We start from the raw sequence: 72,089 nt of genomic DNA, 5'->3' as shown, positions 1-72,089 counted from the left end.
AACAACCACAACCAGGCAGACAGCCCTGCAGCACAGGTGGCCAGCACAGAGACTGATTTTGTACAGTCTTTTGAAGAGTTCTCTTGACAGGAAACAAAGCACAGGGACATACAATCCCAGGAGAGGAGGACATCTTCCCCACCTTTCAGCAGTTTGCCAAAGGAATGCCTTCCCATTTGTAAACCAGAGCAGCTCAAGCTGTAACCGATCCTGACAGGGCTTTCAGCATCAGGACCCTGACCTGTTTGTGAGCAGGCTGAGCTCAAAGATGCCCCTCTCCCAGGTAAGGAAGGCTCCAGCCTCTGCAGTCCCTCCAGCCCTCAGGGACAGGGCAGCGACCACAACAAGGCTGGCAAAGCCCAAGCATGAGCACTGACAGGCACTGATGGGAAGAAGCCAGAGTGAGCCTGAGCCCTGGACAAGCTGTTGCCCCCATTCAGGACACAACAGGATGGGCTTTGAGATCAGCCACACTGAGGCACAGATCAGTGCCCTTTTTGTCCCAACAGGTGATGGCAGACACAGAATCCACTGGGCTCTGGTCTCAGCCCCACCAGTTCTCTTATCTGAGAGCACAGCACTGGCAGCTGTTACGGGCAAGAAGCACATTCATTGGGTTGTGCTGCAGAATCACAAAGGGCTTGATGTGTTTTCCTAGAGACTGATCTGAGCAGGGCCTGGGCCAATGGGTAGGATTCTAAGAGTCATGGGAAAGAGTGGGAATCAGGTATGGAAAAGTGCCATGGATCTGAGGGATATACCATGGCTGGGCTGGAGGCTCTCTCCTGAGAAATCCCTGCAGTACAGTTTTATCTGATCACGCCACTTGGATGTGTCTCCTGGACACATCATGATAAGCATAAAACTAGAAGATTAAATAAAGTTTGTTATAAAAGTCTCTGTTTTTTCTTTGGGGGCACATGGAAAATACCTTGTGCTCTCTATTTGTCCTGTAACCTGATGTTCTTTCAAAGTAGTTCTTATTGACAAAAAGATAGCATTCTCTTATTGACAAAAAGATAGCATTCTCATGAAAATAAACTGCAGATGTAGTAGTAGTAACAGTAACAGTCATAAAAATGACATCAGTAAAACGTAGGGTAGAAGGGCTCCTTCAGGATGGAGAAAAACACAACAAAAAACCCCCACCAAAAATGAACAACAGAAAAGCAATCCCACCCCACCCCCCCAAAAAGTAAAATCCCCAACCAAAAAGACAAAACTCCAAAGGCAGTCCATTTCTGTGAAGATTTTTTGCTCTGATGACTAGTTGGAAGTCAGGAGTCGAAGGAGAATTTAGGAAGCTAAAAATTCTGTTCAGTTTGGCCACTAGCACACAGGACTTGCCTAGATCATTTGCTAGGTCACAGCCTTCTGCAGATCCAAGAACAATCCCTGCTTCAGCCTTTAGCAGAGAGGGAAGCTCAGGCAAACCCAAGCCAGTGCCAGGTGCCCTCAGAGGCAGCAGGAACACCCAGAGCTCTCTCGCTGCCTCGGAGCACAGCACTGCCTCTGGGGAGTCCTAAATGGCCCTGTGACACCAAGCTCAGGAGGAGCATTTGGTACAGCTCTGCTGACACCTGCACACAACACACTGTCCCTCAGATAAGAAACACCCCAGACGTACCCAGCAGCTCCAGGTACTCCTCCTCAATCTCCTGTTCCCGGGATGTGCCCGAGCCTGAGTTCCCAGGTTTCACAGAAGGGCTTCCTCGAGGTGATGCTGCTGCAGCAGCAGGTTCAGAGCCCATGATGTGCTGGACCTGGAGCATTTCTGGTGGGCACTGCTCCTGTGCCTCACTTCTAACTTGGAGTGTCGGGAGTTTAGTTCAAGCATGGCTTAAAGAAAAAGGCCACGAAGCCATGCAGCTGAGAGAAAAGTAACAGGTAGCTGTGAAGCAGTTTCAAAGCAGTTTCCAGCCTGACTTCTATAAACAATTAGTCTCTCTCAGGCATCCTTGCATAAACAATAAAGTTCTCAGGCAGTCTTCCCATAACAAAGGTAACATCCTCTCTGGGAAAAGATGGCACCCTGGGAACAGTTATGGAAGTTTTGGGAACCATTCGTATCACAGTGAGAACACTGGATTTGTTTGATGTAAACAATCAACGGTATTGTAAAACAAAAGGAGTGGTTAGAGTTTTCTCTGTTAGCCTATCATAAAGCTGTATTTTGGAATATGCATGAAGTTTGTTAACACTATTATTTAAGGTGACTGATCGATCAATAAAGTTGGAGTTCGATGCATTATAGGATGGTCGTTCTCCCCCTCACTTCAACAAATTGGTGACACCCGGACGTGATAGCGGACACCACGACGATCGCGGCCATCACAGGGATTGCGAACACCAAAGGATAAGTGAGGAATGGTTCAGGCTCCGAAGCAGCGGGAGCGGCAATAAGCGCGAAATTAAAGCGGAGGAAAAAAGAAAACCGCCGATACGCGCCGTGCCCTGGTGACCATATAGATGGGACCAGCTGATTTGTGAGGCATAAGTATGGGAAAACGCTGCTAGGTGAAAGTGCGCACTCAAAAAGAGGTATGGAAAGACAAGCCGCATATGAACTTTTTATTATGTTTTTGCAAAAAAGGCAAATTAAGGGAATAGACTTACGGAAGGAATTGCAAGGTCTTTTGGCTTATGGTCTGGAACGGGGAATCTTTGTGAATCCCCACACAGTTTACGAGTTAACGGAATTGCGTGAATTCGGTGATTTATTGTCAGAGGCTGCTTTAGAGAGTGGTAAAACTGCCAAGAAGCTAAGCAGGCCATGGCGAGTGATGTCTGATGCACTATTTTACTATCTCTTTGAGTGCAAGACAGCGGCAGCAGCTCGTGGCGCTTCCGAGTCTGTGCTACTCCGAACTCGGCACGGGCGCTCCGCCATGGCGAGCAGCCGCGGTGAGCGACCGCCTAAAATGCTGCGCTATAGCGGTGGGAGCGGAGGCAGCGGCGGGGAGAGCGGAGCCGCCGCCGCGGGAGCCGAGGCGCGCCGCCCCGGGAGAGAGCGAAGCCACCGCGGGGAGAGAGCGAAGCTGCCGCGGGGGGAGCCACGGGTGCAGCGGTGCCTGCAGCAGAGTCAGCCTGCCGGCGAGTAAACAAAGAGCCCAGCGCAGGGGGGGGTTTTCGTCAGCTCCGACACACGCACCGCGGGACTGGAGCGCTTTTTGCAGCAGGAGCATTTCTCCCTCCCCCCACAGCCGGCAAAAGCTTCAGTTTAAGACCTAACAGCCTAATGGATGTAACTTTTGTCAACAAAAGGAAAAGATCCCTGTTGAAATTAAGAAACAAGTGATGGTAAACAAGGAAAGTTAAAGGCACTTTAGTTCTTCCTGGCAGAGACTGAAACAGGAATCAGCGTACTGTATGCATGGGTCAAATTTCGGCCGGTTTGGCTCGGCATTGGTATGCTGTCTTGAAATCACCTGTATTGGCAGAGACTTTAACATCAGAAGCCCAGATGGCTCAGTCAGTGGAACATCAGACTCTAGAATTATATTTTGAAAAGTTTAAAAATGTTAAGATATGTTAGACTGATTGTATGAGTGAGATGTTGTGAGTGTGCTTTTTGATATAGAAATGCTATAGCAAACACGTGAACAAAGTTATTTTAGCTTAATATTTTAGAATCAGGCCTGTAAGTAAGTTATAGTAAATGCTATATTTTATGTCTATAGTAAGTTTTATCTGTTATTAAGTAGTTTAAGTTAAATTAAATGCTAAATACTATTAAGGTTAAGTTTGTTAAGTTTATTTTCTGTTAAGTTCGAGGTCTGTTAAGGTTAAATCATATTAGGTTTAAGATAAGTTAGATTCTGTTAAGTTTGATCTTACATTATTTACAAATAAGTCTAAAATCAGTTAGATTTTGTTATAGTTTTGTTAGAATTAAGAGATTTTACATGTAAGTTCTGTTGATTTAAAATTCTATTAAGTTTAAGTAAAGATAAGTTTAAGTAATGTTAAGTTCTATTAAGTTTAAATATTTTAAGTTTAAGTATTTTAAGTATAAGTGCTATTAAGTTTAAGTGATGTTAGATAGATTTATGCTTTTACGATAGGTGTTTGTTTTATGACTTGTGTTCAAAGTGTTGTTGTGAACATCAGAGAAACCTTGCTAGCTGAAAATACTATTTAGTTATTAGAATTGCCTATTCTTATGTTGCAAAGAGTGTAGCACAGTTAGCCCATAGAATTTTGAAGCCAGTTAAGTTCTATTAATTTGAAAATAAGTCTGCTAAGTTAAGTATTTTAAGTGCTTCAAGTGCATACTACTTTCTCACCACTCCAAATCAACAAAGGACTGAGAATTACCCAGCTGATACCATTTCAGCCAAATGACTAAAGGATTACAGACTATAAAGCTGATTTTGAACATTTTTGAGAAACCCAAGGAAGAGGTGGATGTGAAAATCTCATGGACAGAAAGGATCGTTTTCAGACTTGCCATTCACCTCCTCTCCAGGTTCACATAAATGAAAACAGCTAACAGCTTTCTTTTCTTAGTCCAATTACCACCTACCCTGCAATGCCTGATAAGGCCGGACATTGTGGCTCAGCTGAGGGTGGTTTTAACCCTTTGGGATAAAACGCTGTTGCTGGACGACCAGGGAACTGATTGACATTATTGAATCATTATCATCTTTCCATATAAAAGGACCGGCAAAAGAGAACTGCCTTGAATGTCACAGCCCACATTGTGCTGCTTGGGTTGCACTGTGTTGTGGAGGTTGTGATGAGACCTTTTGGGTGGATCGGTTGTCACTTTTTCGTTTATGGTGTGACACCTGTAATTATAGACATACCTGGGAACATAATTGGGAGTGGGCTCTACGGAATGCAACAGGACTAAACACTGCCTCAGCTTTAGGTTTTTATGAGACACATGAGCAGAAAATCTTGGCTTATTATCGGTGGGAGGTACAGTGTATTTTGAAAAGGGTTAAAGGTTAAAAACTGATAAGAAAAAAAAGGTCAAAGTAAAAACAGAAAAATGAGGTTTACTTTTGTTATATTGCTAGGTGTAGTAGTAGCTGAAGAATTAAGGGTAATACAGTTTAATCAACCTAGAGATAATGTATGAATAACACTTGCTAGACAGATTAATCAGTCGTCGCTTTGTCTCAGCATTGCCAGTATCGTCTCCTCAAGAATTCTGCAGTCTTATTAATAATCGTGCTTTATGTATGCACAATATGGTAAATATTAAATTGCCTGCACAGAAAGGGTATACTGCCAGTCAGAGTGATGGCTACCGACAATGTCTGTTAATTCAATCACTTAATACTCCTTTGCATTCTCCACCTGAGGAGTTGGAGCTTTTTGGAAGTGCAAATGCTAGCATGACCAGCACTTCCAACAGTGGATGGTTTAGCTTTGATTATTTTAATCCTCAAAAGATGAATCCATATAAACAAACATGGGCAACTTTGGATTCAGCCCTAAAGCATAGTGTCTAAACAACTCTACAGCCATTGTAAAGGCTCTAGCATCATGACACCTAAGAAGTTACCTACAGGAATATTTCTAATTTGCGGAGATAGAGCCTGGAATGGTATACCTGCTCAACCTCAGGGTGGACCTTGTTATTTAGGCAAGTTATCACTATTTCACCCTAATATATTTGTGTTAATGCAATTAAGTCATAAGACAAGCAGGCAAGGGCGCAGCTTACATGACTTGGACTGTAGTCCAGTGGGGGATCCATGGTTCTGGAATAGATTTAAACAAGTGATTGTTCCAGCTCTCCTACCATGGAGTGCTGCAAGCAAAGCAATGACTCTAGCAAAACAAATAGGGTGTTGGGCTAAGGGTGAATTAAATAGAACTTCACAGATATTAGATATGTTATCTTCAGATGTACAAAGTGTTAACCACACTGATTTACAAAATAGAGCTGCTATAGATTTCTTGTTATTGGCTCAAGGCCATGGATGTGAGGAGTTTAAAGGAATGTGTTGCATGAACTTATCTGATCATTCTGTATCTATTCATGCTAAGTTAAAGGAGCTATGGCTAGGGCTTAACAGCCTTAAGGAAGAAGAAGGATTGGGTATTGATGAGTGGCTTAAAAGTTTAAGACTGGGACCATGGCTAAGAAACCTTGTAAAATATGCTATAGGGATATTAGGTGTACGCTTATTGCTTTTACTTATCTTACCTTGTTTCTGTGGCTGTATCCAAAAGATGGTTAGTAGGATGATAGAGAAAATGTGGCAAACTAACCTCCTTTCTTTTAAAGAAAAAGACGGGGGAAATGTCGGGAGTTTAGTTCAAGCATGGCTTAAAGAAAAAGGCCACGAAGCCATGCAGCTGAGAGAAAAGTAACAGGTAGCTGTGAAGCAGTTTCAAAGCAGTTTCCAGCCTGACTTCTATAAACAATTAGTCTCTCTCAGGCATCCTTGCATAAACAATAAAGTTCTCAGGCAGTCTTCCCATAACAAAGGTAACATCCTCTCTGGGAAAAGATGGCACCCTGGGAACAGTTATGGAAGTTTTGGGAACCGTTCATATCACAGTGAGAACACTGGATTTGTTTGATGTAAACAATCAACGGTATTGTAAAACAAAAGGAGTGGTTAGAGTTTTCTCTGTTAGCCTATCATAAAGCTGTATTTTGGAATATGCATGAAGTTCGTTAACACTATTATTTAAGGTGACTGATCGATCAATAAAGTTGGAGTTCGATGCATTATAGGATGGTCGTTCTCCCCCTCACTTCAACATTGGAGTCCTTCATTGCCACACATTCCCTGCAAGTCTTTGCAGGCTGCCCGGTGAGATGTCAACACTTGCACCTCAAGTCAAACAGGACAAAGCAGTCAGACACTACAGCTTGTCCCTGTCAGCCAGGAGTCATCGACTGTGAGGAAAGGCAAAGAACAGATTGACAGGGGATACAACAGCTTGTTTCAATCCTCCATCTGGGTCACCAAGTTCCACTGTAAAAACACCTCAAGAAAAAAGGAGAGCAGGAACAGGCCAGCAGGAATCAATTTGGATGACTGCTGGCCAAAAGACCAAAGGACAAGTTTCACTGTCCAGGGCAGCAGTTGAGATTCAGCACACCAGGAAATATCCTTCAGAGTGACTGTGATACACACACTACAGCAGCATGGCACTCAGAGGCATGGCCCCACTCCCTGCTGCTCTGCACTGGAAAGGCAAGAAGGGCAGAAACCACCAGATTGGTGACTGCAGTGGCTGCATCCCTCTTTCACTCACTTGGTTTTGCAGAGACTGACGGAAGTGATTAAGTTTCTCTCTGATGATTTTCATTTCTTCCTCCAGCCGCTTATGCCTTGCCTTGATCATACTGTGAGCTGTCTGAAGCTCTGCATCCAGCTGTTCCTTCATGTTCTCTAATAAACAAAAGAGAGGACATTTCATGAGTGGAGTGGCTGACACTCTTTCATTCACCTGGTTTTGTTGATCGCCCCTCTGCTGATGGCGATTCTCCTCTAATTCTTCCCATGTCTTCCTTGTTCTTTCTCTTCACTGCCATGATGTCACTCTGAGCTTCGGGCAGCTCTGCTTGTGGCTCTGCCTTGATGTTCTGTACACACAAAAGCAGAGCAAGGGACTGAGAGCTGCCATCAGGCTCAGCTTTTTTCCTCTTGCAGCCTCCAAATCACATTTATTCAGCCCCTTCTTTCTGCTTCCCTCCCCACATCTGCCTCCATTGCAAACCTCCTGTCCCAGGGCTGATCTCTGCAGATTGCAATGCTCTGTGCTTCCATTGCCTGTGGGACTCCTGGCCTCCTCAGTCCCAAGAGCTCTGGTTTATGCCCCTCTTCCTGCCCTTCCCTCTGTGCCCTGGCCAGTCAGGCTTACCTGGCCATTCTCCTGTGGCTCTTCCACCTGCTGCCTGAGCTGCTCTTCCTGCTCTCGGGCTGGGAACAGCTCTCCCTGAATCTGGCATGGCAGCTCAGATGAGGCAGTGTGCTCCTGCTCTTTCTCTAGAAGCACCTGCACAGAAAGCAAGAGAAGATGGGTTTCAACTTCCCATACGCCCTTTGTGGGCCAAGACTCACTGACTGCTGGGCTCACACATTCCCAAAGCACTGTGCTGCTGCTCTCCTGGGTCGTTCTCTGCCCGAGGGGAGGCACAGATTCCAAAGTGACCCTGGCCCTACAGTCAGGGGCCATCTGGGACTGAAGCTCCAGCAGCCTCTCAGGCAGCTGACAGGGAAGGTGTGGCATTTCTCAAGGGTCTGGTGAGGGCCTCCCTCTGCTTCTGCCATGTCCTGTTTGTCTTTCAGTAGTGACTGACTCCCCACCCTGTCCCACAGCTCCATCCTGGCTCTGCAGGGGCTTCCTGGGTGAGCTCACTCCTTGTGAGAGACACTTCTGGAGTTCACGTTCTCTTCAGGCCTGCACCAGTATTCCTCCTTCCTGACATCCACACTCTTGTTAGAAAACCGGGTCATTCAGGAGATGAGGATGCACGCAAAGATCTCTGATGGAAGTCAGAGAACCTCTATGGCCACCTCAGTATATGGAGGAGGACCAAGGTGTTTCTTCTCCCTCTTTTGTCAACAGAGAATTCTGACCAGCAGTAACAGAGTTTCTCATAAGGCCCCATTAACGAATGCACTTACACAGCCCTGGGGATGCCAGTGAAGGAAACCATGTGTCATGTATGGCATGGCATGTATGACCAGAGTCACCAGACCCCAGCTACAGCATGGGATAGTTCCACTCCCTTAAGACATGCAAAAATTTAAAGGACAAATGAAGGCTTCAGGTCAGAAAAGGCTGGAGTAGGAAAACATGAGGGGAAAAAACAACCATCTCTGGAGGGGGAAACATCTCTGCCTGCTCAGCATCAGTCAATGGAACTTGTCTCTACTTCTCTCCTGAAGGGATGCCTTTAGGTGAGCTTTGCATCTTCCACTGCTTTGGAGCAGAGCCAGGAAGATTAAAATAGATAGATAGATAGATAGATAGATAGATAGATAGATAGATCTCACTTTTATAATCTCTCTTTACTGTGCTGTAGTATTTACGTTCTTTGAATGGAGAGAGATATAATTCTCTCTCCTAGGTTTTTTTTAAGGGAAGGTAGTGAGAAACTCATAGAAGGAGAGAAAACAATTATTATCTCTACTTGCTGTTCTTGTTTTTAGTACATGAAGAATGTGTTATAGTGATTGTTTACTGAAAGTGATTTGTTAATTGGATTTTAGTGATAGTTGTTTAGACTGATTAGATAATTAGATAAAAGGCTGTGTGGAGACAGTCACGAGTTTTTCTTTAGTATGTTTTTAGTATAATATCTCTTTAGTATAGTTTTAATATAGTACTAGTGTAATATAACATAGCTTAATAAAGCATTTGTTTAAACTTCTAAATCATAGAGTGAAAGCACATTTTTCGCCACGTGGGGGTCACCCTGAATCAATCCTGTCCTTTCTGTCACTACACACATCAGCACTCAGCAGCAGTGCCCCAATCAGCAGCCATCCTGAACTTGCTCTCCTGTTCCTTCAGTAACACACACTCTTGGGGAATCTGGAGCATGTAGGTCCTTATGGAATGCAATCAGACCCAGAGCATTGCACTGGGAACTGCACTCTTTGTGCAAATATGCACGGGCAAGTTCTTCGCTTGGACTCGCCCACACTGATGGTGCTAAAGTGGCTGGAATCAGAAATGCAGCCCAGCCCCTCCCAGCTCCTCTAATCTCTGAGCACCAGCTGGAATGCAAGGGCATTGATTTCCTACTCAGTTCCCAAACACAACACACACTGATTCCCTGGGCAGCCAAAAGACACGGGAGCCTTTAACTTGAAAAGGATAGGCAAGCCCTACTGGCTGGTCTGGCACCAGAACAGCTCATTCCGCACCAACATCCCTGCCCCAAACTATGTGTTCTTGTGCAAAAACACTGCATTGTCCAGAACTGCCCCCTTGAAAACTAAAATTCTAGCAGAATTTCTGCCAGTGCTGGAAAAGGGTAGGAAAGACTGAGAAAAAAGCTCCCTTGCTCCCTGGAGAAGGAGAAATTGCACAAGGCTTCTCCTTCTAGCAAACAAACAAATCAACAAAATATGAAAGTGTTACCCACACCAGTGTCTAAAGCACTTGGATGCAGTGAAGGGATGTTTGGCAGGGAAACAGCCCTCGTGCTGAGCATTGGCTCTATGGATCCAAGGCAGGGATCTATGGAAGTCTGCCTGAAGGTCCTTCATGAGCCCCCATTGTCCAGGCTAAAGGCCCCTCAGCACCTCCTCCCTGGCCTTGTGCTGCACCCCTTGCCCAGCTCCCCTGTCCTTCTGTGCACACGCTGCAGCCCCTCCATGACTTTCTGCTTCCCAGGGCCCACAGCTGCACACAGCACTCCAGCTGTGGCCGCAGCGCTGCCCAGCACAGGGCCACACTCACTGCCCTGCTCCTGCTGCCCCACTGCTGCTGGCACAGCCACCGTGCCCTTGGCCTTCTTGGCCCCCTGGCCCCACGCTGCCTCATCTTCAGCTGCTCACGGCCGCCAGCCCTGCGTCCTTTGGGCCCACGCAGCTCCCCAGCCACAAAGGTGCCCATTTCACTTCAGATACTGCGGGCATCATTGCAAGGTGTACATCCTGGGTTTAGCATTACAAGACAGCAGTCAAGGACTTGCAGCTTTGCTCCCACTCTAGGCTCCAATGCAGTTTTCAAATGCAGTTTTCAAAGCAGACTACACAATAGAAGGTATCGACAGACACATGCAGTGTATGGTTTTTGCCTCAGAAGAAGGGTTCAGAACTACTCCCTTTGTTTCTTTTGCCACGCCTGACAAGAATGCCCCACCACAGCTTCATGGACAACACAGTCATCTCCTTGCAGCTTATCAAAGACCAAGAAACAGGCAGACTCAGAGCATCTATCTGCTCTGCTACTGGCTGCTCTGCCTGAAGAGCAACCTGGCAACAAAGGCACCAAAATCCCTGACTTCAAGCAGCAACTCTACATCCCCAGTGTGTCTCTGAAATACTCCCAAGTAAACACACCCAAGAAGTTTGTGGAGACAAAGCACCAGAAAGAACTTGTGGGGTCAGACCAACATTTTTTTGTGCCTGCAGCTACTTGGCCAGTCTGTGCAGGGGGACAGGTCTCTCCACGCCACAGTGTCCCCTGTGTATCCAACAAGGCTGAGCACAGTGTCTTTGACATGCTCCCTCCTCTGGGAACAGGGAGCCTTCCTGCTTCAGGCTGGCCCCTATCAAAATGCCAGGAAGCTGGTGCCTAAACATGACAGACCAAAGCCCATTGTCCATCTGTCACAGGCTGGGGGCAATCACTGGGTCCTGGCAGGACTCCAGCACTCAGCATCCTCAGCCAGCAACAGTAAAGTGCTGGCTGGTCAGAAACTTGCAGCTCTGTCCTGCACTAAAGACAGCAGCACACACAGCTGGAACTTACTGAAATAAACAAGGGCCAGGAGACTTCTTCTCCTTTTTAATGCCTTTATTAAAAGCGATCAGCTCAGGATTGGGCGGCTCGGCGGGTCTGCAGCGTCCCGTCGTCTCCCAGGGCAACTCAGAGGAGGAGGAGGATATGCGCAGCTCTGTCCACCAGGGGCAGAGCTAGGGGAATTCGGTCCTCGTGGGAGCCTTTAGGGATGTCCCCGTCAGATGTTAGTTCGGTCCGGGTCTCCAGACCTCCCAGTGGAGAGGGGGATCTCGAGAACAGGGTGAGGAACGACAAAGGTTTCCCGCATCTCTGCAGGCCCAGCGCCCTGCTCCTCACATCCAGACATCACTCCAGTCTCTCAACTCTTATTTGGCTCGTTGTTTTTGGGGTTTTCTCCGTGCAGTGGGGGACCCATACTGCATTGTGGTCTTGGAGTCACTTTGTATAACCCCCCCCCCTACCTTCTCAGGTGTCTTCACTATGAGAAAGGTACAACTTAGCCTCGGGAAGGTCCCCACCCGTTACAGTCTCAGGAGAAGGGCCATTAACTCGCCCCAGCCAGGGCTTTTACTAATACAAAAACAACTATCAACGACAACGACCCGTGATTACAATAACAAAACACGCAGAACTTCGGCAGCAACAGTGATCTGGCTGCCTTTTTGTAACCTTTACTCACAAAAAAAATATTAACCGAATTTTTGTTCATAACACTTACTGGCTCAGAATGTTCAGGCTGTGGTGTGAGCACAGCTGGAGGCTGGCGCTCATCCACCTCATTTGCCTCCTCTTCGGCCTCCTCTCTATGAGCAGAGGGAGCCAGGGGAGAGACTGCTGTTGGTTCTGTGATCTGTGGACAGACAGCAGTGTGAGGGACAGAAAGTTACCTATAATTTATAACCTTATTTCTATTCAGCACTTTATGCTATTCAGCTCTATTTCTACAACCAGCTCTGCTAAGGACAAATCAGAAACTTTGATAACAATGGGATTCTAAGTCACTGCAACTAAATTTAAATGGGCTAATTCAACAGAATTGCTAATAGTTCTGAATTAGACATTTCGCCCTGGCTACTATCAAGAAGCAACATTCTCTCTGCAAAATGAGCTTTTCATTCCTTGAAAGTTCTGAAATGGAAAATTGGGAAATAACCAGCGATGCCTTTGTTATTGCTGCTGCAGACATGGAAATGGATTTTCTTTCAGCCTGCCCAGCTGGCCCTCTACACTCTACTGCCACAGGCCAAGCTCACAGCTTGCTCTACAATTCTTAAGCACCAGGAACATGAAATGTTCCTTTCTCACTCACCTCAGGATCAGCACCTCTGAATACACGCTTCAGGTGACCTGTAGTGGGCAAGGGAAAATGAACAAGTGCTGTGAGAAAACTGCCTGGGCTGCTGAATCCCACAGAAGAGAAGAAGTCAACCCAAACAGAGAGTATTTTTCTTTATCAACATCCCTCCACATGACATAGTTCCTTCACACAGCCAGCAAGAGATCAGGACAATAATCTTGGTTGTGCCTACACTTTGGCCAGTTTAGCCAGTAAATGAATACAAACATGATCAAGAAAATGCAAATTGTTCTTCAACACTCAATGCTTCTGTTCTGTCCAGCAGATAAAGCAGCTATTGTTCTCTTGTCTTTCAGGTACTTTTTTAAAAAAAGAAGTTGCATGCACTAATTCCCATTAAGTTGCTGAAAACAGTCACCCAGAAAAGCTTGCCCAGAATCCCCCTGAGCTGTGGCAGTTCTATTGTGAAACAGCACAGCAGCAGCTCCAGGACTTAGGAGCAGACACTCACTGTTTTGGCGTTTGCACTTCACTGCAAAGGGAATCACTCTTTTAGCACTCTGTCAAGGGTGAAAATAGACAGTCAAATCCTTTCATTACAAAATTTGGAACAAAAGAAGCTTTCCCTGAGTTCTGGGGAGAGCTACAAAGTCCTTAGAAGGCCTTCTGAGAAGGCCTCCCAGGCTGCATTTTGGAAGTTGTCCTGCTTGTCCCAGCAAACTGAGGAAATTACAGACTCTGCTGCCACAGACTCTCCCGTGGAGGGAATGGAAGCCCAGCAGGTTCCCTTGCAAATGCTGCCCCTCTGGCTACAGACACCCCCTTTTTAGCTGAACCTCTTGACAGGAGCTTTACCAAACCACTGGCATCCTAATGCTCTTTCTCTTTCAAAATCAGAAACTCAGGCCCCAAGAAAGAGCAGGAAGACATACAAAAGCCAGGTAAGGATACACCCTAACCTAAGTAGAATGGAAAACTCTACTTATGTGCAAAGTGTGTAACGTAATACGCGGAAAAAGAAATGCCATAAGCAGCAAAAGCTGCAGTGGACAGATGGTGAAACATTGTCATTTTTGAAAGTTAGGTAAATAGAAGAAACAAGGTTCTTGTCAGTGTGCAGCTACCCACTGACAAATACCCCAACCAGGAAAGTTCTCCTGATCTGAGCAAGGCCTAGGGCTGCTCTGACACTCAGGCCTTCTGTGCACCAAGGCAACCTTCTGCTGTCACGAGGACAAGGTGGCAACCATGCCCTGACATCACAAAGCAAACGCTCCATGTTGGTCTGTGAGTTTATGCAAAGCAATAACCAACCTTCCCTACAGCAAACACAAAAGAGCCTGGGAAGTTTTTCTCTGTCACAAAGCAGCGCAAAATCCCCTCATGGGCCAAACCCTGTTCAGGGATCCAAGAGGAACTCCAGGAGTGCCCCAAGCACCTACAGCCTGTACCCCAGCTGAGCACTCAGATGGGACCCAAGCAAAGGAAACCAGAACAAGACAATGGCCCACAGCATTACACATGTGAGAAATGACTCTCACTTTTAAAATTTTAAAGGTTTAGTAAACCTTAACAAAGGACTGAATAAGGAAAAATTGCAGCATTGGGAGTCTCTGTGACTAGCAGCCATGTGCTCATCTACAAAAACTATGCTCTGCCTTTTATACCCTTAGCTCCTCTAAAAGTTTTGTCAGTCAACTTTTTCTCTGCTATCCATTGAGGATATTACTTTCTTGCATCCTGACTGGAGGTCAGGTGTTGTTACACCCTGCCTGCTGGTCACAAGCCAGCCCTCCCCAAATGCCCTGACTACCCAGGCTGTTACAAGGGGGACGGGAAAGAGGACTATGGGAGGATATATTACAATACCATCACTACACATTTGAACATCCACATAACATCTACTTCTTAATTGTCAGAGCCAACCATTTCATTACTCGTCTAGAACACACAGAGCCAGGAGAGAAGCTACTGTTGGCATCACAGCTGAAATCCTTCCTAACAAATTTCCCCACATATTTGCACCTTTATTGGACATGCCCAGGGCTCTGGTGCGTGTACATCTCTGCCTCTCTTCCCCTTTGGCAGCAGTCGAACTGGCAGCATCTGCCCACCAGCAGCAGCTGCTCCAAGCTGGGAACACTGCTGGCGGTGCTGATTTCCAGAAGTTTCTGTGTGCCAGGGGAAGCCAAGGCAGGAGCGGGTTGAACGGTGCTGGCGCTGCTGCTGCTCTGTGCCAGAGAGCCCCGGCTGGGCAGGGCACGGTGCCCACTGCGCTGCGGGCTCCTTCACCTGCCAGAGCTGGGCACACCTGGGAACAAGGCATGACAACTGGTGGGCAAGCCAAGGGGTGTCTGGGGCTGTACTGCTCTGCACACACCCAGGACACCTGCAGCACAGAATTTTAACCCTCAAACTGGTAAACCAAAGGGAAACAGCTGGAAAATATTTCATTTTGACCATTCTTACCTGCTCAACAGAAGTCTTCAAAATGAACGTTACCAAGCAGGGCCCAATTCCTGCTGCCAGCTCAGGGTTAGAAGAGAGGCAATCCTTGATTTTAGCACTGGGTGTGTGGGGAATCACTTCCCTAATACGTGCACACCCAGCAATCTCACTTACTAGTTTGTATCCATGGATCTAAGACATATTCAATACTTAGCTGAAACTCACAGGCTAAATATTCCCCTATCACAGACATCTTTTCATTAAAATCCTTTCGTTAGGATTTTTCCTGCTGAAGCTGAGAAGTTTCAGCAACAAAATGTAAACAATGGTTATCTACTGCTGTGGAATGTAACAGGTGGATGCATGATTGGTCTCCTGTGGATGTTTGGATTTACTGACCACTCATGGCAGAGCTGGGTCTCGCTCTCTGCCAGGAGACAGACCTTTGGTATTCATTCCTTTTATATTCTTAGCTTAGCTAGCCTTCTGACAACTTTTCCTTCTATTTCTTTTAGTATAGTTATAATGTAATATATATCATAAAATAATAAATCAAGCCTTCTGAACATGAGGTCAACATTCTCGCCTCTCTCTTCATCCTGCAACCCTTGTGACCATCATCACATTCCCCCAAATTATTTGATTTACTGATTGATACTTATTGACACTTAAATCACTTCTCTGAATTTACTGACAAGAGAATAGGAGTGTCCTGTAGGTCCCTGCCGGTCTTTGACACAGGTTCAGGAGGAGACAGACCCATGCACAAAATAACCCAGGACAAAACTGGGCTTGCAAAGCAAATTCATTCTGTTTGTTGCACTAGCAAATAATACATACCAAGCCCTGGATTCCTAAAAATTTGCTGAGCAGGAGAAGGAGGTGGAGTGTGGTGCTCAGCAGCAGGGGCAGGTAGGCAGTGCACTTTCAGGACATCCCCTGGATCAAAACCATGTGCATCTCATCCTTCTCACCCTTCCAGCTCAGAACCAGGCCTGGTATCTCCTGCTCAGGAGTGGAATTTCCCAGTTACAGCATTGGCTCACACATGCCTGGCGTGTGAGATGAGGCCAATGAATCCAGGATTTAAAAGAACTGGAAGAGTTAAAATTTTAGCAAGATTTAGTTAGGGGGAAAGAGTATAGCAAGAAGAGTAGAAATAATAGGGGATAGTTAATTTTTAGCAGATAAGGTAGTTAAGGCTAGGGTAATATATCACTTGCCTGTCTTTACTATGTTTAAAGAAGCAGGATGGGATGCGGATTTCTTTGGGACAAAGAAGAGGACGGTAGCCTGCATCTGGGCTCCGAAACTTCAGCTATAGCCAAGGGGTGTGAAAGCCTGCCAACAGATCATAAGTAAAGAGATCAAATTGAGGAAGATGTCTTGGCCTTCATCAGAAGGAGACCATTCCCCACTTTAAAACCCACTCACCCATGTGATGTGAAAGAATCCGCAAATGTGAAGGAACTTTGGACTCAGTTATAATACATTTGAATACAAAGGGGGTAGGTGGGGTTACCTAATGAATATGTATTAGTTGTTTTGGGAATTATATGAATATGTAAGATTTTTTAGATCAGTAGAGAGACAGTGCTTCTTCACACATGTCTTCAGGAGACAACTCCTCATGTGCCTGGCGCTGTAATAAACACACCACCTCCTACCTTTAACTGTGGGGAGTTCTATTCCACACCTCATTTGGTGACCGCGCCAGGAACGCTTCTCTGCTCCAGCAAGAACAACCGGGCTCTGGACGTCTCTGGGCGCTGCCAGGACATTCCTTTCCTGGAGGCACCTCCGCTCTCGGCTGTTCCTCATGGGGGACAGACAGGACTGCTGGGACTGTGGAGAAAGGAATGTTTAACTATGTATAAAGTAACCCATAAGGTGTATGCAGGGGAAGGGCTGTTCACAAGTCACACAGAGATGTCCTGTGCACAACGTACGCCTGTACAGTTTGGGCTTGGGTCTGGCTGCTGGCAGAAAGGATTTGCTGTGTCAATAAGGACCTGCTAGGAATTCTGGGGGTGAATTGAGCAAATCCTGTTTTATTGCTGCTATTTTTCCTGTGTGTTGTAATTGTGGCTGTGTTTTCAGTGTGTGAATGTTTGAGGAAGATGATGTGGGTGGATGCTGATGTGGTGGATGGTGTGTGTTGTGTTGAGAAAAGTGAGCTCTCTGTCCCCTCATAAAGAGATATTCCTTTCCCGGTGAGCCCGTGTGTGTGGACTTTCTAGTTGCAGGGATTGGTACTCCCTGTGACACCTGGTGCTTGGGAATACAGGGAGGTTGAGTGGTTTTTCTCCCACATTGTGGTCATTTGGGACTGCATGGTTGTGTTTGGGGAGATTTCAGGATTTTGTTTTCAACAAGTGCAGCAATTTATGCAGAAAACTACAGTGTGGTGATTTATTATGTTAAACTATGGTAGTTCCTTTCTACTGCCCCCCTCTCCGAGCATTTAAAGTCTCCTGCCACGAGGTGGATGCTCTCTTTCCTCCCCTGGACATCCTCTTTCCTTTCCTGGACACTCCCTTTCTCTCCTGGAGCTGTTCTCCATTAAAGCTGTGGGACTTTGGTCCTGGGAAGAGAGAGCGCCTCTTGTCTTTTGCTTTTGTCCTTGTCAGTGTCACTGGGCCCAGAGCTCGCCAAACTGATCCCCGACAAGATGAAAACTGACAAATGGTCCCATATACACAGCTCAAAAATTGGCCACATTTTTGATGGACTGGGGTGTTCGCCACATTTTGGAATTCCCTATTCCTACACAGGTCAGGCAATTGTTGAAAGGACGCACCACACTCTAAAACCATTCTACATCAAGAAAACGGGGAGTGGCCCAAGCAACACCCCAGATGAGGTTGAGCAAAACTTTATATGTCTTTATGTTTTTAATAGCTCATTTGCAGGAACTAATCCTCCAATTTTTTAGGCACTTTTCAAACAGCACACAGGAAAAATTGAAAGAAAATCCTTCAGTTTTGATCAGAAACCTTGAGTTAGGACAAACTGAAGGACCATTTTCACTAATCACTTGGGGCAAAGGGTATACTTGTATTTGCACAGGTGCTGGACCTAAGTGGGTCCTGGTGAAGGACGTGAAACTGTCTCATACACAAGAGCACACCGACAATTCCACCAGCAGGGAAATGAGCACGCAGACGTGAGCCGCACGGAGAAGCTACGGTTCATGCCTGATGTTCCCTGTTCAACCTGTGAAAGCTACAAATCTTGAGTTTGATGTTGATTATTGGACTGTGAAAATGGTTTGCGTCATAGAGCTCTTTCAGCAAAAGCATGGTGTCCATTGTGTTTGAAAGAATTATAAGATATCCAAATTTGTAAAAATTGAAGGTTAGAGGGACAGTTTAGTGCCCTATAGTTGGCCAGTCTCTGAACAAGCGCTAAAAGATTTGCTTGAGAACTGAAATAGATGGGGAAGCTTTTGCCAAAAAACAGATGAACAGGAACACCGAGTTTGATCAAATGATATACTGGCACTTGTTGGTTTTGCTTGCTTGCTTTTGCTGTGCATACAACCAAATCAACCAAAAATGAATGTTTGCCTTGCTTTAGCCAAGTCAGCAGGCTCAGACACCATGTGTTTGACAAATTTGAGCCCAGATAAATCCTTTGCAACCTGTTTGGTCAGTGTGCCTGTGCCAGCCAAGGAGTAGCCAAGACCCAATCGTGACAAATATTGGTGTGAGGCTGCCAACGAGACCAATCCCATAACCAGCTGGCATCACTGGGCCCCTGATCTTCTTAAAGCACCTTCTGAACTGCAAGAATTGGGATTCTTGGTTCATTGGTGATGGAATTTTGTGCTGAGTTTCAGTACCAGGGAGATCCACAGTTAAGTGTTACTCCCCATCATCCTGCAGACAGATACTCAAGTTTGTGGTGCAATTGTACTACCCCAGTGTCCCCTAAGGGTGAAACTGCTGATGAGCAGATGACCAAGATGAGTCCCCATGACAATAAGCAACAGAATATTAGCTCATTTGTGGAGATAGAGCCTGGCAGGACATTCCCTCAGAAATTAAAGGTGGCCCATGTAGCATCAGACAACTCACTGTGATAGCACCTATCGTTAAATAAGCCATCAAGAGAAAACACAGAGAAAAAAGATGTGCCTATAATTATAAAGAAAACTGTAATAGCAATTTCAGACCCTAGGGCCCTGCAAAATGAGTTATTTCTCCATCAACTTGTCTTGGGCAAGGCATTGAAACCATTACACCGATTGGGGTGTTGGCTGAAGAAAGAAGACAGTGCTACTTCCATTGCAATCAGTGACATGATGACTGACGTTAGTGCTGTCAGACATGCAACCTTACAGAACAGAGCAGCAACTGATTTTCTTTTACAGGCACATGGACATGGTTGTGAGGAATTTGAAGGATTGTGTTGCATGAACCTGTCTGATCATTCTGAATCCATCCACAAAAGCATACAAAAGCTGAAAGATTTGACAGCTCCGATTAAAGAAGATGGTGGGTCATGGTTAGATGATGTGTTCCAAGGATGGAGCTTTGCACCTTGGCTAAGGGAACTTTGTAGAATAGGTCTCTGTAGCAGAATGAGGTCTTTGTCGGGGATGAGGCATTTGTCGGTAAGGGAAAACTCAGACACTCAATATGAGTGATAAGCAAGTTCCGTTTATTGAAGAGAGCATCAGACACATACAGCAAGTAATAAGCTCATGAATATTCTGCAAGCCAAGCAAACTATTGGTTAAACTATACCATCAACTCTTCCTCATTCCTTTGGGCCTACATTCCCTATTTCCCACGTCTCTCTGTCCACTTGTTATCATACCCAGCTAGGCCCAAGGACACGCTATCTTGCAGGTGCAAAACTCAAACTAGCTGTGTTCGGTACTTTCTCAGCTCCTGGTTGGCTAACAAGCAAATGTCTACATGACCTCTGTCATGTAGCCATTTCTCCAAAATTCCCCTGTTTTCTTGTTGCACAGGCAAGGTTTGATGGGTTAACTGCGTCATACTCTTTGCAATACAAGAATAGGCAATTCTAACAACTATTACATTACAAGCAGTATTCTCAACTAGCAAGGTTTCTCTCTTACAAGGGATCTAAGCCAGGGAGACAAACTGAAAAGGCTATCACTATTTATAGGATATGCTATACGACAGATACAAGAAGGATTCTATGCTGCTACAAGGCTCAAATAAAACTCAGGTGTGCCAGTACAACCTACAAAAATAAGCTAAAGGAGCAACATGTGCGCAGGTTTCATCTGCGTTGATTGTCTGGTAAGTTTGCTTTCCATTCTCAAACAGCAGATATACTTCAAACAGGAATGGCTCTACTCACAAATGCTTCTGATTGTCCCTTCTAACTAGAGTTTCTCTGATGTTCATGACAACACCTTGCACACAAGTCATAAAATAAATGCCCTGCATAAAAGCATAAATCTATCTAACATCACTTAAACTTAATAGCACTTAGACTTAAAATACTTAAACTTAAAACATTTAAACTTAACAGAACTTAACATCACTTAAACTTATTTTTACTTAAACTTAACAGAACTTTAACTCAACAGAACTTTAGCTCAACAAAACTTAACCTTAACAGATTTTCAAATCAACAGAACTTACATGTAAAAACACTTAAATTTAACAGAACTTAACTTTAACAGAACTTAACTGACTTTAAATTCTACATAACTTAAACCTAATATAATTTAAACTTAACAGAATCTAACTTCACTTAAACTTAATAACACTTAACAGAAATTAAACTGAACAGCACCTAAACCTAACAGGACATAAACTTAAAACTTAACCTTAGCAGTATTTAACATTTAATGGCACTTAATAGACAATTTAACTTAAACTACTTAGCAACGGATAGAACTTACTATAAAAAAGAATATAGAATTTACTATAACTTACTTACAGGCCTGACTCTAAAATACTAAGCTAAAACAGTTTCTTTCATGTGTTCGCTACAGCATTTTTACACTGGAATGCACTTAAACATAAGGAGTTTGTTCAAGGTATAGCTGTGGAAAAATTCTTTTGAATTCAGTGCTTGCTTTTACATCTACCACATCCAAGCAAAGCTCAAAGAATTCAAAAAGCACAGTCATTACATCTTACTTATACAATCGCTTTAATACATCTTTAATATTTTTAAAGTTTTCAAAATAATATTTCAGAGTTTGATGTTCCACCGACTGAGTTATCTGGGCTTCTGATGTTTAAAGTCTATGTTAATAGAGGTGATTTGAAGACAGTATAATGGATGCTCAGCCAAATCGGCCAAAATTTGGCCAACGCATTCACTACTCATTCTATTTCACAGTCTCTGCCAGGAAGAACAAAAAGTCTTTTTAACTTAGGTGAGGAGCATCTTGATAGCAATGCTGTTCGGTGTCGCTTATTTATTTTCACTGGTCTCTTAATTGCAGTAGGGATCTTTTCTTTTGTTGACAAGTGTCACATTTATTACGGCTATTAGGTCTAAAACTGAAGCTTCTGCCGGCTGTGGGGCGGAGGTGGGAAAGTAGTCGCGCTTGGAAGGCCCTGGGATCGGGCCACTGCTGCTCGTGTCGCTGTGGTGCGGTGGGTTAACGGAGCTGCTGCTGGACGCAGCGCAGCATTTCAGCGGTGCGAGTTGCGGCCCCGCAGCAGGGGCCCCCCGCACCGCGCTGCGCCCTCTTTGCGCCGTCGCCGCCGCTGCTTCAGGTCTCAGGCCCGTGGCGTGTGACTTTTCTCCTTCAGAGCCAGATATAGACAGGGGGGGGTCTTCTCTTCAGTGGTCTCCCAAGAACCATCGTGAGGCAGATGAGGGAAAATTAGGACAGACTCTCACATGCCCACAGGATCAGAGTGCTGCTGTCAGCATCCAAGTGCTGCCCTCAGGATCTAATAGTGCTGTCAGTTTCCAGGCACTGCTCACACAATCCAAAAGCTGCCCTCAGGATCTGGGTGCTACCTGATTGATCTGGGCACTGCCCTCAGGATCCTGGTGATGCCTATGGGATCCAGGCGCGGCCCACATAACCCAGGCTCTGCCCATAGCATCCAGGAGTGGCCCTCAGAATCCAAACTTGGCCCAGACGATCCAGGCAATGCAGTCAGGATCCAGGCTCTGCCCACAGGATCCAGGCTCTGACCACACGATCCCGACGCTGCCCTCAGGACGTTGTCCTGCCCCCACGGCCCTCAGGGCAGGAGGCAGGAACGGAGGGGCCTGAGGAGAGTGCGGGCGGCAGCAGGGCTTGGTTTCATTTGTCTTTGTTTCTTAATGTCCAGGGGCTGTAAACACCCATATTTTTCCTTGTAGACCAAGCCCAGGCCGTCCAGCCTGGGGAAACCACCCTATATCAGAAACAACCACGTTCTGTCAGTGTCCTGCAGGAAGGCAAGAATGGCAGCAGGAATTTGCACACTGGGCTTTGCCTCAAGGCCCTGGACCAGCAGCTTTGCCCAGAAAAGCAGCAGATAGGGAGGGGAAATATTCAGAAGCATTCAAAGACTGACTCTGTTAGACTGTGCTGCTCTTAAGTCAAGCTTACTGCATCAGTTCATATCACGGCAAAACTGATCCTAAGGGGATCCTGAAAAGAATCACATCTAAACCCAGCTTCAGCCCAGATGTCACCGCAATTCAGAGCAGCATTTGAGCAGTTCGTACCATTCAGAAGTATCTGAAATGAGCACATGGTCCCCTAATGATGAGTTCTCCAGGACTTCAATGCAGGTAGCAGTGAGATTCCATGTCAGAGATGAAATTTCATGACAGTCCTTTCACTGGGCCAAAAGGGAGGAACAACTTCAATTTTGGATCACCTAAATGGAGTGCAGAGGCCCTGAGACTCTTGTATTTTGGCAAAAAACAGGAATATTCCCTAGAAAACGCTGTGTTCTTTGAGGGAATCTGCATTAAACTTCCCCAGAACTGCAAGGCTGCCCAAGCCAGTAAACAAGGCAAATAGTTCTGCATTTAATTTCAAAGTCACAGTCCTTCAATATCATCTGAACAGAGAGGACACTGTTTAAGTGTGGGCAAAAATCTGTCAGCTTCTTGAGGAACTTTAGGCAACTCCCAACCTTGATTCTCCAGGACTGAGCACAGCCAACTAGACCTGGCAGATAAAGGGCAGATGTGTGTTTGTACCTGTGCTCCCTGATTGCTATTCTTACGTTGGGTAGCATTACTGGAGGATGCTGGCAACAGTTTCACCTCTGGCAGGGCCATAAAGATGTGCTGAGGCTCAAGTTTTTAAAAACACACATCAGGTCCTGTGCTTGGGGGTACTTCCCCTGTGTGTATGTAGAGAGCAGTGTGCTCATCCAGGGGAAGTAAACATGTATCCCACATGTCCTACTTCCCTTCACCTTTTCTTCTGACTGGAAGTGTGAGGAACTGTAGGGAAACATTCCCTCAGGAAGTGGACATGAACTGCACCAGGGCTGTGGATGATGTTGGCCCTGGCTTGGGCTGAGGGAATGTGGGTGATGCTTTTGCCATTCATCTCCTGTGGCAGGAATTTGAACTTTAGACAATCACATGCCATTATGTGGTTTCTCACCAGTTGTATAGATTGGAGAAGTCACTATGTTCCAGAACTGTGGATAGTGGGTGTGTTTGGGAGGGAGATGGGGGCTGCCGACATGATCTGGGTGCTGCCCGCACGATCCAGGTGCTGCCCTCAGGACACAGGTGCTGCCCTCAGGATATAATATCTGCCCTCAGGATCCAGGCACTGCCCAGACAATTCAGGCAATGTCCTCAGGATCCCAGTGCTGCCCACAGGATCCAGGAAGTGCCCTCAGGGTCCCTGCGCCACCCAAACGATTCGGGAGCCGCCCACATGATCCAGGTTCATATCACGAAAAAACTGAGCTGCAGGGGATCCTGACCAGAATCACATCAAAACCCAGCTACAGCCCAGACGTCACAGCAATTCAGAGCAGCATTTGAGCAGTTTCTACCTTTCAAGAGATGAACCACATGTGGTATTCTTAGAGAAAGATACAACAAGGCAAAGGCAGACTTGAAAGGGTTTGCAGTGTAGGACTTCCAATCACATTAGGAAGGAAATCTTTTGAATTCAACTATAGCCAAAGAGACACTGAAGCAGTCCAGGCCATCATGCGTCTTTGGTCTCTTTTGTTTCAAAATTCAGTTCCAATAGCTCATGAGCAGATTCTTTTCTTTTGCCTCATGAACCTTGTGAGCTGTCTTGTGTATTACTCTGCGTGATAAAGTGAGAAACATGGACTCCTTGTACTCCTTGTCTGTGCCCAGAGCCCTTGGAGACACTTGGGACCCCCTCCAGACCATTCCCCTTTGTGACGTGAGGCTTGCGTGTGTCCAGACCCCATTGTGACGTTTGGGGCCGCGCCCTGACCAGGACACTATAAAAAGGGGCAAAGAGCCCAGGGGTGCCACTCCCAGGAGAGCAGCTCCATCAGGAGCCAGCATCTTCCCGGGGGACGGCAGTGTTGGAGCGACTCCGAGATGTCCACGGACAAGGAGACGAGCACCGACGCGAAGCCCAAGCAGAAGTGGCTGGTGTTTCGCCGGAGGCAGGGGGTGAAGGATGGGGCAGCACCTCTGGAGGCCGAGGAGCAGCGTGACTCCTGTGCTGGCCCTGGCACGCAGGCGGCGGCAGCAGAGAGCCGGGCAGCGGCCCCGCACAGCCGCAGGGCCCGCGGCCGGGCTCTGCTGCGCTCACTGCGCCGCGGCTCCCGTGCCATCCTCAGCAGGGTGGCGGCTGTGCTCCGGCGACGCAGCCGGCAGCCGGGGACACAGCGGCATGGGGATCAGGGCATGGAGGCAGTGGCGGCAGTGACAGCCCCCGCAGCAGGTGCACAGAGCCAGGCGGCTTCCCCTCTCGGCCCCAGCTGTCCCACCACAGCCTCGCCCACCCCGCTGGAAGCTCTCGGTGGGCAGGGGGCAGGGGCAGCACTGGGGGCTGTCCTGACAACACTAGATGGTGAGGAGGCGGCCTTGGAAGCGGGCAGCCCCAAAGAGTTGTCCCAGGGAGAACAGGACCCAGACCAGAGCTGCAGAGGCGAAGAAGTGGGGCCCTCTGTGAGGCCAGGCGAGGCCGGGATAGAGCGCAGCAACGTTCGCCCGTGCACAGCCTCAGGCCAAGCCTCAGCTCTGCCCAGCAGAGCCTCTCACAGCTGGGCAGAGGACTCCAGTTGTGAAACAATTCTGGGTCTCTTGCCCCCCAGCCCCTCCCCAAGCCAGGTGGACGCTCGCAGGTAGTGGGCAATGGCAGCAGCAAAGATCCTCCTGGCAGGGCTGCCCAGCAAGGAGGGGGACAACTCAGAGGATGTCCAGGGCGGCAGCAGCAGCAGCAGGGAGGAGAGCACCTATGTGTCCTGTGAGGAGGAACCAAAACCTCTGGTGCCATGCAAAGGCACAGGACACTTAGAGCTTACTCCCCAAACCAGAGATCAAGCAGCTGCCAAAGGGGATGCCAGGACGAGCGAGGAGCTGTCAGACGAGCAGGGCAGCAGGGCCATCACTATCCGCACCATCTGGGTGAACCCCCGCTATCCACAGCTCCTGGGGCAGCCCGACACGCCGTGGGAAGAAGAGGCGTGTGGGGACCTGCCCAGCACATCTCGAGCCCTGGCAGCTCCCAGGCACACCACAGGCCAAGGCCCAGCCCTGACCAGCAGAGCCCCTCACAGCGGGGCAGAGGCCTCGACTCCAGGCCTGGTTCCAGAGCGCTGCCCCAACAGCCCCTCCCCAAGCCTGCTGGAAGCTCCCTGCAGTCTAAGGTTACGGTTACGCTTAGGATTAGGCTTAGGGTTAGCATTAGGTTTGGGCTTAGTTTTAGTGTTAGGCATAGTGTTATTTTTCATGTTCGAGTAAGGCTTAGTTGTTAGGGTTAGTGTTAGGGTTAGCCTCTTTAGGGACAGAAGCTGAGCCACGCCTGTCAGTGTCACCAGCCGAGGAGGGCTCTGGCTCCAAGGGACCCAGGACTGTCCGGAGTGTACCCAGTGCTGTCTGCAGCGTGGCCAGAAGACTCTAAAGAAATTCTACACTAATTTCTATGGTTTAGAAATTATTAATGCTCCCTGCTAGAAATAAAGATAACAGGATGAAGACTATCTCATGCCCTCTATTCCTGTTTAATAATGAAATACACTTTGGGTTTCAACATAGGAAGTGATATTAAAAAGTCAAGGGATTTATATTAAAAATCTTAAAGGCTTGAACTAGAGGTAACCTCTTTTAATGAAATTTGTTAGGAAGCCCTTTTTTGATTTTGATAGATAATATTCAACACTAGTCTGGAATATGTTCCTTAGTTTGTTGAGTTGTAGCTTTTGCTAAGTTAGAATTGTTTTGATGGATTTTTGTTTAAATAAAAGGACAGAATTAATGAATCTGAAGTGGTTTTTATTTTCATTGCCCTGTAGTCATTGATTTGGGGGAAATCCTGCATCCCAAAGCCTTTTGATCCCCAGGATGTTGCAGTGTGTGTGATGTGGGCAGAGGAGAAAGGCACTGCCTGGGCTGGGAGAGATGAGGGGACATCAAGCCCTTGTGCCTTGAAGCAGAAGGCATTTGTTGGATGCAGGATCCCATTCTTTTGTCCCCAGTTCTCCTCCTGGTTTGCTGCCTTGGTGCAGAGATCATTCTGGAGGATCTCTGAGGGAAGGAGTACTTGTCTGGCTTTACAAATGGGAGCTCCTCAGCCACCAGCAGAAACAGATCTGAAAGCTGGCACAGCCCCAGCACCTCTGTAATTCATAACATCTGCACTGTGTTTCCTGGTTGTTCTGTAAGAGCAGGAGAAGCAATAACAGAGTGCAGAAAATAAAAATCTGTGCTTTCAAATGAACATTTTAGCTATGAGAAGAAGGAAGAAGGAGGTCAGATCTAAGCATGAATTGATGTGAGCAAGGACAAACACACCTCTGTGCAGAAACAGCTGCCAGCTGCTCTGCTCCTCACACCTGATATCCCCTCCTGCTCAAAAATCCAGGTCCCTGCAGGAATGGCCCTGGGAGTGCAGGAGCCCCAGAGGCCTCCTGCCCTCTTGCAGGTGAGGAGCCTGGGAAGCTTAAAGAGCCTCAAATGCATACAAACAAAATCCCAAAGCCTCCCGTTCCACCAGTCAGATGAGCACTGCAAAACACACAGCCCACACAAACACAGAGCACACTGGATGAGAGAACTACAGAGTCATTTCAAAAATATTTGCACCCCTCACTCTCCTCTCTGCAGAGCCCCTTTCCAAAGTAGAGGAGCACTGACTGCTTTTCTAGCAATCAGCTGCTTTCAGAGCCCAGGAACAATTGGCAAAAACGGCTTCTTTCAGGTACTTTAGAGATGAGGCAATTAAAAAAGAATTAAACTGTCATTTCTAACTTGCAGCATAAGAGGGATGTGCAGTTGTGAAATAATTCTGAGCTACTGCTGGCAAAATACTCTTTTCACCTATCTGCTGCAAGGAATAAAAGGGCAAGAAGAAGTTTTGGCTTTTTTTCCCTCTTTCTTTCATGTAGTTAGTTTCTAGTTATTGATGCATCCCCAAATGCCATAAGCCAGATGTTTTCCAAACCCCTGGAGAGACAGATTTAGTGCTTGGTACCTAGTTTTTCCAGCCTCACTTGGTGACCAACAACGTTTTGCCAGCAAGACTTCCCTGCTCAAGTGATTCCCATGAAGGGCTCAGAGCTTCCTTTTCTGGTTTATTGCACTGGCTTGAAAGGTCTTTCCTAGCACCAGTTTGGGGACAGAGCAGAGGAAGGGCTTTTTCCCCTTGTGCTTTGGTGGCTCAGACCTTTACAAGGGCTCTGCTGCCAGCACTGCCCCCTGCACTTTGGGAGGATATTTCACATTGCTCAGATGTTTCTTGTGCATTTCTTATTCTGGCCTTCGCATGGTCAAAACCTGCTGAAGAGCCAAGCCCCAGTCTCTGACCATCTGGCCACACAGTGCTATTGAAGGCATGTGGATATATCTATGACAGATAATATAGAAATGTGCTTCTAATAATTGTGCTTTTATTTTTACAGTATTGTAGCTGCCAAGGGTGGGGCAACCCAGCTGTATTTTTCACTCTTACAGTGATCACTGTGTGATCATTACAGGATGCTGTGTTATAGTCTGCAAACAGAGAAGGAAATTATGTAGGTAAACCCGGGAAAATTATTTGTGTTTACATGAACTCCCCTGTGCTGTAGCTGTTTTAGAGCTGCTATTACATCTCAATTGACTAAATTGGAGATAAATACTCTCTTATCTAGTTATGAATGCCATGTACAGTCTAAAAGACTGTAACAGGTGAAAAACAACTCCAACCCCAGTCTTCTGGAGTTGCTGCCAATAGCTGAGGCAGTGTGGTGTCAGTGCCCTGCTTTTCCCATATACTAGCTCTGTTGGAGAATTTTGCTCAGACATGGCTTGAAGAAAAAAAGGCCATGAAAATATACAGCTGATGGAAAAGTAAAAGGCAGCTGTAAGCAGCTAATTCTCAAGCCTGTTTCTTAGGCACGTCTCTGTAAACAGCAAGAGTTCTCAAGCCTGTCTTCAATAACAAGTAAATATTCTGTCCTTGGCTGGTATGGGAAAGCAAAAATAACAAACCACAGGTATTGAAAAAAAAAGGAGGGGTTGATGTTTGATCTGTAGCCAATGATGAGCTCGGGTTTTGCAATATGCATGAACTTAATTAACACGGTTATAAAAATGTGCATGGTTGATCAATAAATTGGAGTTTGATGCTGAATCAAAGGATGGGTCGTCTCCCTTCACTTTCAACATAGCTCTAAGGAAAAAATGTTGGTTTTTTTTTTTTTGAGAGTGGTGAAATGCTGGCACAGGTTGTCCAGAGAGGATGCCTCATCCCTGGAAACCAGAAACCATGGAAGTCACTGAGCCATTCCCTAAGAATCCCTTACAGCCAACAGGATGTGTGCTGCAAGCTTGAAGAGAAACAAAATAAATCGCTGCTTCTGCTCTCAGGTGAAAAGCACTGGAACAACAATTCCAATAGATCCCTTAATGAGAAAAGGAATTTATTGCTCTCATGATTTCTTCAAGCAGATAAACAAGAAAGCCATTACATGAACTTCAGTAGCACATTGAGCACACTCTGGAAAACAACATTCCCACAGAGCAGGGGCGGTTCAGCAGCACATCCTACAAGGAATTTACAAGTGGGCTGCACTCTGGTGCAGAGACCTGTATTAGCTGGTTCAAGGGCTTGCTCCCATTCCATGCCTGCTCTTTGAAGATGGCTCTAACCTTGCACAGGCCCACAGCAATTTTACTGCTCAAAGCATCCGACAGCTGAAATCATCCAAAAAAATGACATAATTCTCGTTTCTACTTCCAGATTGTTATCCTAGCAAAAAAAAAGAAAAAAAGAAAAAAAAAGAAAAAAAAAAGAAAAAAAGATCTTTGTCTGCTGTTCTGTTGGTGAGAGCTCAGCCCCTGCTCGGTTTCAGTCTGGAAGGAGGAAAAGTGCAGTGGGAGCTCCTTGTTCCAACAGAAACTCCACAAGGTCAGAGGCAGATGAAGCCTCACTTGGAATAAAAGCTGCCTCCTCCAGAGATAGCAGTGCCCTTTGCTGGGGTTAACTGACAAATGATAGATTGCTTGGTGCTCCCTATTTACATGGGAGACTCCTGCTTCAGGCTTCTCCCTGCCAGGAGAAGACAAGCAGTGGAAGAGGAGGAGGATGGTGTGCAGGGGGGCACAGATTGTACAGCAGCAGCTTTTCCTTTCTTCAAAGTGCTGTATCCACACTTCTCAACCACAGACATATTTACCATCAACACCTTTGGTAGCAAAGGTTAACAAATTTACCATCAACATCTTTGTTAACAAAGTAAGAGAACAGTACCAATTGCCAGGGATTGTCTGGTGATTCCAGGTCAGTGAGGGCCTGGAATCTTCAGGGCTGGAGCTATTCTACCTTCTTAGTTTTGAGAACAATTTTCTGTGATGGAAATGAATTCAGCAGAAGTGATACAGGGAAGCAACAGGAAAATTAGCAAAAAAGCAAAGGATATTCCTATGTTTCATTGTTGACAAATACCATGCAGTGATCAAATCAGGATCCTCTGCCTAGCTCAAGGCTCCAGCCCTGTGTCCTCCAGCTCATGTCCAAGGGCTTCCTGTAAAGCCCCGGCAATGGTGGCTCTGTGAACATAGTGCCAAAGGAATTGTGTCTTCCTCACAGATCTGCCTCACAGATCCAAATGAGCTAACAGATATTCTGGCCCCTCTGGCTGAAGAAAAATGACTTCTGCTGAAAGCAGACCCTTCAAACCCTCCCTAATGCTGCAGAGCAGGTCTATCTGCCCCATGTCAGCTACACGTCATGACTGGCTGTGTCTGTTTTAGGCTATCACCCACTCTGACTGACACTGTGAGAGGGTCAGGGCGTGGGAGAGATTTCCAAACCTTTATGTGAATAATGTGAAGTGCCGAAGTGCTGATCTCTGGGTTAAATTAAGCTCCATGGGGTTTCCTGTACCTTGCACAGGAGTTGTGGAAGTTTTTTTGAGGCAAGTTCTACACACTTTTCCCAGAAATCATCATGCATTTTAATTACTTCTTTCACACATCCAAGCACTTTATATGCAAGTCAACCTTCCAGGCAAGTGTCTTTTAAATAACTTTTTAGTTAAGCCTGGTACTTTTCATTTCACCAACCATTTACTCTTCCCATATAACAGACCTCTGCTCAAAATACTTCACCATTATGCCAGAGGTACAAATTCCACTGACTGCTAGCACTAAACAGCAGAATAACTGGATGTTCCCAATTACCATAACTGCCTAAGCAGAACTGTCACACAACATAAAGGTGTGCACAAGTGGTGCAGTTTAAATGGATATTAAACCACCGTACAGCAGGAGCATCCCCCTACCCAAAGGAAAAGCAGGATGATGAACAGGGGAGACTGGAGCTGGTAACTTTAAAATGGGGATTAGAAAATTAGTGTGGAAACTTAATGCATGATAGTCTCTGGAACAGCTTTGTCACTTTGCTGTCTGCTTTCTCTCCAGGTCACTTCAGATGGTATAGAACAGCATGGTCCCCACAGAGCATCACTGGTGACCTCTCTCTGCAGATCACTCACCCACAGCCAGCCAGGATTCTTTTCATGCAAAGATCTTTCCTCTCTGAGAGGCTGCACAGCCTTCAGATAAGACTGAGCTGTTGCTAAGGGGCCCCATCAAAGGCCTTTGCAAACCTAAAACCGAACTGGAGCTTCCTGCAGAGGGGAGTTTGGAGAATTCTCACTCAGGGCCCAGCCATCCCAGAATTACAAACACACACAGACCACGGAACACATCCCTTGGGGGCAGGAGGCACATCGGTTCCCTTATCTGGAGATTTCTTTGAGGAATGAAGTGAAAATGGTCCATTAGTGACACCAATTAGTCTTCCATGTATAATCAAGCTAAAGTTTTGCAGTGAACAGTGGTAGATCTTGAGCTGAGCCAAGAACCTGACATCAAACACAACAGGACCCACTGTGTGACACCTGCTCAGCTGCTGCACAGGTGGGAGGTGCTGAGCTGCAAATGTCCCTTTTTAATTCTGTGAAATATGGAAACAAACAGCACAATCAGTACTTTATATTAAATAACCTGGTAATAAATGCAAAGGTACATTACCTTGGAGCTTTACCTTCATTCTGCTGCATAACCTTCCACTGAAAAGGCAGAAAGCCCTAGAAAAAAATCAATGAAATATCGCAGCTGGTAAGGAAAAAGGAAGCAAAGAAGCAAATCCTTCTGACGTGGAAAAGAAATTCAGGCCGCAACTTCAGGACAAACTGGATACTTCTACCACAGTGGTTAACAGAAGATGTAAAGTCATTATTAAGTTTCAAAGTTAAAGTCCCATTGCTGACACTGAGGCATTACACATCTCTTGGCAGTTACAGCCTTGGAGGATTTGTCAAGACCTGCCCAAGTCTGCCAGGCTAATTCCTAAGGAAATTTTTCTTCACTACCCATTTGAATCTAAATCAAAGTGAAGAGTCTAACAGACACATTGGGCAGTATTTGGACACACCACAGGACTTGCTTTTGTGTTAGGAAGCTTCCCTATGTGTCAAAATATTTAAATGAAGAAGGTTCCTGTGCAATGAGTAGCAAAAGTGGCTTCAATTTGGTCTTTTGCTCTTTGAATTTTGTGTCTTCAAAGATTTCCTTCCACAATACTCAGCTGGTTAGATTACTGTGCATGTTTCCATCAGAGACACAAGTGTCACCCCAAGAGCATGCACCACCACAGCCAAAATAAAGCTTTCCCCATTATTAACCCATCACTCAAAAGTGCATAAGCTACATAAACATTCTGAAATAGAGCTGATAACTGTTGTGTTTATTAAGGAACTGATTTGGAAGTGGAGTTTGGTTTTTTTTTTAATAACCAACATGATACTTCCCCTTCCAAATAAAAAGAAGAGTAACAGAAAGAAAAACTCAGCAAAATACAAGAAGGGACAGAGGGACAACCCTGGAGTGTTCTAACATAGTGAGTTAACAGATCTCCAAAGCCAGTGTCAAAGAGTCATCACACTCATGAGGGCAGGGCAAATTTATCCAGTGAATTCTCATAACCTCTGCTTACAGATCCTGCACAAAGCTCAAGTGGATGCATCGCCAGTCCAGCAAACAGAGACAGAGCAAGCAAATGCGAGTGGTTTCAGTCTCCTCAAGTCTCCCATTTCATTACTCAGGGGTAATTAGATTATTTTCTCATACAAAGCAGTTTAAAGCCCAGCAGTGCAATCAAGTTCCAGAGCTCCCTGTGATGCAGCAATGCTGGGCAGTGGGTCTGGACTGCGCAGAGCACACACCATGGTGTGCTCTTCCAGCCCAGCTGAGGAGACCTTGTGTTGGAGAATTTTGTTCAGACATGGCTTATAGAAAGGCCATGATCACATACAGCTGGTTAAAAAGTAAAAGGCAGCTGTAAGCAGCAAGTTCTCAGGCTTTTTCCTTAAACAATAAACACCATGTCCTTGAGTAAAGTGATGAGAAAAACATGGTGGAAAACATGGAGGCCTTGAGAATGGTCAATAACAAGTCAACAGCAGGATGAGAAAAACAAGTATTAGCCTCAACAAGGAACCACAGGTATTGACAACAAAGGAGGGGTTGGTGTGTAATCTGTAACCAATGATGAGCTTGGGTTTTGCAATATGTATGAGCTTAATTAACACTACTATAAAAGTGTGTAAGCTGGATCAATAAATCAGAGTTCGATGCTCATCAATCGGATGTGTGCTCGTCTCCCTTCACTTTCCTCAAATGGTGACACCCGATAGTGATCCGGCAATGCACCACGGAGGAGTGAAGACACGGGTCGGGTCCTGAGAAGCAGCCGGGACGGCAGATAAGCGTGGAGAAAAAAGGAGGAAAAAAAAAGAAGCTGAGATGCGCCATGCCTCAGGTGTCGTATAGACAAGCCCGGCCGATACTGATGCCCCGACCTTGAAGAGCTGCAACAGCGCTGACGATTTAGGTATGGAAAGGCAAGCAGCATATGAATTATTTACTGCCTTTTTTACAAAAACGGCAGGTTAAGGGGATTGATTTGCAAAAGGATTTACCAGGGCTTTTGACTTATGGCTACGATAGGGGAGTTTTTATTAACCCCCATACGGTTCACAAGTTAACAGAGTGGCATAAATTCGGTGATTTATTGTGGGAGGCTACTTTAGAGGACAATAAAACTGCCAAGAAGTTAGGTAAACTATGGAGGGTGGTTCACAATGAGCTCTTACAACATCAGGCCGAGAAAAAAGCTGCCAAGCAGGCAACAGCTGCTCATGGGCGTAATAAAGATTACGATCAGGAGAGGGGAACATCATTAGCGCTTGCAATGAGGACGGTTTTCTTACCTGCTTCGCCGCCCTCCTCTGCTTCAGCAAGCCAGGCTATACAGAGCGCTTCTGAGGCTTCCACACCCCCTGAACAACAGGAGCTGTGGCCAAGACCACCCGATAATCTCCCGAAAATCAATGAGCCGATCCCTGGGGCAGAAAACGACCTAGCGGAGGCTATTGCAAGGGAGCGGAGAGTGGCGTGGGCTGCGCTTGCAAGAGAAGCCATGGAAAAGGGGGATAAGGAAGTTATCAGCACTGCTACCGAGCTGGCTTGTCCTGTTGTATTCAATCCGCAGGAGGGAGGGGGCATGCAGGCTACTATTACAGCCCTTGATTGGAAATTGCTGTCTCAGCTGAGGTCTACTGTTAGTCAATATGGAGTGAAAAGTGAGCCAGCTAAACAGATGTTAGACTATATTTTTGATACCAGTCTTCTTTTGGTGAATGATTGTCACGGATTAGCTAAATTGATTTTTACTCAACATCAGCAGTTGTTATTCAATGCTCATTGGCAAGAGCTTGTAAATGAGTGTGTGGCGGTACAGAGGCAGCAGGGAGACCCTATCCATGGCATAACTGTGAATGAGCTTATGGGCCTGGGACCTTTTCTTCGTACCGAGGCACAGGCTTTGTTGGGGCAAGAGAAGTGCCGGGAAGCTATGAGGTTGGTCAGGCTTGCTATAGAGAGGGTAAACGAGCCAGGAGGGATACCCGTGTACATGGGAATTAAGCAAGGGCCAGAAGAGTCATTCAGGTCATTTATTGATAAGGCTGCTGCCACAATCGAAAGGGCTGGAGTCCCAGAATATCTTAGGGGGGCATTACTCAAGGAGTGCGCTCTTCAAAATTGTAATTCTACTACTAGGAGGTGCTTAATACTCTGGGTGCCAATTGGATTATAGAGGAGGCATTAGAGAGGATGGCTTTGATGCCAACAGGACCACAAGCCTTTGTAGTAGATGCAATCAAACAATTAGGGCTAGGCTTACAAGAACAGGCAAAGTCCTCTCAAAATCAGGTGTTAGCTGCTCTTGCACCACTTCAAGCATCAGCAGCACTGCCTCCAACGCCTAGTTGGAGCCAAAAATGCCATTCGGACACCCACAATATGAGCACTTGCAGACGGGGACCGGGGGGCACGAACCGCAGTGACCACGCACCAACAGAAGTCGTCGCTGCAGCATCAGCACCCTCTCCTGCCTCCAACCCGCCAGCACAGGGAGCCTTGGCTTGGAACCGGCAGCCACCGTAGGAGTTACGCTGACGACCCCGCACCCACGGAAAATCCCAACAGGGATTCACGGACCTATTGTTATACAGGGTCAAGCTGGGTGCTCTGCTGTTCGGAAGATCATCTGCGTTGGGATTATTTGTTTTGCCTGGTGTCATTGATGTGGACTATATGGTTATGGTGCATACCCCTTTCCCACCACTCCAAATTAACAAAGGACTGAGAATTGCTCAGCTGGTGCTACTTGAGCCAAATGACTAAGGGATTACAGACTATAAAAGGACAAGAGAGGGGAGAAAATGGTTTTGAATCCACCAGAGGACTTACCTTACTGACTTTGACTTTCTAAGAGACCCAAGAAAAGGGTGGAAGTGGAATTTCAAGGACAGAAAGGATCATTTTCAGGCTTGTTGGACACTGGAGCAGATTCCAGCATTATTAGCCCTAGCCATTCGTCTCCTCTCCGGGTTCCCATGAATGAAAACAGCTAACAGCTTTCTTTTTCAATAGTCCAATTACCACCTACCGTGCAATGCCTGATAAGGCAGGACATTATGGCTCAGTTGGGGGTGGTTTTAACCCTTTGGGGTAAAAGCCATTGCTTGGACCATGGCTGGGGAACCTTGTGACATTTGCTATAGGGATACTAGGTGTGTTTTTAATGCTTCTGCTTATTTTACCTTGTAATTTTAATTGTATTCAAGATATGATCAGTAGAATGAAAGAAAAAACCTTGCAGACTAACCTCCTTGCGCAAAAAGAAAAACGGGGAATATGTTGGAGAGTTTTGTTCAGACATGGCTTATAGAAAGGCCATGAGCACATACAGCTGGTTAAAAAGTAAAAGGCAGCTGTAAGCAGCAAGTTCTCAGGCTTTTCCCTTAAAAACAATAAACACTGTGTCCTTGGCTAAGTGATGAGAAAGCATGGTGGAAAACATGGAGGCCTTGAGAATGGTCAATAACAAGTCAACAGCACGATGAGAAAAACAAGTATTAGCCTCAACAAGGAACCACAGGTATTGACAACAAAAGAGGGGCTGGTGTGTAATCTGTAACCAATGATGAGCTCGGGTTTTGCAATATGTATGAGCTTAATTAACACTACTCTAAAAGTGTGTAAGATGGATCAATAAATCTGAGATCGATGCTCATCAATTGGATGTGTGCTCGTCTCCCTTCACTTTCCTCAGCTGTGTACTGGGAGGGACTGGGACAGAGCAGCTTTGTACTGGGATATACTGGGAGGGACTGGGGGGAGTCACTGGGATGGACTGGGATGGACTGGGATTAACTGGGACAAACTGGGACCGACTGGGATGTACTGGAAGCACTGGGATCAACTGGGAGCACTGGCATGAATTGGGATGCAGTGGGAGCACTGGGATGCACCGGGATTCACTGCTTTGAACTGGGATGGACTGCAATGGAACTGGGATTGAACTGGGAGCACTGGGATGGACAGGGATTGAACTGAGATGCACAGGGATTGAACTGGGAGCACTGGGATGCACTGGTTTGAACTGGGATGCACTGAGAGCACCAGGGCGCCCCCTGCTGGTGTTCCCTGACGTGGATGGGGCGGGGCTACCCTGGGGACACCTCAGGGACACCTTGGGGCACTTTGGGGACACCTTGGGGACACTTTGGGGTGACCCTGGGGCCACCTTGGGGACACCTCAGCAACTCCTGGGGTCATTTCAGGGACACCTCGGGGACACCCTGAGAGCACCCTGGGGACATCTGGGAGTGACCCTGGGGACACCTCGGGGACATCATGGCGGCCATCGTGGGGTCACTTTGGTACCCCCCTGGGAACACTTTGGGGACATCCTGGGGACACCCTGAGAGCAGCTTGGGGACACCTTGGGGACACTCTGGGGACATCTTGGGGACACTTTTAGGACACCTTGGGGACACTCTGGGGACATCTTGGGGACATCTTGGGGACACCTTGGGGACACCTTGGGGACACTTTGGGGACATCCTGGGGACACTTTGGGGACATTGTGGGGTCACGTTGGGGAGACTTGAGGGACACCTTGGGGACATTTTGAGGACACTTGGGGAGCACCTGAGAGCACTTTGGGGACACTTTGGGGACATTTTAGGAACCCCCAGCTCAGGAACACCTTGGGGACACTTTGGGGACACCCTGGGGTCATTTCAGGGACACTTTAGGGACATCTTGGGGACACCCAGAGAGCACTTTGGGGGCACTTTGGAGCCACTTCAGGGACATCTTGGGGTGACCCTGGGGACATCCCTGAGACACCTTGGGGACACCTCAGTAACTCCCTGGGGTCATTTCAGGGACACTTTGGGGACATTGTGGGGACATTCTGGGAACCCCAGACCCTGGGGTCACTTTGGGAGCTGTCGTGGGGACACAAAGGGGACACATCAGGAGGCCCCTGGGGACATTTTGGGGACACCCTAAGGCCACCTTGGGGACACTTTTGGGGACACTTCAGAGCCACCACACTGGGGACACTTTGGGGACACCTTGAGGAGACCTTGGGGACATTCTGAGAACCCAGGGGGGACACTGTCAGAACCCCCCTGGGGACACCTCAGGATGCCCTGTGGGGACCCCTGGGGAACACCTTGGGGACACTTCAGGGTCACCATCATGGGGACACCCTGAGAGCACTTTGGGGACACCCTGGGGACACCTTGGGGACATTTGAGGGAAATATGGGAGTGACACTGGGGACACTTTGGGGACATCTCAGGGGCCATCGCAGGGGCACTTTAGGACCCGCAGGGGACACCTTGGGGACATTTTGGGACACCTGAGGGACACCTTGGGGACATCTCAGGGTCACTTCAGGAACACTTTGAGGACACCTGAAGAACTCTTGGGGACACTTTGGAAACATCTCAGTGGCCATCGCAGGGACACCTTGGGGACACCTGAAGGACACTGTGGGGACACCCTGAGAGCACTTTGGGGACATCTTGGGACATTTTGGGGACCTCAATGGAGCATCATGGAGACACCTTGGGGATACCTCAGGACCCCCCCGGGGACCCTTTGTGGCCATTTGGGGACATTTTGGGGCCATCTGGGGACACTTTGGGGACATTTTGGGGCCATTTGGGGCGATTTTTGGGCCATTTGGGACATTCTGGGGCCATTTGGGGACATTTTGCGTCCCCCCAATGAGCACAGACACAGGCCACGCCCCTTTCCCCACACCATTTTATTCCCAACCAATCAGAACCTGCAGAGTACTTGAAATGGGCGGAGCCTCCTCTGCTCACTCCTCCCCCTTCCCAACGTTGGGCGGAACCTCCTCGGGGGTGGGCGTGGCCTGCAGGGCGTGGGCAGCAGCTCTCCGGCACTGCAGCCAATGGGAGAAGGGGGCGCAGCCAGGGGGCGTGGCCAGGACCCACTGAGCCGGCTGGGCCAACCTGGGGAGAGGGGCGGTGTTAGGAAAAGGGGGTGGGGCTTGGGGTGGGAGGAGCCACGCCCCCATTCCAGGCCTCTCCCCCTCCAGGCCCTGCCCCCTCCCTCACCATTGGCTGACGAGCTCCTGGAGGTGGGGCCAGTCCCTGATTCGCTGCTTGCACCCTTCTCTGACCAATCGCAGCTGGGGCAGCAGCTCGGCCACCTCTCCGGTGAGGGGGGGCAGGGCCAGCGGCTCTGGCTCCGCCCCCAGGGCAGGCCCCGCCCCCTGGCGCAGTGACCCCTGGTGGAGCTGCTGACGCAAAATGGCCGCCTGGGACAGCACCAAGCCCTGACGGACAAAAGGGGGCAGGGGCAGGCTGAGCCACGCCCCCCAAACCCCGCATGACATGCCCACAATTGGCAGGACCCTCCCCCACCTTTTCAGCCCCATTTAAGCCCCACCCCAAATCCCTCCCACTCTCTCCAAGCCCCTCCCCCACTCTTTAAGCTCCTCCCCTTTCCCTCCAGCCCCTCCCCCACATTTCAAGCTCCTCCCCAATCCTGCTCCCAAGCCCCTCCCCCTAAATTTAAGTCCCTCCCCCATCTTTTGGCTCCTCCCCCATCCCTTGGCTCTCTAAACCCCTCCCTCCTCGAGGCCCCTCCCCCACTCAAGCCCCTCCCCCACCCTCTCAGCCCCTCCCCATTTTTAAGCCCCTCCCCCTCTGTAGATGCCATCTAAGCTCCTCCCCACTCTTAACTCTCCTCCCTCCCCCCTCAAGCCCCTCCCCCTCTTTAATTCCCACCCCTCAAGCCTTTGCCCCACCCTTTAGGCCCCTCCCACCTTAAGCCCCTCCCCCACTTTATCCAATCCCCTGGTTTAAGCCCCTCCCCCATTTATGCCCTCTGGGTTAGGCCCCTCCCCCTGGTATAGGCCCTTCCCCCTGGTATAGGCCCCCCCCCCTCATTTAAGCCCCTCCCCACCCTCTTTAAGCCCCTCCCCTCTTTTTAAGCCACCCCATCCCTCTTTAAGCCCCTCCCATTTAAGCCCCTCCCATCTCCCCCACTTTAGCCCCTCCCATCCCTCTTTAAGCCCTGCCCCACCCCCTTAGCCCCCCCCACCTGTGCCACGCCCATCTCCCATGCCAGCCCCCCGAGGGGGCGTGGCCTGTGCAGGGGGGCGGGGCTCCTCTCCCAGTGGTCCCAGTGCCAGCTGCCGGCACCGCAGCCACACCTCCTCCAGAGGGGGAAGGGACGAGCCCGGCCCCGCCCGCACCACGCCCACAACCTGCAGCCAATCAGAGATGTCGGGAACTGGGATCAAACTGGGAGGGACTGGTAGGGACTGAGAGGGAACTGGGTTATACTGGGAGGGCACTGGAGGGAATTGCAAGATACTGGTTTATACTGGGATGGACTGGGAGGGAACTGGGTTATACTGGGAGGGCACTGGAGGGAATTGTGAGATACTGGTTTATACTGGGATGGACTGGGAGGGAACTGGGTTATACTGGGAGGGCACTGGAGGGAATTGCGAGATACTGGTTTATACTGGGATGGACTGGGAGGGAACTGGGTTATACTGGGAGGGCACTGGGATCAAACTGGGAGTTACTGGGATCTCAGCTGGAGTCAAACTGGGAGCACTGGGAGGAAGTGGGAGTTACTGGGAGCACTGGGATCAGAGCTGGAGTCAAACTGGGAGTGACTGGGAGGGGACTGGGATGGACTGGGAGGGACTGGGGGATACTGGGTTATACTGGGAGGGGACTAGGATGGAACTGGGGGGAACTGGGAAGGACTGGGAGGGAACTGGGAGGGAAGTGCAGGATACTGGGATGGACTGGGTTATACTAGGATATACTGGAACGGAACTGGGAGGGACTGGGTTATACTGGGAGGGACTGGGATCAAACTGGGAGTTACTGGGAGCACAGATGGAGTCAAACTGGGAGCACTGGGAGGGACTGGAGGATACTGGGACAGACTGGGAGGGAACTGGGATATACTCGGATCTCAACTGGATTCAAACTGGGAGCATTGGGATGAACTGGGATTGAACTGGGATGGACTGGGAGGGAACTGGGAGTAACTGGGAGCACTGGGAGGGACTGGGAGGGAAATGAGGGATACTGGGATATACTGTGAGGGAACTGGGATCGTACTGGGAGTTACTGGGAGCACTGGGATCAGAGCTGGACTCAAACTGGGAGCACTGGGATGGACTGGGATGGAACTGGGGGACACTGGTTTATACTGGGAGGGACTGGGATGGACTGGGAGGGAACTGGGGGATACTGGGATGGACTGGGGTTACTGTGAACACTGGGAGGGGACTGGGATCAAACTGGGAGTTACTGGGATCTCAGCTGGAGTCAAACTGGGAGCACTGGGATGAACTGGGATGGACTGGGAGGAACTGGGATCAGAGCTGGAGTCAAACTGAGATGAACTGGGACAGACTGGGAGGGGACTTGGTTATACTGGGAGGGACTGAGAGCATTGAGATCACAGCTAGTGTCAAACTGGGATGAACTGGGAGGGACAGGGAAGGAACTGGGATAAACTGGGATGGACTGGAGGATACTGGGATATACTGGGAGGGGACTGGGGGGCTTAGTGGTCTATACTGGTCCATACTGGTTTGCTCCCCACCTGCTCCTGCAGCGGTTTCAGCGCCGCTTGGCGCCCCCTGGTGGCGGCGCTCAGGAACCGCAGGCGCTGCTGCAAACGGAGCTGGGGAGGGAAACGGCAAAAATCAACAGAATTCACGACAAATCCACCCAAAATAACCCAAAAATCAACAAAATGAACCCCAAATTCCCCAGAAACCATCCAAATGTACCCAAAAATCAACAGAATTCACCCAAAAATAAACCCAAAATTCATCCAAAATGAACCTAAAATACACCAAAATGAAACCAAAATTAACCCAAAATGAATCCAAAATCACCTAAATTACCCAAAATTCATCAGAATTCACCCAATATTCATCCAAAATCCCCCAAAACCATCCAAATTAACACAAAAATCCACAAAATTCACCCAAAATTAACAGAAAATGCACAAAAATTCACCCCCAAATCCCCCCGAAATCACCCAGATTAACCCAAAAATCACCAAAATTCACCCCAAAATCCCCCTGAAATCACCCAAATTACCCAAAAATCACCAAAATTTACCCAAAAATACCCCCGAAATCATCCAGATTAACACAAAAAAATCACCAAACATCACCCCAAAATCAGCCAAATTAACCCCAAAACCAGCTAAATTAACCCAAAAAGCCACGCAAAATTACTGAAATTAACCCAAAAATCACTGAGATTAACCCCAAAATTCCCCAAAATCACAGAAATTAACCCAGAATCACCCAAATATCCCCCTGAAATCACCTAAATTTACCTCAAAATCACCACAATTCACCCAAAAATCCCCCCAAAACCACCCAAATTAACCTAAAATCAACAAGTTTAACCCAAAAATCTCCCCAGATCACCCAAGTTAACCCCAGAATAACCAAAATTAACTCAAAAAACCCCGAGATCACCCAAATTAACCCAAAATTAACCCAAAATACACTAAAATTAACCCAAAAATCCCACAGATCATCCCACAATCACCCAAATTAACCCCAAATCACCAAAATTTACCTAAAAATACTCAAAATTAACCCACAATTAGCTCACAATTTACCCCAAGTCTCAAAAAATAACCCAAAAATCTCCCTGAAATCACCCAAATTGACCCCAAATCAGCCAAAATTAACCCTGAAATCCCCCCCAATTAACCCAAAATTAAACCAAAAAGCACCAAAATTAACCCCAAATACACCAAAATTCACCCCAAAATCCCCCCACAATCACGCAAATTAACCTCAAATCACCAAAATTTACCTAAAAATCCCCCAAATTAACCCAAAATTAACCCAAAATCACCCAAATTAACCCAAAAAACCGCAGTCAACCAAAATACCCCAAAAATCTCTCCCCAATCACCCAAAATACCCCAAAATCACCAAAATTACCCAAAGTTCCCCATTTCCCCCAAAATTCCCCTTTTCCCCCTAAATTACAAAAAAAGCCCAAAACCCCAAATCACCCCCAAATCCCCAATCCCAAACTCGAATTCCCAAAATCCCAAACCCCCCAAACTCCCCAAAACCCCCCAAACCCCCCAAACTCCCCAAAACCCCCCAAACCCCCAAAATCCCCAAATTCCTCCCAATTCCCAAAGCCCCAAAAACCCCCAAATCCACCAAACCCCCCAAAATGCCCAAACCCCAAAAACCCCAAATCCCAAAAACCCCCAAACTCCCCCCCAAGCCCCAAACATTCCAAAAACCCCAAAACCCCAAAGTCCCTCAAAACCCCCCAAAATCTCCCATTTTACTCCCTCAAAAACCCCAAATCCCAAAACCCCAAAAAACTTCAAAACTTCAAAAACCTCAAAATTCCCCAAATCCCCTGAAGTGCCCCAACTCCCAAATCCCCCAATCCCAAAAAAAACCCCAAATCCCAAATTCCCCAATTTCAGCCCAAAATTCCCCATTTTACCCCCCAAAAATCCCAAAGTCCCCAAAACCCCAAAATGTCCCCAAATCCCCCCAAAACCCCAAATCCTCTAAGTCCCCTGAAATCCCCAAACCCCAAATCCCCCCAAAAAACTTCCAAATCCCCCAAAATTCTCCTCCCAAATACCCCAAAAACCCAAACCCCCAAAACCCCAAATCCCCCAAAATCCCCAAAGTTCCCCCAGATCCCTCCCAAAATCACAAACCCCAAAATCTCCAAAACCCCCAAATCTTAAACCCCTAAAAATCCCAAAAGCCCCAAAACCCCCCATACCCCCAAAATTCCCCCAAATCTTAAACCCTTAAAAACGCCAAAAAATAAACCCCAAAATCCCCAAAACTCCCCAAAAACCCCCCAAACTCCAAAATGTCCCAAATCCCCCCAAAATCTCTAATCCCAAATCCCCAAAATCCCAAACCCCCAAACCTCCCAAATCCCAAAATTCCCTCAAATACTTCCCCAAAACCCCCAATTCCCCATTTTATGCCCCAAAAACCCTATGATGTCCCAAACGTCCCAAAATCTCAAATCCCAAAATCCCCAAAAAACCCCCCAAAATCCCAAACCCCAAAACCTCAAACTCCCCCCAATCCCAAATCCCCCAAACTCTAAACCCCCAAAACCCCCAAATCCAAAACCCCATAAAAACCCCAAAAAAACCCCAAACCCCAAAATCCCTCAAAAAAACCCCAAAATCCCAAATCGAAAATGTCCAAAATCTCGAATCCTCAAAATCCCAAAACCTCAAACCCCAAATCCCCCAAAATCCCCCAAATTCCCAAACCCAAAATCCCTCAAAATCCCAAATCCCCCGCCCTCAAAATCCCAAACACCCAAAATTGCCCCAAATCCCCCAAAATTTCCCATTTTATCCCCCAAAAACCCCGAATCCCCAAAAAACCCCCCCAAAAATCCAAAACACCCCAAAAATCTCAAATCCCAAACTCCAAAATTCCCCATTTTACCATCAAAAATCCCATAAACCCCAAAAACTCCAAATCCCCAAAACCCATATCCGAAACGCCAAAAAACCCCAAAGAACCCAAAATTCTCAAATCCCAGACCCCCAAAATTTCCCCATTTTACCCACCAAAACCCCAAAAACCCCAAAATTCCCACACTCACCACTCGGCCCCTCCCCCTCCGCAGCTGCTGCCGGAGCTGCTCCAGGGCCGAGTTTGGGCTCAAATCTGGGGATTTTGGGGCCAGATTTGGGCATTTAGGATCCAAATTTTGGGGTTTTAGAACCGATTTTGGAGCTGATTTTGAGGCCAAATCTGAGGATTTTGGGTCCAAATTTTGGGATTTTGTGGCTGAATTTTGTGGATTTTGAGGTTTTGGGGCCAAATTTTGGGGTTTTTGGGGTTCCTGGGGTAGATTTTGGGGTGGATTTGGGGGATTTTGGAGCTCCTGCTGGAGCTGGGTCAGTGCCCGGCCCAGGGAGGCCCAGTAGGCCAAGAGCCCCTCTCGGAGCAGGAACTGCCTGGGGAGGAAATTGGGGTGAGAAATGGGGAAATTGGGAAAATGGGGAAAAATGGGGATTGGTGGGAGAAAATGGGGATTTTGGGGAAAATAGGGGGAAAAACGGGGGAAAAATGGGAATTTTGAGAGAAAATAGGGGGAGAAATGGGGGGAAAATGGGAATAAAAATTGGGATTTTGGTGTCAAATTTGGTGATTTTGGAGCCAATTTTGGGGATTTCAGAACAGGTTTTGGGGCTGAATTTGGGAATTTTGGGGCAGAATTTGGAGATTTAGAGCCAAATTTTGGAGTTTTGGGGCTGAACTCTGTGATTTTGGGACCAAATTTGAGGCCGATTTTGGAAATTTTGGGGCTGATTTGGGGCTGAATTCTGGGATTTTAGAGCTGAGTATGGGGCCAAATGTTGGGGATTTTTGAGGCCAAATTTGGGGATTTTGGGGCCGATTTTGGGGAATTTGGGGCTGAATTTGGGGATTTTGGGGCTGAGTTTGGGCATTTTAGAGCAAATTTTTGGAATTTTATGGACAATTATGGGGCCAAATTTGGGAATTTTGGGGCAAATTTGGAGCAGACTTTTGGTGGTTTCAGGCAAAATTTTGGGGTTTTTTTCTGGGGGTTTGGAGCCAAACTTGGGGATTTGGGGGCTAAATTTGGAGCCATACTTTGGGGATTTTGGGGCCGATTGTGGGGATTTTAGAGCCAATTTTGGGGCTGGTTTTGGGGCTGGATTTTGGGATGGAATATTGGGAGTTTCGTACCGATTCTGGGGCTGATTTTAGGGCAAATCTGGAGTATTTGGGGCCAAATTTTGGGGCCAAACTTGAGACCAAATCTGGGAATGTTTGGGCTCATCTTAGGGCTGAATTGTGGGGATTTTGGGGTCGAATTTGGGGGTTTTAGGGCTGAATTTTGGGATTTTAGACCCAAATTTTGGGGCTGATTTTAGGGCTAAACCCGGAGGATTTGTGGCCAAATTTTGGCGATTTTGGACTGGATTTTGGGGCCAAATTTGGGGTCAAATTTGGGGCCAAACTTGGGGATTTTGAGGCTGAAATCAGGGACTTTAGAGCCAATTTTGGGACTGATTTTGGGCCCAAATTGTGGGGATTTTGGGGCCGAATTTTGGGATGATTTTGGGCGATTCTGGGGCCCAGGGAGCCCCAGAAGGCCGAGAGCCCCACCCAGAGCAGGAACAGCCTTGGGGGGGGAGTGCAGGGAAATCTGGGGTGAGAAATGGGGAAATTGAGAAAATGGGGAAAAAATGTGGAAAAATAGGGGGGGGGAAAGGGGGATTTTGGGAGGAAAATAGGTAGAAAAATGGGAATAAAAATGGGAATTTGGAGGGAAAAATGGGAATAAAAATGGGGATTTTGGTGGATAAAATTCGGGAAACAGGAGAAGAAAAATGGAGATTTTGAGATGAAAAATGGCGATTTTGGGGAAAAGGCAATAAAAATTGGGAATTTTGGGTACATTAGGACAAATTTGGGATAATTTTGGGTATTTTAGGACCAATTTCAGGGAGTTTGGGGTGGATTTGGGAATTTTTTTGGTACGTTTTGGGCTGGATTTCAGACATTTGGGGATAATTTGAAGTATTTTAGGATAGATTTGGGATATTTTAGGATATTTTAGGGATATTTCAGGGGATTTCGGTCTCACCTGGTGACTCCTTTGTTGCCCATCCCCCGCTCCAGGTGTGTCCCAGGGGATTTTTGGGTGCATTTGGGATTTTTGGGGTATTTTGGGCCGGATTTCAGGGATTTTGGGATATTTGAGGGTAATTTAGAATATTTTAGGATAATTGAGGATATTTTAGGGATAATTCAGGACATTTTGGTGTTACCTGATGACTCCATCGTTGCCCGTGCCCCGCTCCAGGTGCGTCCCCAGCTGCCCCCTCAGGTGGGATAGGAGGGGGGGCAGCGCCCCCCACACCTCCCCCACGGCCCCCCAGCACCCCTGGGGACCAAAAAAGCACATCAGGGACCCCAAAATGGCCTGGGGACCCCAAAATCCCAAAAATCCACCCCAAAAATGAGCTCAGAAACCCCCAAAAGCCCCAAGTCCACCCCAAAAACGACCCTGGGATGCTGAAAATGGACTCGGAAACCCCAAAACGCCAAAACCACCCCAAAAACCCCAAACTACCCCAAAACCAGCTAAGGAACGCCAAAAATGGACTCGGGGAGACCAAAAATCCCAAAATCTGCCCCAAAACCCCCCAATACCTCAAAATCCACCCCAAAAATCCCAAATCCACCCCAAAAACATCTCAGGGACACAAAAAATGGATTCAGGGACCCCAAAAACCTCAAATTCACCCCAAAATCCCAAATCCCAGCCCTAAAAATTCCCAAAATCCCTCAAGTCCCCAAAAAATTCCCCAAAATGCAAATTTCTGACCCAAGAAATCCCCAAACCCCCCCCAAAATCCCCCAAATTCAAAATCTTGACCCCAAAAAGCCCCAAATCCCCCGATCTGAAATTATGACCCCCAAAAAGGCCCAAAATCTGAAATTTTGACCCCAACCCCGTTCCCCTCCCCCCGCACCTGCAGGAGGCTCTTCAGGGTGGGCGGGGCCTCCTCTGAGGGGGTGGGGCCAGACAGGAGAGCTCTGTGATTGACAGGTGTGAGGCCATGCCCCCAACAGCACCAGAAATCCCCTCAGGGACCCCAAAATGTCCTAAAAACCCCCAAAATTCCCTCCCACCCCATTAAGCCTTACCCAACCACTTAGGCCACACCCATTCCTTTTGGCCACACCCACTCCTTTAAGCCCCACCCATTCATTTGGCCACACCCACTCCATTAATCTCCACCCACCCCTTTAAGCCCCACCCATTGCTTTTGGCGACACCCACCCATTTAGGCCACACTGATCCGTTTAAGCCCCACCCACTCCTTTAAGCCCCAGCCATTTTAGCCCTGCCCAATCCCTTTCAGCCCAACACACCCCTTTAGGCCACACCTACCCCCTTAAGCCCTGCCCATCCCTTTAAGCCCCACCCACTGTTTAAGCCCCACCCACACCCTGTTTAAGGCCTGCCCACCCCTTTAACCCCCACCCATCCCTTTAAGCCCCACCCACTTCTTTAAGCTCCACTCACCCACTTAGGCCCCACCCACCCTTTTAAGCTCCACCGATCCCTTTAAGCCCCACCCACCCATTTAAGCCCCACCCACCCATTTAGGCCACACCCCTCTGTTTAGGCCCCACCTAACATTTAACCCACCCAATCCCTTCAAGCCTGAACCGACATATTAAAACCCCGCCCACATCTTTAGGCCACACCCATGCAATTAAGGCCAAACCACCTTTTAAAGCTCCACCCAACTCTTTAAAATCCACCCACTGCATTAAGCCCCACCCACCCCTTTAAGCCCAACCCACCCCACTAAGCCCCACCCATTTAAGCCCTACCCAGTTGTTTTGGCCACACCCACCTCTTCAGCCCCAAACATTCCATTTAAGCCCAGCCTATTCCTTTAAGCCCCACCCACTCATTTAAGCCCCACCAATTCCTTTAAGCCCTGCCCGCTCCTTTAAGATCTGCCCATGTCTGTAAGCCCCACCCTGACCCCTTAATCCCACCCACCCATTTAAGCCCCACCCACCCCTTTAAGCCCCACCTATTCTCATTAAGCCACACCCATCCCTTTAAGCTCCACCCACCACTTTAGGACCCACCCATTCTTTTAAGCCCCACCCACCACCCTAAGCTCCACCCATTCTTTTAAGCCTTACCGACTCCTTAAAGCCACACCTATTCCCTTTAAGCCACACCTACCTATTTAAGCCCCACCCATGCTTTTGGCCCCCACCCACCCATCCCTTTAAGCCCCACCCACTTATGCCACACCCACCCCTTTTAAGCCCACTCCATCCATTTAAGCTCCACTCACAATTTAAGTCCCACTCACATATTTAAGCCCCACCCACTCATTGAAGCCCCACCCACCATTAAATCCAGCTAATTCCTTTGAGTCCCACCCACCCTTTTAAGCCTCACTGACCCTTTTAAGCCCCACCCACCCCTTTAAGCCCCACCCACCTTTTGAGGCCCCCTCACATATTAAAGCCCCACCCACACTCTTAGGCCACACCTACACTTTAAGCCCCACCCATCTCTTTAAGCCACACCCACCCCTTTAAGACCCTCCCATTCTTTTGGCCACTTCCTGCCCTTTAAGCCCTAGTCACTCCTTCAGGCCCCACCCACCTTGTGCTCTGATTGGCCAGGATCTCCAGTGCCCAAAGCACTGCCTCTGGGCTGTGGCCAATCAGTACAGCCTGTAGGGTGCGCCATGTGTCAGAGCAGAGGGCGTGGCCTGAGCAGAGCTGCGCCCCCTCCCCCAGCCAGCCACACCCACCTCAGCCTGTTCCGACCAATCTGGAGCCTCCTGAGCCTTCCCAGGATGATTGGCAGCTCTGGGGTTCATTAATTAGTTGATTAATTGAGAGGTTAATTAGGGGTTAAGGAGGAAGGGGTGTGGCATACCTGTGTGGGCGTGGCCTCTGGAGCTCCACCTCCCTGGCCTTGCACAGGGCCTTGATTGACACCTGAGGAGGGGAAGGGGTTGGGGGAATTTGGAGATTTTTGGGGGGTCCTGGGCTGATTTTGGGGTCCCTGAATGGTCTCCAGGCCCCGCCTACTCACCAGCACTTCCGGCTCCGCCCCTGCGGCCAAGATGGCCGACAACTCCTCCCGGAATTGGCCTGGACTGAGGGGACCCAAAAGTCTTTTAAAATACCCAAAATCTTCTCAAAATGCCCCAAAATGCCCCAAATTTACCCATAATCCACTCAGGAACTCCAAAAATCCCATCAAGAACCCCAATGTCTCCTCAAAATCAACCAAAACCCCTCAAAATTTCTTCAAAATCCCTCCAAATCCCCTTAGGAACACAAAATCCCCCCAAAATCCCTCAAGTCCCCCCAAAATCCCTCAGGGACCCCAAAATCTCCCCAAATTCCAAAAAAATCCCCTCAGAAACCCCAAAATCGACTCAGGAACCCCAAAAATACCCCCAGAGTGCACAAATTGCCTCACAACCCCCCAAAATCACCTCAGAGACCCAAAAATCTCCAAAATCTGAAAATTCCCACCAGGGACCCCAAAATCCTCTCAAGAACCCAAAATTCTTCAAAAATCCCCTCATGGACCCCAAAACCTCCTCAAGACCCTTCAAAATTTACCAAAATCCCATTAGGAACACAAAATCCCCTCAAAATCCTTCAAATTGTCTCAAACTTCCCTCAGGAACCCAAAATCCTCAAAAAATGCTTCAGGGACCCCAAATTCTCCTCAAAATGCCCCAAAATCTCCTCACAACCCCCGAGAGGCACAAAAAATCTCTTGAAAACCCTTCAAAATCCTCCCAAGTCCCAGAGAATCCTCCAAAATCCCCTCAAAAATCACCCAAAATCCCCTGAAGGGCCCCAAAATTCAATCAGGGACCAAAAAATCTAAAAATCCTCCAAATTCTCCCATTGCCCATATAAGGAAACACTGCAAGGCCCCGTCCCTTCCACCCTGCCCCCTTCAGGCCCCACCCCTTTTACCTTTTATGGATTTCCCTCAGTGCCGCCTTGTGGCCATCCCACATCCCAGCGGGGGCCAGCTCCCTTCCCAGTAGCCAAAGCTCCGCCCCTCGCTGAAGCTCCGCCCACCGCCGGCTCTGCGCCTCCTCCAGCGAGGTGTCTGGGGGGGAAAGGGGGACCCCAAAGGTTTGGGGTGAGAACCCCCAAATTTGGGGTTTGGGGGGTCTGGGACCCCTAAATTGAGGGAGGGGACCCCAAAATTGGGATTTAGGGGGATCAGGGACCCCAAAAATGAGGAAGGGGACCCCAGAATTGCGGTCTAGGAGAACATGGAACTCCAAAATTGGGGTTTGGCCTCGATCAGAGACCCTAAAAATGGGGAAGGGACCCTAAAATTTGGGTTTTGGGGGTTCAAAGATCCCAAATTTGGGGTTTAGGGGGATCCTGGGACCCCAAATATTGGGGAAGAAAACCCCACAATTGGGGTTTCTGGGGTTCAGAGACCCAAAATTTGGGATTTGGGGGGGTCAGGGGACTCCAAAATTGGGGGAGGAACTCAAAATTTGGGGGTGAGAATCTCAAAATTGGAGTTTAGGGGGGCTCAGGGATCCTAAAAATGGGGATGGGGACCCCAAAATTGGGGTTTGGGGGATTCAGGGACCCCAAATTTGGGGTTTAGGGGGGGTCTGGAACTGTAAAAATGGGGAAGGGACCCCAAAATTGGAGTTTGGGGGGGTCTGGGACCCTAAAATTGGGGAAGGGGACCCTAAAATTGGGATTTAGGGGGATCAGGGACCCCAAAATTGAGAAAGGGGACCCCAGAATTGGGGTCTAGGAGGACATGGAACCCCAAAATTGGGGTTTGGCCTCGATCAGAGACCCTAAAAATGGGGAAGGGACCCCAAATTTGGGGTTTGGGGGTTCAGGGACCCCAAATTTGGGGTTTTGGTGGTCCTGGGAGCTCAAAAAGGGGGAAGGGGACCTCAAATTTAGGGCTTGGAGAAAAAATGGGGTTTGGGGGTTTCTGGGACCCCAAAATTGGGGATGGGGACTCGAAAACTGGGGTTTGGGGGGGTCAGGAACCCCAAAATCGGGATTATGGGAGTTCTGGGACACTAGAAATCAGGGGGACCCCAAAATTTGGCGGTAGAGACCCCAAAATACAGTAAGGACCCAAAAATTTGGCTTGGGGGGGGTCCAGGGACTCCAAAATTGGGAAAGGGGACCCCAAAATTTGGGGTGAAGATACCAAACTGGGGCTTTAGCGGCTCAGGGACCCCGAAATTGGGGTCTAGGAGGACATGGGACCACAAAGTTGGGGTTTTGGGGGTGCTGGGACCCAAAAATTGGGGAGAGGGACCCCAAATTTGGGGCTGGGGTGTTCAGGGACCCCAAATTTGGGGTTCAGAGGTTCTGGGACCATAAAAATCGGGGGAATCCAAAAATTTAGGGGTGGGGACCAGAAATTTGGTGTCTGGGGTGTTCAGGGACCCCAAAATTGGGGTTTGGGAACATCAGGGACCCCAAATTTGGGGTTAGGGGCGGGTCAGGGACCGCAAAATTGGGGTTTTGAGTGGGCAAGGAATTAGAAATTTGTGGTGAGGACCCCAAAATTGGGACTTAGGGGCATCATGAGACCCCAAAAATGGCACAGACCCCAAAATTTGGGGGTGGGGAGCCCCCAAAAAGGAGGTTTTTGAAGGTAGGAACCTTTGTGCGGGGCCCGCGTTTCCGGCCGGACTCACTGAGGCGCTGCGCCGTTTCCTGTGCGTCCGCAATGGCGTCCCCCAGGGAATGCAGCGCCCCCTGCTGGCCCGGCGGAGCCGGAGCGGCCTGCGCCAAAATGGTCCAAAAGCGCCAGAATTCAGCCAAAATTCACTCAAATGTACCTGAGAGTGTGCCCAGGGTTCTCACGATACCCAAAACTCTCAAAATATTGAGAAAATCCCACAAAAAACCCCAAAATTCCACAAAAACGAGGGTTAAAATTGGCCCAAATCTGCCCGAATTCACCTCAAAATTCACCCCAATATCCCTGAGATTGTGCCCAGGGTTCTCACAACACTCAAAACTCTCAAAAAAACCGAGAAAAATCCCACAAAAAATACCCCAAAATCCCACAAAAATGAGCCTCAAAATTGACCCCAAACTTCCCTGAAAAAAATCCCCAAAAACTCTTCAAAATTGACCCCAAAATTCCCTGAAAAAAAACCCCCCACAAATTTTGTAAAAACAAGGCTCAAAAAAATTCCCAAAATTTCCAAAAAATTCCCCCCAAAACCCCAAGATTTTATAAAAATGAGGCTCAAAATAGACCCAAATCCACCCGAATTCGGCTCAAAATGCACCCAAAATTCACCCCATTATCCCTGAGATTGGGCCCATGGTTCTCATGATACCCAAAACTCCCAAAGTTTGGGGAAATCCCACAAAAAAAAAAACAAAATGAGGCTCAAAATCGACCCCCAAATCTGCCCAAATTCACCCAAAATTCCCCCCCAAAATAATCCCCACAATTCCCCTAAAAAATCCCAAAATTCCCCCGCCAAAACTCCCTGAATAGATCTCCCAAAAATTGCCCCCCAACAAACCCAAAAATTGTCCCCCAAAAAATCCCCCCCAAAATCCCCAAAATTTAATAAAAACGAGGCTCAAAATGGACCCAAATCTGCCCAAAATTCACCCCAAAATCCCTGAGATTGTGCCCAGCATCCTCATGATACCCAAAACTCCCAAAGAGACGGGAAAACTCCACAAAAGAACCCCAAAATTCCACAAAAATGAGGGTTAAAATGGCCCCAAATTCTCAAAAAAATCTCCAAAATTGCCCCCCCCCAAAATACCTTAAAATTCCCCCAAAAATTCCACCAAAATTCCCCCCCAAAAAATCCACAAAATTCCCCCAAAAAACCCAAAATGCCACAAAAATAAGGCTCAAAATTGACCCTAAATCCTCCCAAATTCACCCAAAAATTCCCTCAAGTAGCCCTGAGATTGTAAAAAATCCCAAAATCTTTTTCAAAATTCCCAAAAACCCTGAAAATTCCCAAATATCCAAAAGTCTCCAAAATTTCCCCCAAAAAATTCCCAAAGAAGTCCACAAAATTCCCCTAATAATCCTAAAAAAAACCCAAAATTCCCCCCAAAAATCACCCAAAATTCTCCACAAAAATTTTCCAAAAAATTCACAATACCCCCCAAAATCCCACAAAAATGAGGCTCAAAATGGACACCAAATCCACCTGAATTCCCCCCAAAATTCACCCAGATATCCCTGAGATTGTCAAAAAATCCCAACAACTCCCCAAAGTCTTTTCCAAAACTCCCCAAAAATCTCGCAAAAAATCCTCAAAATTCCAAAAAAAATCCCCTGAATAATCATTTTAAATGCCCCAAACTCCCCAAATCCCTCCCAAAATTCCCACAAAAACCAAAAAAATTCTCCTAAAATTTTGCATTTCACCCACAAAAATAATCCCATTTCAAGCTCCAAAACTCCCCTGGACCCTCCAAAATTTCCTCAAATCGCCTCCAAAAATCCCAAAAAATCCCCCCAAATCCAAAAAAATCCCCTAAAATTCCTGAAAATTCCCCAAAAATCCCAAAATTTCCCCAAATCTGAGAGAACCCCCCAAAATTTTGGGTTCCCCACCCCCAATCTGACCCCAATTCCCCCTCAGGTTTTGGGGTCCCGCTCACCTCCAGCTCCTGCAGGTGCCCGTACCTGAACCCCAAGTTAAGGAACAATTTGGGGATTCCCCAAAAATCTCCCCTTCAATTTAAGGTTGAACCCCCAAATTTGGGCACCCCCACCCCAAATTTTGTGGTTTCCAGAATTTTCTATCCCAGGGACCCCCAAATTTTTGAGGATCCCTCAAAATTTTGGATACAAGCACAGATTTCCTCGGATCTTCTTCACGTTCCTGTGGGGACACCCCAAAAATTCTGTGACGGGAGAACCAGGAAAAAGAGCGGGAAAAACGGCGCGGGGCATGATGGGAGCTGTAGTTCAGGGGGGTGGGGCCTGCAATGATGCTCCATGGGCGGCGCGGGGTGCGATGGGAGCTGTAAGCCCGGCTACAATGAAGCGCTGTGGGCGCGGAGGATGATGGGAAATGTAGGCCCGGCTATAGCCGAACTCAGTGGGGCACGGGGGATGATGGGAGCTGTAGGCCTGGCTATAACGGAACTCAGTGGGGCGCGGGGGATGATGGGAGCTGTAGTCCCGGAAAGCATCTCCCCCGCCTTCCCCTTAAATTTTGGGGTCCCCTTTCAATTTTTGGGGTTTTTCACCCTCCCCAATGTTGGGATCCCCCCTCACCGTTGGTTCCGGATGTGGTGGATGACGTAATCCCAAATGGGGGCTGTGGGGCCGGAGAAGAGCCTGCAGGGGAGGGAATTGGGGCACCCCAAACTTTGGGGGTGACCATAAAATTCAGCCAGGAACCCGAAAATCACCCCCAGGAACCTCCAAATCCACTCAGGATGCCCTAAAAGGGACCCCAAAAGGACCCCTCAGGACCCCCAAAACCATCCCAGGACCCTCCAAGGGGACCCCAAAACCTCCTCAGGACACTCTAAAAGCCCCCAGGACCCCCCAAATTCCCTCAGGATTCTCCAAGGGGACCCCAAAACCTCCCCAGTACTCTGCAAAGGGACCCCAAAATACCCTCAGGACCGTCAAAACACCTCAGGACCCTCCAAAGAGACCCCAAAATCCCCTCAGGACCCCCCAAAACCTCCCAGGACCCTCCAAAGGGACCTCAAAACCCCCCAGAACTCTCCAAAAGATCCCAAAATCTCCTCAGGACATCCCCAAACCTCCCCAGGACCCACCAAGGGGATCCCAAAATACCCCCAGGACCTCCCAAAACACCTCAGGACCCTCCAAAGAGACTCCAAAACCACCTCAGGACCCCCCAAACCCACCCAGGACCCTCTAAAGGGACCCTAAAACCCCCTCAGGACTCTCCAGGAGGACCCCAAAACCCCCCAGAACCCCTCAAAGGGACCCCAAAACTCCCCCCAGGACCCCTAAACCCCCTAAGGACCCTCGAAGAGGACCCAAAATTCACTCAGGATCCCTAAAACCCCCTTAGAACCCTCCAAGGGGACCCAAAACCCCCCCAGGACCCTCCAAAAGGACGCCAAAACTCTATCAGGACCCCCAAAACCCAGCCAATACCCTCCAAGGGGACCCCAAAACGCCCCAGGATGTTTCAAAGGGACCCCAAAATCCCTTCAGAACCCTCAAAATTCCCCCAGGACCCTCCCAGGGGACCACCAAACCCTTCCAGGACCTTCTAAAGGAACCCCAAGACCTTCCCAGTACCAAAATGGCGCGGCCTTTAGATACCGCCTGCAAGGCCGCTGATTGGTTGCAAGCTGTGATTGACAGGCAGGTCGACCAGTGGGAGGTGGCGCCGGCGGAAGGCGGGAAGCGGCAGCTCCTGAGGGCGGCGGTGAGGGGGGGGCGCGGATTTTGGGGGCATTTGAGGCGTTTTTGGGGCATTTTGGGGGATTTTTGGGATCCCTCACGAGCCTCTCACCCCTGCCTCAGGGACGCGTCCGGAGCCGTGATGGCCGCCAAGGCGAAGGTGGAGAAACCAGGTGAGCTCGGCTGGGAGCCCCAAAAACCTCAAAAATCGCCGAAAAAACCCCAAAATTCCACAAAAATCCCACTCGGGACCCCCCCCAAAATCCCTCAAATCCCCTCAGAAATCGCCGAAATCACAAAAGATTTCCCGAATATATCTCAAGACAACACAAATCCTCCCCAAAATTCTCAAAATATTCCCAAAATTCCACCCAGAATTCCCCAAATTCCTCCCAGATTCCTCCAGGACCCCCAAATTCCCCACAATTCTCAGAATTTTATCCCGAATTTCTTAAAAACTCTTCACAGGACCCTGAAAATTCACCAAATTCCCATAGCTGGACCCAAAAATGCCCAAAGATTCCCCAAAATTCCGAATTTTTTCCAGTGCTGAACACCAAAATTCCTTAAAATTCCCCCAAAATCCCAATTAAAACCCAAAATACCCTCAAGATTCTCATTTGAATCCCCCAAAATCCCAACGAAAACCCAAAAATTCCATTTAAACCCCAAAAATCCTTTTAAGACCCCAAAATTGCCCCAAAAATTCCCCATATCCCCTCAAAATTCCCATTTCAATCCCTCAACATTCATTTTAAACCCTAAAATTTCTTCTTTAAACCCCCAAATCCCCTCCAGGATCCCCCAAATTTAAAAGAATCCATCAAAAATCCAAAATTTCCCTGAACTTGTCCCCCAAATTCCCCTCAAATTCCAAAAAAACCCAAAATTCTCCCAAAAATTCTCTAAAAATTGCCCAAATGCCCTCCAGAATCCCCCAAGGCTAAAAATAATTCTCAAAAATCCTCAAAATTTCTGAATTTCCCAGAACTGGACCCCCAAATTCTTCCCAAATTCCCAAAAATTCTCCCCAAAATTCCCAGTTATTCCCCAGATTTCCCCAAAACTGCCCCAAATCCATTCCAGGACCCCCAAATTCCCAAAAATTCCCCCAAAATTCCAAAAGTCTCCAATATTCCCAGAGCTGGATACCCCAAAGCCCCAAGACTCCACAAAATCCCCCAAAACTCCCCCCAAATGCCTTCCAATATTCCTAAAAGTTCCCCAAAAAATCCAAAATCTCCACCAGTTTCCCCAATATTCCCCCCAAAATGCCCAATATCCCATTTCAGTCCCTCAAAATTCCCATTTTAACCCCAAAATTCCCGCAAATCCCCTCCAGGACCCCCAAATATCCCCTCAAATTCCCCAAAATCTTTTCCACCATTCTGAAAACATCAAACAAAATCCCCAAAATTTTCCCATTTCAACCCCAAAAAATCTCCCAGAAACCCCAAAATCCCCAAAAAGTCCCAAAAATTACCCCAAATTCCCATTTCAACCCCCATAAATCCCCAAAATTCCCAGAGCTGGAGCCAAAATTCCCAAAAATTCCCCCAAATTCCTTTCCTCATTCCCAAAAATCCTGCAAAATTCCCAAAAATCAACTGAATTCCCCCCAAATTTCTTCTAAAAATCCCCTAAATCCCTTCCAACATTCCCAAAACATCCCCAAAATTCCCATTTCAATCCCAAAACCCCCCTAAAAATTCCCAGAATCCTCCCAAATTCCCCCAAAATTTTTCAAATCTCCCCAAATTCCCCCAATGTACCCAAAAAATCCCCCAAATTCCCCCAAAAATTTCCATTTCAACCCCAAAAAAATTCCCATTTCAACTCCCAACCCCCCATTCCCCCCAAATGCCCCAAAATTCCCAAAAATTCCCCTCAAAACCCCCAAAGCCCCTCAGCATTTCCCCTAATCCCCCCTAAGTCCCCCAAAATTCCCAAAAATTCCCATTGCAACCTCAAAAATGCCCCAAAAGTTCCTGAAAATCTTCAAAATGTCCCCAAAACTCTTCAAACTTCCCACAAATCTCCCTGAAATGCCTTCCAATATTTTAAAAAATCCCCAAAACTCCCAAAAAATCCCCAAAATTCCCCAAGAAATCCCAAAATTTCCTCAAAAATCCCCTTGTTCCCTGAGCTGGAGCCGCTTGGAGGCCCCAAAATCCCCCAAAACTGCCCCAAAATTCCTTCCAAAATGTCAAAAAAACCCCACAAAATTTCCCCAAAGTCCTATAAGAATTGCAATTTAAACCCCAAAAGTTCCTATTTCAACACCAAAAACCCCCTTAAAATCCCAAAACCTCCCCTAAAACTTCCCCAAATCCCAAAAAATCCCGAAATTTCCCCAAATTTCCTAAAAAAATTTTGAATTTCCCAGAGATGTGCCCTGGAGCTGCTCAGCACCACCTGGAGCCCCCAAATCTCCTCAAAATTCCTCAAAATCTCCTCAAAATTCCCGCAAATGCCACCCAACATTCCCAGAAAATCCCAAAATCCCTAAAAGATGTCTTCCAAAATTTAAAAAAAAATCCCAAAACATCCCAAATTTTCTCCCCAAAATTCCCATTTCCAACCCCAAAACTCCCCTTAAAAATCCCCCTAACCCCCAAATTCCCCCAAAACTGTCCAAAATCTCAAAAAAAATTCCCAAAAATCCCCCAAAATCCCAGAAATTCCCCAAATTTTCCCCAAATTTCCCCAAGTTTTCCCAATTTCCTAGAGCTGTCCCCCGGTGCCGCCTGGCGCCTCCTGGAGCCCACAAATGTCCAAAAAATTCCCCCAATTTTCCCAAAATGCCCCAAATGCCCCCAAAATCACCCCAGAATTTCTTCCAAAAATCCCCCGATTCCTTCCAACATTCCCCAAAATTCCCATTTCAAACCCCAAAATCCCCAAAAATTCTGTGGAGAGTCAGGGCTGTGTGTGTGCGGCAGGAATGGGGCTGTACGGTCAGTCAGGGATCTGTGTGTGCGGCAGGAATGGGGCTGTACGGTCAGTCAGGGATCTGTGTGTGCGGCAGGAATGGGGCTGTACGGTCAGTCAGGGCTGTGTGTGCAGCAGGAATGGGGCTGTACAGTCAGTCAGGGATCTGTGTGTGCGGCAGGAATGGGGCTGTACAGTCAGTCAGGGATCTGTGTGTGCGGCAGGAATGGGGCTGTACGGTCAGTCAGGGATCTGTGTGTGCGGCAGGAATGGGGCTGTACGGTCAGTCAGGGCTGTGTGTGCAGCAGGAATGGGGCTGTAGGGTCAGTCAGGGGTGTGTGTGTGCGGCAGGAATGGGGCTGTACAGTCAGTCAGGGATCTGTGTGTGCGGCAGGAATGGGGCTGTACGGTCAGTCAGGGCTGTGTGTGCGGCAGGAATGGGGCTGTACGGTCAGTCAGGGATCTGTGTGTGCGGCAGGAATGGGGCTGTACGGTCAGTCAGGGCTGTGTGTGCAGCAGGAATGGGGCTGTACGGTCAGTCAGGGATCTGTGTGTGCGGCAGGAATGGGGCTGTACAGTCAGTCAGGGATCTGTGTGTGCGGCAGGAATGGGGCTGTACGGTCAGTCAGGGCTGTGTGTGCGGCAGGAATGGGGCTGTACGGTCAGTCAGGGATCTGTGTGTGCGGCATGAATGGGGCTGTACGGTCAGTCAGGGCTGTGTGTGTGGCAGGAATGGGGCTGTACGGTCAGTCAGGGATCTGTGTGTGCGGCAGGAATGGGGCTGTACGGTCAGTCAGGGATCTGTGTGTGCGGCAGGAATGGGGCTGTAGGGTCAGTCAGGGATCTGTGTGTGCAGCAGGAATGGGGCTGTACAGTCAGTCAGGTCATCCCCCCCCTGCAGTCAGACCTTTGCTCCATACCTCGCCGCACCCAGCCGGACGTGAGCAGAAGGAAATCACACTGCCCAAGCTATAAAAACCCCTGTGACCCCTCAATAAACGGCATTTGCTGTCCGCCATGTTGGAGTCAGGAGCATATGGACCGAGTGACCCTGGGCTTTGGGCCACCGTGCCAGACTGAGAACCAGGTCGCCACGCCTTGAGAAGGCAACAGTCATGCATAATACACAATGAGAGAAAAAGGCATATATTATTAGAAGAGCATCTGAGTTTTTCAGAGGAGGAGAGATTCATTGATGTCCCAGCAGTCAAACCTGTTCAAATACTTTCCTCAGGGCTTCCTTGAGATGAGAGGTGACCAGCAGAGGCCAAGGCCAGCAAGAGCTCTCTGTCCTGGAAGCTTTTGCCTGGGAGAACCCTTGCAGATAGGGAATTTTTCAGGGGGAGTATCAATTTTTGCCGTGGGCACCTGGAAAGAGGGACGGTTCTTTTTCATAGGAAGGAAAGCACCGAGCCCCAGTTCTCCAGGGGCTGATGAGAAGCAGCCCTCAGTATTCCAAGATCAGCTGGACCTGACAGGTGGCCCCTGAGAGGCCAAACCAGCCAGATCTGTTCCATGTTCCCTTGTTTTCATGGCACTCTGCAGGGTCACAATGTTCTCCTTGCTTCTGCAGTGTCACAGTGGCTCTGTGCTTCCATGAGGCCCTGCAGGGTGACAGTGGCCCTTTGGTTCCCTGGGGCCCCACAGTGTCACAATGGTCTCCATGATTCCATGGGGCCTTGCAATGCCACAATGATCTCCATGGATCCACGGTGCCCTGCAGGATCACAGCAGCCCTTTGGTTCCACGGGGCCCTGAAATGCAGCAATGGCCTCTTGGTTCCACAAAGCCCTGCTGCTCCACACTGGGCCCTTGGGACCATGCGGCCCAACAGAGCCACAGGGATGGCCTTGGTGCCACGGCGTCCTCCCAGTGTCACAATGATCCCTTCATTTCAGAAGGCCCCACAGTGTCACAGTGATCCCCACAGGAAGGAAACCACGGAGCCCTAGTGTTTCAGGGACTGATGACCTGCAGTCACCAGAGGCCAAGGCCAGGCCTGTCTCTCTGTATTGGCAGGTTTGTCTGGGAGCAACTCTTGGATATTGGAAATTTTGAATGTTGAATCTCATTTTCAGCCAATTTCGGCCTGGAGGAGAAGGCAAATTCTTCTCCACAGAAAGGAAAGCACTGAGACGCAGTGTTTGGAAGGCAGGTGAGAGCTGGCCCTCAGGAGGCCAAGGCCAGCCAGACCTGTCTGTAATGGCAGCTTTTCTGCAGGAGAAATCTTTGAATATAGGACTTTTGGAGGTGGAGTCCCAATTTCAGCCATGAGCACCTGGAGAAGAAAGATGGTTACATTCCATAGGAAGGAAGGGGTGCAGCCCCAGTGTTTCAGGGCAGAATAGAGGCAACCACCAGAGTCCAAGGTCAGCCGGAGCTGTCTGTCCTGGGAGCTTTTGTCTGGGAGGAAAACCCCTTGAACATATGAATTTTGGAGGAAAAATACCAAATTCAGATATGGCCACCTGGGCAGGAGAGACGGTTCTTTTCCATAGGAAGGAAAGCACTGAGCCCCAGTGTTTGAAGGCAGGTGAGAGCCAGCTCTCAGGAAGACAAGGGCAGCCAGACCTGTCTGTAATGGCAGCTTTTGTCTGGCAGCAATCCCTGGATATTGGGAATTTTGGAGAGGGAATCCTGTTTTGACCATGGATGTTTGAATGAGAAGGGCAGTTCTTTTCCAGTTGAAGGAAAGCCCAGAGCCCCAGGGTTTCAGGGGTACATGAGAAGAGACCCTCAACATGCCAAGGGCAGTTGGACCAGTCAGGCCAAGCCAACCTGACCTGTTCCCTGATCCCTTGTTTCCATGGGGCCCTGCAGTGTCACAGTGAGGTGTCATATTGGATCCTTGGTTCCATGAGGCCCTGATGTGTCACACTGGCCTCCTGTTTCCATGGAGCTCCAGAGTGTCACAATGGTCCCTGGCTTCCATGAGGCCTGGCAGTTTCACAGGGGTCTCCTTGGTGCCGCAGTGTCACAATAGACCCTTGGTTCCATGGGGACTCACAGTATCAGAAGGGTCTCCTTGGTTCCATGAGGCCCTGCAGAGCCCCTTGATTCAAAGAGGCCTTCAAGTGTCATTATGGCCTCCAGGATTCCATGAGGCCCCACAATGTCCCAATGGACCTTTGGTTCCATGGGGTCCTGCACTGTTCCATGAATCTTTAGTTCCAGAGGGCACTGGAGCGTCACAATGGACTCCTTGGTTCCATGGTGCCCCTCAGTGTGACAACTGCCCCTTGGCCTGCCAACAGTCCAGAGTGTCACAGCGGTTCCTTGCTTCCATGAGGCCTTGCAGTGTCACAATGGTCTCCATGATCCCATAAGGCCTTGCAGTGTCACAACAGACCATTGGTTCCATGGAGCCCCACAGTGTCACTGTGGTCCCCTTGGCTCCACAAGGCTCTGAAATGCCACAATGGCCCTTTGGTTCCACAAGGCCTCCAAGTGTAAAAATGGCCTCCATGGTTCCATGAGGCCCTGCTGTGTCACAATGGACCTTTGGTTCCATGATGCCCCAGAGTGTCACAATGGTACCCCTGGTTCCACTGGACCCTTCATCCCATGGACACCCACAGTGCTCACTGCAGTACTCTTGATTCCACCAGGCCCTGCCATGCTCTAATGGCCCCTCGGTTCCAGTGGGTCCCAAAGTGTCAGAACAGTCTCCATTGTTCCATGAGACCCCACAATGTCACTGTGCTCCCCTTGGTTCCACAGGGCCCCACAGTGGGACAATGGACCTTTGGTTCCATGAGGTTCCTCAGTCCCAATGGTCTCCTTGGATCTGCAGTGTCACAGTGGCCCCTTGACTCCGTGTGGCCACGCTGTGTCACAATGGCTCATGGTTCCATGAGGCCACACAGTTTAACAAGGGACCCTTGGTTCCATCAGGCCTTGCTGTGTCACAAGGGACTTCTGGTTCCATGAGCTCTCACACTGCCAGCAGCACTCTCCTTGGTTCTGCAGTGTCACCATGGACCCTTTGTTCCATGAGGTTCCGCAGTAGAACACGGTCACCTTGGTTCCGTGAGGTTCTGCAGTATCACAATGGACCCTTGGTTCCACCAGGCCTTGCTGTGGCACAATGGCCCCTTGGTTCCAAGAGGTTTCTCAGGGTCACAATGGTCTCCTTGGATCCGCAGTATCACAATGGACCATTGGTTCACTGTGGCCCCAGTGTGCCAAAATGGATTTTGGCCCCATGGGGTTCTACTGGGTCACCATGGACCCTTTGTTCCATGAGTTTGTACAGTGTCACAGCTGACTCCTTGGTTCTGTGAGGCCCTGCTGTCACCAAATCTCTGAAATATCAGAATAAGGCTCCTTAACACTCATTTGCTATTTCAGAGAGAATCATTTATTCAGGCTTAAGGTCCAACAGGGGATAACTCCTAACCTTACGTGGACATGTAATTCTTCCAGTGTGTTGCTTATATCCAGTCACTAAATGTGAATTACAATTTACCCATTTCCATAAAACCCACCCCAAGTTCCCAGATTCACTCCTTGTTTTCTCAATCCCTGCACCCTTGAGCCAGATGTCTTATCTTCCACCCATCCTTGCAGGGAAAGCAGCCCCTGCATGCCTTGTTCCTGTGCTGAAAGTTCACAGGCACAGTAAAAATGGAATGAACCCTTTTGGTATCAGCCTCAGGCTCTGTGTGGGCAGGCAGAGGCAGGCAGGAGGCAGAGCTGTCAGCAAAGGAAGGGCCCAGCCAGGTGGGGCAGCCGGGGGATGCTGACGGCCTGCAGGGACAGAGGCGCAGGGCAGGGACACCGTGGGACAGCCTGGGCTGCACAGGGCACAGGGATGGGCAGCAGCTGCAAGACAGCCCTGCCAGAGCCAACATGGGCAGCACTTTGGCCATGGCTGCTGGCCCTGGGCTGTGGGATCTCAGCACCTCAGGATGGAGGTGCAGAGAGGCCGAGACCACCCTTGGGGGGCTCGGGAGTCCTGGAATGCTGCCAGAAGTGTCTGGTGGCTGGACTTTGATCCGACACAGGAGACGACGTTTGTATGAGGACTGGGAGGAATTCACTGGGTGAATGGTGAAGGGATAAGTTAGTTAAAGTGTAAAACACAGGGTTTAGGATTTTGGTACAGGGGGGTCTAAAGAAGTAAGATGGAGGAATTGGGGCGTGTCCTGTTCTTCTTCTTCTTCTTCTTGGCCTCCATCTTCTGTGGTGGTGGTGGCACTTGGGGATTGGTTATTACTAGAAGTGCACCGGTTAATAAGGGTAGAAGGTATTGGGGAGAAATGATAAATATTGTACACGTAACTTCGGGTATAAAGATAAGTGACCGCCCGGGGACTTGCGGAGTGTGCCCATGGCTGACTTGCTGTGCAGACCTCTGTCGGGCTGAAAGAAAATCTTTTAGATAAACAATTAATAAACACCAAAACCGAGACAAGATCAGAAGTCTCTCCTCGTCCTTTGAAGCGTCGGCTCTTCAAGGCCATCCCTGGGCCTTTCCAGAACACCTAAACAGCTCACAGAAAACCTTACAAGCGGCCTCCCGGAGCTCTCTCCGGTAATAAATCAGGCGGACGTAAATCAGCAGCGAAAAGAAAAACAGTGAAAACTTTACACTGGGCCTGAGGCAGGAGCAGGGGACAAGTGACCCTTGCAGGCCTGGAGCCTCATTGCCTCCTTGTCCCTGCTCAGCAGCCTGGCAGGGGCTGCCCCATGCTCCTGCCCTTGCCATTGCACATGCCCACATGCCAGTGCCCATCCCGGGAAGAGCCCTGAGCAAGGAGGGAGGGACAGGATCTGCCTGGCCAGGGGCTGGGGCTCAGGCCTTGGCCCTTTGCATTCCTCAAATACATCCAGGTTTGCTCAGCACCAGAGACACCTTGGCCTTGTTTGTCCTCACCTGTCATCACTGCCTGCAGTGTTCTGCTCTAACTGGAACCTGGGGACACTTTCTCAGTCGTGTCCCTCAGTGGGACCCATTAAAACTTCAAGAAACTTTTGAGTTTGAATTTAATTCTGATTTTTTTTAATTTTGATGTTTTTTGAACACTGTCTTAGGGACTGAGTCTGATGTAAACAACACCAAAGCCCTGAGAGGGTCAATAAAGTTTTCCTAGTCCTGTTATGGAGAAAGATTTCAAAGAAATACACATTCTTATTTCAAATGAAGTATTTTATTTTATTTCTCTTTAGAGCAGAGGTGATTGCAGCATTCTGTGATTGATATTGACCCAGGGTCTCTCCTGAGCAGCTCTGGCCTGCTCACAGAAGCTGTGCCTGGAGCTCTGACCCAGTGTGGACAATCTTGCCCCACATTGCCCAGCCCTATCCTGTCTGTCCTCACTCCCCTGGGACCTGCTGTGCTTGGAGAGCTGGCTACACCCAGACTGAGAGGGGTTTTCACTTTTCGGGGTTTTTTGAAGTAATCTGAACTTCCTGAGTTTCCCCATTGCAAACAGACACACTGCTCAGGTGTGTGCCAGCCCCAGGTGCCACCAAAGGCACTGCAGAGCTGTCCTGGGCCAGCTGTGAGGGTGGATCATCAGCCCAAGCTGCACTGGGCCCCTGCAAGGGGCTGTGGCCATGGGCACTGCACTGACCCCACTGCTGGGTTTGGCTGCCACGGCCACCGAGAGAAATGAAACTGTCCTTGGAAACACTGGGGAGGACTGGGACATACTGGGGACACTGGGAACGCTGTGGGAGACACTGGGACATACTGAGAGTGACACTGGGGGGTACTGGGACAGACTAGGAACACTGGGGTTATTGCAGAGAAAACTGGGGACACTGGGACATACTGTGGATGACATTGGGAGGAACTGGGAACGACTGGGAATGAGCTCAGGTGCATTGGGAGGGACTGGGCTGTACTGGGAGGGATCGGAGAGGCACTGGGGTTGTACTGGGTTCTACTTGGGATGAATTAGGCTTTACTGAGGTTATACTGGTCTGTACTGGGAATGGACTGGACTGTCCTTGAGGGACTGTAGGAGGGTGATTCGGCTGTTCCCGCCTCCACCGCATCCCATTTGCCAAGGCTCCCGCCCATTACCGTTCGCAGCCAATCAGCACCAGAGATCCGGGACTCGGGCAGTGCCTAGATTGGTGCCATCTTTTCTTTTTGCATACAACTCCCATCACGCCCCACGGCCCGATTGAGTCCCATTGGAGCCGGAATTACATCTCCCGTCATGCCCCGTCCTCCACAGAACCCCGGGATCCGCCCCCATCTGTCCCATAAGTGTCCCCCAGACCCTCCGGGATCCTTCAGTGTCCCCTTAGCGCCCATTCGGGACCACCCAAAGTGTCCCCGGACCCCCTGAGTACTCCCAACCCCACAGATGCCCGGCACAACCACTTTTGGGAATTCATCTCCTCTCATCTCCGCGGCCCCAGAGCCCCTCAGAACACATCCCGCGCCTAAAACTCCTGCCGTGCCCTGTTCCCTAAAGAGCCTGGTTAGAGCTCCTCGAGCTCCCCCCAAGCGCTCCCGAACTGTTTAAGTTCCCCCGAGGACTTGAAGTCACGGCTCGGACGCAAAAGTCTCTTCCAAGAGCCTTCCTGTACCACCAAACATCGTGTTCGAGCCATTTCCGGGACTACAGCTCCCATCACGCTCCGCAGCTCTCGTCCAGCGCTATTTCCAGCCGGGACTTTATCTCCCATCATGCTCCGGGCCCCACCGAGAGCCATTGCAGCTGCGTCTTGAACTCCCGTGATGCTCCGCGGCTCCGTTAATCCGTGTGATACCCGCGCCTACAACTCCCATCACCCCCTGTACCCCAGAGAGCCCCATTCGAGTCCCCCAAGGGCCCGCCCAGACCCCGAAGGGGCCCAAATTCCCCTCCCTCACCTCCAAGACCCCCCTGGACCCCCAAATGTTGCCCCGGACCCCGAACTGTCCCTCAGAATCCCTGAGAGCCCCTCCAAGTGCCCACCCGGCTCCCCCAAGTGTCCTCCAGACCCTCAAGTTCTCTCTGAATTCCCTCCCCAGATGCAAAACTGCCCCAAATGTGCCCCAGAAATTTCTCTGTGGAACCCGAATTTCCTCTCTTGACCCTGTCTGAGAAAAAGATTATAAAAAGATGACAAAAAGACTACAAATATAACTAATTTCCATGAAGAGGAAGAAATAGGTAGCCAATAGATATTAATTAATTGATGTAATGAATTCTGTTCTTAGCATGAGTGGCAAATCATTTTTTTGGTTGCTGAAATTGTATAGATTTTTAAAGAAAAATATAAAAATAATGTAATGAAAATAATGACGTATAATATATATTTTAAAAGTATTTATTATTTTATTTATCAATAAACTTTATTTATAAGAAAAATGCTTCAATTTTTTTTATGTTTTGGAATGTCAGTCCCAGGTGGGTGATGTCAGACATGCTGAGGCTGGGGGTGAGGAGCAGCTTGTTCAAACAGGCTCAACCTGCAAGGGGCTCATTCTTCTCCTTGCCCAGACCTCATAAGGAGACATTCAGCATCAAGATCTCTTGGCGAGTGCTTCTATCCCCTCTTCTCTGAAATGAAAAGGAAAACATTATTTTCTTGATTAAAACCAAAAATCATGATGTGCGCTTTGCAATCTTCCTCCTGAAGAGAACTCCAAACTGACTCCAATCACTGCACAAGTCCTGGAGACTGAATAACAGTGGAAGGGAGACAAAGGGCTCCTGAGGGCTTTCTGTATTTTAATCAGCCCCAGGGTGGATTTGGGCCTGGCTCCAGGAGCCTCAGGCATGGAGGGAAGGATGAAGAAGCTGCTCAAAGAGTCAGCAGCAAAACTCCAAGCGCCTTGGAGCATGGCTGTGCCCCAGTGAGGGCAGGGAGGGCCAAAGGCTGCCCAGGGACTGCTGAGAGCAGATCCTTGAGGCCAGGATTGCAGGGAGCCAAAGGGTAGGAGGAAGTGAGTGGTCAAGGAGGTCCCAGTTTTTGTTAGCCTTCCCAGCCTCTTCTTTTAGTTTACTAGCTTGCTTTCCCTCTTTTAAATTATAGACTCTTGTATTTTCCTCCTCTGAGGCGTACTTCAGCCAACAGGTGACGTTCTGTATGTGATGGGCCTTCTGCTGGAACTTGGGGCAAAAAAGAAGTTCCATTACCTTTAGACAGAGAGGTAGGTAACTCACGAAATGTTTAAGGATGTTTTTAGGTCACGCAGAAAGAAAATTAGAGAGGTGAAAGCTTACAATTTACCCAGGCCACTTCTGTGAAGGATAATAGAAATATTTCTATAAATACATTAATGGCAAAAGGAGGTACAATGACAACCTCTATTCATTATTACGAGAAATAGGGTTACCAGATATGAGGGAAAGGCTGAGGTACTTAACCCCTTCTGAGCTCAGTTTTCAAGAAAAGTCCAGTTGTCCTCAGGACAAGTGTTCTCCTGAGCTAGTAGATGGGCACAGTGACCAGAACAGCCCCCTGTAATCCAGGAGGAAGCAGCTGGGGACCTGCTGAGACACTCAGATGCTCACAGATGTGTGGGATTGGATGGGATCCATCCCAGGGGGATGTGGGAGCTGGTGGATGAGCTCCCCAAGCTGCTCTCCATCATTTACCATCAGTGCTGGCTCAGCAGGGAGGTCCCAGAGGACTGGAGGTGCCAATGTGAGCCCATCCCCAAGAAGGGCTGGAAGGAGGATCTGGGGAACTCCAGGCCTGTCAGCCTGACCTGGATGCCCAGCAAGGTTATGGAACAGATCACCTTGAGTGCCATCCCAGGGCACCCACAGGATGGCCGAGGGATCAGAGACAGCCAGCGTGGATTTCAATGTCTGCACTGATGATCTGCATGAGGGGATTGAGTCAGGCATCAGCAAATTTACAGATGACACCAAGCTGGGTGAGAGTGTGGATGCACTGGAGGGTAGGAGGGCACTGCAGAGGGCCCTGGACAGGCTGGATCCAGGGCCCAAATCCAACAAGGTGAGGTTTAACAAGACCAAGTGCTGGGTCCTGCCCTTTGGCCACAACAACCCCTGCAGTGCTACAGGCTGGGGACAGAGTGGCTGGACAGCGGCCAGGCAGAAAGGGACCTGCAGGGACTGATGGACAGCAGGCTGGACATGAGCCAGCAGTGTGCCCAGGTGGGCAAGAAGGCCAATGGCTCCTGGCCTGGAACAGGAATGGTGTGGCCAGGAGGAGCAGGGCAGTGATTCTTCCCCTATGCTCAGCACTGGTGAGGGCACACCTCGAGTGCTGTGTCCAGTTCTGGGCGCTCAATTGCAAAAGGTGCAAATTGCACAATGCAAAAGGTGCACCTGTGATTGGCCCATGTTGGATGTGTATAGTTAATGGCCAATCAAGGACCAAGCTCTCTCTGGGACAGAGTCAGAGAGAGCTCCTTTGTTATTCATGCCTTTTCTATTCTTAGCTTAGCTAGCCTTCTGAGAACTTTCTTTCTATTTCTTTTTAGTATAGTCATAATGTAATATATATCATAATTTAATAAATCAGGTCTTCTGAACATGAGGTCAACATTCTCATCTCTCTCTTCATTCTGCAACCCTCGTGACTATTGTGACACATGTCTGACTGGTTTGGCCTCCCATGGACTGCCTCACTGGTCCAACTGACCTTGGCATCTTGAGGGTCGCTTCTCATCTGCCAATGAAACACTGAGGATCTGTGCTTTCCTTCCTATGGAAAGGAACTGCCTTCCTCCTCCAGGCACCCATGGCCAGAATTGTGCTTTCACCACCAAATTTCCTTATATACAGGGATTTTTCCCATAGGAATATTGCCAGGACAAGTGTGGCTGGCAGTGGTTTCACAAGGGTCACCTCTCATCTGTCTCCAAAACCCTGGCAAAGGCTTTGTGGTTTCCTTCCTATGGAAAAGAACTGTCCTTCTTCTCCAGGTGCTCATGGTCAAATTTGGGTTCACCTCAAACATTCTTATTGTGACAAACTGGAGGAGATTGTTGGCTCAAAATATTTTGTGTGGGGGAAGAAGGGGCAGGTCCAGCCTTGTCCTGCCCTGGAACCCCAGCCCTGCCCTGCCCTGTGACCCCAATCCCCCCGGAGCCTCTATCCCAGCCCAGCAGTGTCTGCCAGTGCCTGGCACAGCACAGGCAATGCTCCACAGCCACCTCTGCAGCCCCAGCCCAGCTCCTGAGGGACCAAATGAGCCCAAGTCCCACCTGGGGGAAGGGCCCAGGGAGACCAAGGGGTATTGAAGGCTGGCCACAAGGCAAGCACACATCTTGACCCTACCTCCTCCTGGAATTTCCATCTGAACAACACTGGAATCCAGGTGTGGGTACTTCTCTGTATCTTTTTTGTGTTTTTCTCTTTCTGAGTCTTCTGTTTCTGTGCTCCTGCAAATTTTGATTAACTTAAAATATAATTGGCTTGAAGTTTGTGAAGTTGAAAGGGCCAAGTTAATGCTTTCAGATATGTGTTTTGTTGATTGACTGCCATTTTAAACCATTTGCCAAAGATTCCCTGATTTTCTAAAGTTCCCAGTAAAGGCTGTTTGGTTGTTTTGAGCTCCTGAGAATCTCTTGTCAGTATTTCTCCAGTACATCCAACTCAGATGACACAAATAATTGTAATTCCTTTAAAACGGCTCACTGAGAGAGTTCTTTGGGGGATGAGAGTCAGGCCTTGTCTGTCCTGCTTGGCACAGCCCAGGCGGGGCTTTCCCAGCCACATTCCACACTCCATTGCCCAGCTGGAGCTGCTGGTGCCTCTGAGTTGTGCTGCCCCAGCCCCAGGGACGCTCTCCTTGTCTGCTCATTCCCCCACGGTCTCTGGGCAGGGATGGTCTCAGTGGGGGCTGCTGACATCCTCAGCACCTTGGAGGCTGCTGCTGAATTTTCCTGCTCCAGAGGCTTGTTCGGCCTTCAGCTTTTCCGTGCAGGAATTCAGTGTCCCAGGGCTCCTTAACATTCAGAACACCTTAACAAGCCAAGCCTCTGGGGATAATTTGATTTCAGTTTTCAAATCATCTGTGATTAATTTGACCCATTTCAGTAGTGTGTTCAAACGGAATATATTCTATTTACAAAGATAATGAGAAAACTTTTTTTAGGTCCTGCTTAGGTTTTTTTCCTGTTCATAAATCAGTATGTGTAGTCTCCAATTGACACTGAATCCAAGTACCTCCTCATGCAGTTTGAATAGATATGAAAATCATGACCCCTCATGGGTGACAATCAATCAGACTCTGTCCCTACCCCCACCCCAGCATTTCCCCCATCCAAGCCCTGGCACTCAGAGCAGCCTTGTGCAAATCTGAGCTCCCTCCGGCTCAGGCTGCACCTGCAGCTTTCAGCTCCTTGGCTCCAACTCCCACCTGCTTTCCTTGGAGAAGGAGCTGCCCAAGACACAGAGGGATGTTCATTTATTGCCAGCCAACAAAGCCAAGGGAAGGCACAGCTCCAGCAAATGCAAAAGTCATTCTTCCCCTTGGCTTTGCCCTGCCCCTGATCCCCACAGCCTGTCCTGTTTCCTTCATCCCTCCAGTACCAGGAACATTCTGGGACAAGGGAGCTCTGCTCTGAGTATGGAGGGAGGTCCAAGTGCCACCACTGGAGGGGGAACCACAGCTCATCAGGTTTGTGTCCTTTGACTTTCAGGAAATGGTGAGACTCAATGGCACTGAAAGTTTCTCTTCACTGCCAACAGACCATAGTTGGACAAGGCACAATTTCATAACAATCGCACTCTTCCCTGACCTATGTGCAACTTCCAAGCAGGATCTCATGAGTCCACCATCCACAAGTGATTTCCATACTAAAATTAATTTCAGACAAACGTGGTTCTGTGATAGATATAAATACAATTAAGTTCTTGTACTAGGATGCTCATCCTGGAGTGGGGGCAAAACAGCTCAAACAATTCCTGATTTGCAAAGCTGTCAGTGGTGGATGGAGAAGAGAGGTCAGGCTGCTCTTGGTGTTGAGGAAATGCTGAAACCAGCCTGACTCATTTCATCTCCTCATGCCCAGGCTGATCCCCCCTCTTTCCCCTTCCACCCATTGGCTTTTGTCCCCCCCAGCTCCCTGTGAAGAGCCTGGCCCTGTGTTCTCCATCCTCTCCTGGCACTGCCAGGCTGGGATGAGGAGCCCCTCAGCCTTCCCTGCTCCAGGCTGGACCAGCCCAGCTCCCTCAGCCTCTGCTCACAATCCAACAGCTCCAGCCCCACCTTGGAGGCCCTTCCCTAACCCTGCTCCAGCCATCAGACATCATTCCTGCCCTGGGGAACCCAACCCAGGCCACAGTGACCTGGATAATCCCTGTCCTTGATGTCCTGGTCACACAGCCCTGGCCCCTTGTCCCCTGTCAGGCTCTGGGGTGGATCCTGTGGAACATCCTTTGGTGGAGGCTGTGGCTCCAGGTGGGCCGGGGGGATCCCGGGGGACAGGGACCCTGCTGGGCATGAACAGCATTGGAGTTGTTGGGAGAAACTGTGAGGGGGAGCTGGGGCAGAGTGACCAACCCAGTGACCTGACACAACCCTGCTGGGATGTCACACAGCCCCTCTGGGAT

Source organism: Ammospiza caudacuta, chromosome 15 (genome assembly GCF_027887145.1).
Source record: "Ammospiza caudacuta isolate bAmmCau1 chromosome 15, bAmmCau1.pri, whole genome shotgun sequence".
NCBI classification, from domain to species: Eukaryota; Metazoa; Chordata; class Aves; order Passeriformes; family Passerellidae; genus Ammospiza; species Ammospiza caudacuta.
This window is presented reverse-complemented; position numbering follows the sequence as displayed.